Source organism: Lepidochelys kempii, chromosome 3 (genome assembly GCF_965140285.1).
Source record: "Lepidochelys kempii isolate rLepKem1 chromosome 3, rLepKem1.hap1, whole genome shotgun sequence".
Taxonomy (NCBI): Eukaryota; Metazoa; Chordata; order Testudines; family Cheloniidae; genus Lepidochelys; species Lepidochelys kempii.
The window spans coordinates 128,939,981-129,012,069 of record NC_136382.1 but is presented as its reverse complement, the minus strand read 5'-3'; the positions used below and the strand labels follow the sequence as shown (position 1 = coordinate 129,012,069).

The 72,089-nt window shown below is 42.4% G+C and overlaps 1 protein-coding gene across 1 annotated transcript; it reads right to left on the bottom strand.

Annotated features, from left to right (window-relative positions):
* Nucleotides 1-38,993: 38,993 nt before the first annotated feature.
* Nucleotides 38,994-66,235, bottom strand: LOC140908287 (sulfotransferase 6B1). Its single transcript, XM_073335245.1, has 7 exons — nucleotides 66,034-66,235; nucleotides 63,714-63,853; nucleotides 59,346-59,435; nucleotides 57,908-58,032; nucleotides 56,837-56,933; nucleotides 40,548-40,704; nucleotides 38,994-39,124 (listed from the first exon to the last, which is right to left on the bottom strand). Exons 1-7 carry the CDS (start codon nucleotides 66,233-66,235, stop codon nucleotides 38,994-38,996), a joined length of 942 nt encoding a protein of 313 aa, XP_073191346.1.
* Nucleotides 66,236-72,089: the final 5,854 nt, after the last annotated feature.

Below are 72,089 nucleotides of genomic sequence, written 5' to 3'. Positions count from 1 at the left end.
AATCATAATTTTAAAAAGAGCACGCTGATAAGCCCCAAGGTTTGTTAAGACCTTTAATAGGACCCATAACGTAATGTCAAAACATCATTTATGCATGTGATGTTTTACCACTTTAGAGCAAAACCAATATTATTGCTTTATTTTGTTTTAAAGTAAGGCAAAGAGCAGAAAGTTGCTATAGTTTTTGGCTGCTGTGCTATTGGTTGAGTTAGTGGGGAACTGCTGGCTGTGTGTTTCTCTAAAGCACACCACAGTGAAGGGAAAAGAGGGTAGCAAAGAGAAGAATTTATGGTTAACAGTAAGTGGGGGGGAAAAAGTCACAAACAATTGAATGGGGACCTGTCTGCTTAAATAAACAACCTGCCAAGAGTCTCTCTTTGCTTGGTTTGATGTTAGACAAAAGGTTGGTTTCCACCTTTTCTTCTCTTCGTGGTTTTAAATCTCTGACAGGCTCCATAAACATTAATCCATAAGGTGTTTAAAATGGTGTGCCTGAGCAAAGATTTGTGTGTGTTCTGTGGATTGTATTTATTTCTGTGGAGTGACTATGGCATGAGAAAGAAGATTCTTGCTTTTGAAGTATAAACATTGGCCACGTGAAAGAGAGAGAGATGACTTACATTAAATATTTAACAAATGTTTGGTTTCCACTGGAAGAATAAAGTACTTTGCACTGGGAGAAATATAGAAAAAAAGAAAGGGGAAAAAATAGTTTCAGGATTTATTTTCTCTAAAAGAATGTGAAACACTATCGGTAACTGGCACCTTGTATTCATGAGGTCATTTGGTCCTCCCTGTGCTCACAACAGTTCTCATCTTCTGTTCTGTGTCACTGCTTCAGAGAAAGTCCACAGCTTTCTCTGAGCCTGTGACCATATGTTATTCTTCCAGTGGGACCAGATAGTTTCATTCCTTAAGAGGAGTGCAAGACCCAGCAACTATCTCAGATAATTGTCAAATATCCGATTCAGTTTGTCTTATACCACTGGTTCTCAAACTGTGGTCTATAGACCACTGGTGGTCTACACAGAACTTGATGGTGGTCTGAAGGGAGCTACTGGTTGTATTGGTCAGCCTCCTGTTTGCTTCCAGCTGTTAAATTGCATTAAAAGAAGCTAAAAATATATTAAATGCTTTCCTAATATTGTTCCATGTAAATCATTAGTGTAATGGCTTTGGTGATCTTGCATGGAAAGGGAGATGGCCTGAGACAATAGCTCTGATAAGATGTGGTGATCCAATCTATGGTCTACACTAGAAAGTTTTGCTGCTATAGCAGTGTCAGGTAGGGCTGTGACTTTTTGACATTTTTGTACATGCAAAAAGCCCTAGTGTAGACACAGTTATATGGGCAAAAATTCCTTTTGTTGGATTAGCTTATTTCATTTTGGAAACTGGTCTGTGCTATGCCAGCAAAAATGGTCTTTTGCCAATATAAGCTGTGTGTTCACTGAGGCCAGGAGGTTTGCTGGCGTAGCTCTACCGGCAAATGGAGTTGTGCACATAACTGATTTTTATGTTTGTTTGTTTGTTTGCTGGCAGTTCCAACAAGTTCTTTTTTAAAAAAAATTATTTTGGGGCAAACAAAACCATTTTAAAAATAAAATTGAAGGAGATTTCAAAACTAAAAGTTTTGAATCAAAACATTTCCATATTGAAAACGTCAAAACAAACCATTCTGGCTTTTTTACTGAAAGAAATTGGCAAATTCTACACAAATTTGTGAAATATTTTGATCGACCCGATTGTGCATTTGTTGCCCTCCCCCGCCCCCAAATAAATAAATAAAAGAGTTGTGGTCGAAAAATTTTGCCCAAGTTTACCAGCAAACCCTTTCTAGTGTTGACTAGGCCTTTGAAAGACTTTGAGAACACCTGGCTTAACCAAAAGAAGTTTTATGGACAATTTTTCAGAAACAGAGAGAAAACCATAAAAATCAGACGTGTAAATGCATTACACACCTAGTTTAACACTATGGCAAGCTCTGCTAGAGTTAGGCTGACACTAAAGTTAGTTACAGAGGCAAACCACATAACAAAATAAATCATCTCACAGACCCTTTTGCAGCCAGCTGCTCCCATCTGTAGCCAGTATCCAAATGACAGTTCAGAGAGAGAGAAACAAATTCTCTGCTCTCCCTTATCCCTGTCCATCCCATTGATTTCATTGCATTGCAGTGGTATAACTGAGAGCAGAATTTAGCCCAAGATGGTATGGTCCTGCTCTTTAACTTATAGGTTTTCCTTCTTTCATGTGGTGATAGCTGCCTTCGTGAAAGATGGTTGTTTCCCCTTGAATCAAAGAACATACTCCCTTTCTGATATCAGCTACTGCTGAACAAGGTCTCTTCTGTTTACAAAGGGATGTGGCTATTTGAATAGCTTGTATCATTTGGAAATATTCATTTCCCCTAAATCTTGAACAGAGGTCTGTCACCCGCTCTGTTCAAGAGCTTGTGACTCTAAACAATATCTTAATAGAACTAGTGTTATTATTATTTAAGTAACATCTATTCCCTGCCAAAGCACTCAGGGCTCTGTACAACTCAAAGGAAAATAAATACAATACACAAAGAATAAATACCATATAATGGAAACATAATAAAATACAAAAAAAAGAAAGGGTTAAATGGCCATTCTGAAAAAAAAAATGAAAAAAGATTTACAAGGCTTTTTAAAATGATGGAGGGATGAAATAACATGGATTCCCAGGGAAACAAGTTCCATGCGGTTGGGCTCCCTATCGAAAAAGTGTGATTGGATGCTGATCCAATGATGGGGTGATTTATTTTGGTAAGTGGCAGCAGTGACCAGAATCCTATCAGTACAAGGGTCAAGGAAAAGGTCTTGAATGATCAAAGACTAGGGTAAATTGCAAGGTCTTTAAAACCCAATAGCGACTTTCTAAAAGCCAATCTGCTGCCTTATAAGAAGCCAGCATAAAGAATATGGGAATAGGCATAATATAATCACAGTAGTGCAAAGCAGCAAGAAAATGTACCATCGTATTCTGAACGTAATTCAGCTGACAGAGCTGCCTTGCGAAGAGGGAATTACAAAGCTGAGTCTCTTGGTCATGAGAGCGCGTGTTGCTCTATCGATGTATCGAGTGATAACGGTGCCACAAATAGTGCAACTTAAAAAGCACATCCGTACTGTTGTCCACAAGACAAGAAAGGCTTGTGTAAACTTTGTCCCCACAGCAGTGTCAGTGTGATACATCAGCATGTTCAATATCAGATCGCAAGGCTGCTGCCAAACACTGAACTGCTGTTTACAGATAGGACAGTCCCTTGTAGCTTTGAGGATCATTCAGTTGTCCTTGGGCTCACAATGGCTCTTGTTACTTCTTTATGCTATTCAAAGCCGTTGCTCACTCCTGTCTCTGCCTTTCCAGAAGGCAGAACTTAGCTTTTCTCTCTGAGGAGCCTGTAAGCTACTGGTTCTCAGACTCTTTACAAACAGCTATTCTGCAGAAACACAGAGAGATTTAACAATGTGAGGTAGAAAGGAACACTTTTCTACAAATACTCTGGAAAGCATCTCCAGACTGGCATTAAGCTTAGTTACCTGTGCTGGTAATGCGGCTTTTTTTCCCCTCTCAAAGCCTACTGCTGTCTCCTCCTTTTAGTAATAAAAAGACAAATCTCATTCTTTCTGAAATACCTATTTCAACTGTCTTATTTCTTTCCATCCCAAAATGCATGAATCTAATGGAATGTTGTCTGGGATGATCCATTCCTTCTTGTCTACGCTATTGCCTCACTTCCTTCTCTTTTTGGTATGCATAGTCCATCAGTGGTTTCTTGTAAGACTAATTACCATGCTAAAAGAGGAAAGTCCTTTGCAGGCAGACTAGCTAGAGAAAACCAAGGACTGAAGAGTAACTGCAGTGGTACTGTTCAGTCTTGTACCTCTGACAGCTTTAAGATCTTATATCTCAACTTACTTTACACTCCTAGAGACGGCAGAAATTCCAGGTCTTTGAGGTCAGAGCCAGACTTTGGAGCTCTTGAAGCCTGCAGCCATAGGCTCCCCCCACCTTCCATCTCATTTTGGAACTAGAAATGTCAGGAATCATTTCAGCTTTTTGTCTAAGTTCCTGGCCCTTCTCTTTGTGAAGCTATCCTTAAAAATGTGAACTGACTGGTAGAGTCAGGTCCAGCCCACAATATTTTGGCACCTGAGGTGGGGAGCTCAAATGACCGTCCCCATTCCACCTCACTTGGGCCGAAACTTTGAAAGGTCTCAATTCTGCCTTCTTCCTGTTCTACTCCTCTGCTACCTACCCCAATAAAGGAGAACTAACATCTTAAAATGCCTTGTTCAAAAATTTTATGTAACACTTAACTTTCAAATGCCTAAACAGCAAATGTAACTTTTCTTGGCTGCATAGTAAACATTGGCATTTTTATCTGTTTGAATAATCAAAGTGGTGCTTTCTGTGCCTTCTTGGTTGCAAAGATTTGAACTGCTTCCTGCTGAAGGTCCACAATCTGGGCCAGCTCATGCTCTGTTGAGATGGTTGCAAGGCCAACCAGCCTCTCCTGTGTCATTGTGGAGCGTAGATGTGTTTTTATTAACTTTAACTTTAACTTTTATTAACTTTAACTTTATTAGCTTGGAGAAGTTGCGTTCTCCACTGCAACTGTTACAGGAAGTGTTAGAAGTATGTGCAGAACAACAAAGGCATTTGGAAAGAGGGAGGTCATCTTCTTTGTGCAGGTGTATTTCAGAACAGCCTTTGGAGCTGATCCTGCTGAAATGTATCTTGCAAGGGCTTTCAGTTCATCACCTAAATCACTCGCATCAATATCGCGCATGTCATCATGTGTCAACACTGTCTCTAGTGCCCTGCATTGCTGGTGTAGGCCTTCTTCAGGTATAGTGAGGAGTTTTGGAATATCCTACAACATCCCAAATATACTGCTGTGTTCCTTGAGCTGCATGAAACGTTCTTCAACTGACTGTATAGCACAGCCTAGCACCTGGTTAAAGAATTCAACTTTGAATTGTTGTTTGGGGTCTCTTATGGGATTATCCCGTGCCTCGTAATCAAAATGTGTTCTTCTTCGGTGACTCTTGTATTCTTGAATGGGTGGGAAAATAGCTTCAGTGTGAAGTTCCTCTGCCAACTTCTGTGCACGCTTTAGAACATTTTGAAATCCCTCATCTGACTGGTAAGACTGTAGGTATGACTTTGCTTTGTTCAGTTGTTCCATTGCTCCAGATATATCAAGGTCAACCTTTGGAGTCTCTTGCTTACAACATTTATTTCAAACAGTATGTCATGCCACAACACTAATCCACGCAGAAATTTGAAGTTATGTATGTTTCTAGTGATTCCATTTCCCTCTGTCACTGTTCTCCCACGAACTGTTCGTGTCATAGCATTATCCTCCATAATGGCAACTATAGCATCATCTGTCTTCCCAATTTGGTGTTTGATAGGCTTTATCGCCTCCACTTGACTTTCCCATTGTGCGGCACTCAGTGGTTTCAGTGTCAGAGAGGGTGTTCCCGGATGTTGCTTCAATATTTGCCATCGATGAGTAGATGCAGAGAAAAATAATAGATGCTTTGAATTACATTAAAAAATTCAGCCGCCTCACTATAAGCTGATGCTGCATTGCTGACCACCAAGTTCAATGAATGAGAACTGCATGGGACAAAAAAAGCTCAAGGATTTAACTCTCGGATCTGTGTCTACACTCTTCTGTTCTTTCCTCTCATGTTGGCACCATTATCGTAGCCCTGAGCTCTCATGTCAGCTATCGCAATTCCCATATCTTCCAGCTTTTTAAGAAGCACGTTTGTCATACCAGCTCCTGTAGTATCATCAATGTCAATAAATTCTAGAAAATGCTCTCTGGCAGTCACCATTGCAGGGACATTTTCTCTAGGTTCTGCTGTTGTTACAAAACGCATCATTAAAGTCATTTGTTCCATATGGCTGATGTCAGGTGTGCAGTCAAGAATAATAGAGTAATATCTTGCTGACTTCATATCTGCCACAATCTTCTGTTCGACTTTTGTTGCCAGTAACTGTATGATTTCATTTTGAATTGTTTTTCCAAGGTAGTGGTGTGTGTACATTTCTTGGGTGGTGACTCTTCTTAGATGCTCCTGGAGTACAGCATCAATCTCAGCCATCAGCTCCACAATTTTAAGGACGTTTCCATTGTTTGGCACATACAGCTGATCTGAAGGGCCATGCAGTGCTAGGTTTTGGGTAGCAAGCATTCTCACAATGGCAATGAGCCTTCTCAGAACATTTTGCCTCTAAAGAGACTCTGATACAATCTTCTCTTGATGCTGATCATCTATGGTGGCCTTTAACCTTAGTCTCATCTCAAGCTCTTTCCACCTAAGGAATGCTCTCTGGTGATTTGCTGCCTTCTCATGGTATGCCAGATTTCTAGCCAGATTTTTCCAGTCCTTTGTTCCAGTAGAACCCAATGTGGCTGGAACATTAGACTGGAAGAGTTTGCAACAAAAACAGTATGCAGCATTCTGGGTTTTTGAGTACATAAGCCATGGCCTCTCCACTTTGTCACCATTGGGGGTTTCACGCCAGTAACGTGTTGGGTGGAAACTTCTATTTTCATTGTCTTTGGGGAACGTGAAGTTTTTCACTTGCTGTGGCCCATGCAGAACAAGGAAGTCCTTCAGGCTACTGCTCAAATGGGTCCACAGTCCTGGATCATCTAGACTTAAGAAACTAAACTCAGCAGCAGCTGTTTTTTGCACCTCCACCACACTCTTCTCTGATCTACACTTTTCTTCAGGAATGTGCATGGTTACATCCATTTGAAATGGAGATATGGATGCTGCAGTAGCTGCCAGGTCACCTGCACTCTGTCTAACTGGAAGATCAGGCATCTCCTCACCACTCACATCCTCACTGGGGCCGGAAGGCTCACCGTGAACATTTGTGTCCATGTATCTCAGGAGAGCACCTTATATATATATGATTCCTGCTTAGATAGAAAAGCTTCCTTTGCTTTCTTTCTTTTCGGAATGCCACCCCAGAGGGGTGTTTTCTTCTTTCACTCATGACTGCTGTTCTGTGCCAGCTATAGTGGCTCTCTACACTCAATTGAAGGGGACAAATAAGCAGGCTGGTAGCAGGGCCTGAGTGAGGGAAAATATCGGCGTCTTAAGGGCCTAACTGGCTCCTGCTACTTCAGTTGACTGCCTGTTCTCCTCAAGTGGGTTCAGGGAAGCAGCAGGAAACAGGAAGCTTCCTGAGAAGCTGGTGGTAATCAGTCCAGGCTCCTGGGGGTGCTAGAGAGGTACATAAGAGACTCCTCCTCCTCTCTCTTCCTGCAGCTCCTGCTGCTTTCTGTTATTCCCTCTCACCTTTTCTCCTGCCTGCCTGTTATGTCTCTTGTGCCCTCCATCTTCCACACAGCACTCCACCATCTCTGTGCATCTCAAGCAGAGAGAATACATATGCACCAGCAGCAGACACAATTTTCTACACTCTGGGTCCTAGTGCCCCCCCACACACACAGTCTGGCACCTGAGGTGGCCGCCTCAGTGCGCCTCATGGTAAGGCCAACCCTGGGTAGAGTGGAAAGTTTGTCACTAATTTCTCTGAAAGATTACGGATTAACTCCAGGTCCACCTTCAGCCATCTGGAGCTTGCTTTTGGGGTCATGACCACTGTCAGATTTGTGACTGTGGGGGGAGTGCCACCCTATTAGCTGTGGGGGCTCTGAAAGCTCCTTCCCAGACAGCTCCTCTCCTGAGCAGACAACGTGATCTCTGGCCACGAGGACTCAGAATGGTTTAGTGGACTAAGCAGAGAACTGAGAACAAAGGTATGTAGCCACCTAACTCCCACTGATTTCAACTGGTTAGGCACCAAAATATCTTTGAGGATCTGGGCCCAAGTGACCACTGTACATTCACTCTGTCTCTGATACTGACTGCCCTCTGAGATATTAGTCAAATCACTTAACATTTCTCAGTTTCCTCTTCTCTACAATAGTAATAATACTGTGTACCTGTCTCTTAGGGGCATTCTGCTGATCACTTAGGTAATGCATGTAAAGGTCTGCATAACAGCTAAAAGTTACTTGCGTGCACGCATGCACTTCCCTCCAGTGACAGAGGAACACTGCCTCCCAACCCTAGCATCTTTGGACAATTGTCCATTCACTACTTTTTAAAATGGTGGCAGCTAAGCCCAGACCCCAGCACAAGAAGTGCGGCTGCACTCTTCCTGAAGCAGGAAGCTTTAGGCTACCTGAAGATTCCGGCCCTCACCTCCTCCAAATTCTTTTTATATTAAGAGGAATTTCTCAGATAAGTAGGGTGATGAACATTTGTGTATAAAACTAGAGGCACATGACAGATCAAATAAGTCAGTAATCTCTGGGTGCCCCAATGCATCACCTTGCCAACCTTCCCATAAATCTTCAGACCCCCTTTATAGTGGTGTCATCCCAGCGGACAGGAGCTATTTATGTTTTGAGGGGAAAGAGAGTAAAATATTGTTTCAACAGCTCACCTACAGAGGGTAAGGCTGGCTCTGCTTGCAGTGATATATGATCTAAGTTCCCTGTAAGATGCCCCTCCCCCCCAACCCCAATTTAGATCGACCCCCGGCCCAACCCCAACCCCAGCCCCAGCCCAGACCTGCTGTGGTGGGGAGAGGTGCCTATCCCCACCTAGCCCAGGTGCTGCTGTGGGAAGAGATAGCTGGGGGGAGTCCTCTCTCCCCGCCATAACCCCGGGGCAGCCTGAACCCCAAATCCATCATCCCCAGCCCCACCCCAAAGCCCGCAGCCCCAGCTGGAGCCTCACCCCCACCCCAACCCTCTGCCCAAGTCCCTCATCCCCAGCCCCACCCCAGAGCCTGCACCGGCAGTCAGAGCCCTCACACCCCTGCACCCAAACCCTCTTCCCCAGCCCTGAGCCCCCTCCCACACTCCGAACCCCTCAGCCCCACCCCCACCACATGAATTTTGTTATGTGCACCAATATGGAGGTGAGGTGTGACACATCACCTCCATATTGGTGCACATAACAAAATTCATTCTGCACGCGTGTGGAAAAAATTAGAGATACGACATCCATTTCTAGTGTCGGCATATTGTGAGATCAGCTCTTAAAATCACAACAATATGACTTTTAGCAAATATATTTTAGAAAATGTGTACAGACTTTTAAAACGTGTTACCGCTCCCATCATTTGTGATAAGGTACTCCGATGGCCTAGTTGGTGAAGGTGCTACAAATAAACAGGTCACAGACACTAAATATAGTCTTTTATTTGAAAAATTAAGACCGTGTGTGTGTGCGTGCATGCGTGTTTTCAGTTTGCGTGTCCTGGGGTTATGAGTCAATTTTTCCCTTCACAGCTGGAAACGCTGTGGAATGAAGTATACCTGCAGAGTTAGATACACAGCTGTTACTAGCACGTAGACTGGCAGCCCACTTTTGCATCCTCCTCAGCTTGAGAGTATTTTTTACACACCACTCGTTTGTTCATCTTCCGTTGTTTTATATCTCTCACAGCAAAACTTAAGCATAACCAAGAAGAAGTAGGAAATAACTCAAAACGGAGAGCAGTTGTCACGTCTGACATGCATTTGTTGATTCAAAATGATATTTAAAAGATTGTGGTGATCTCTCAGACCGAAAGATTAGATAAGTCAACATCCCCTGTATTCAATGATTTAATACCTCATCAATGACACACTCCTATATGAAGCTTGACATCAGATTTCATCCAGGGAAGGAGGATACAGAATTTGGCAGCGTTTGATTTTGGTTTAATGGGATATTTGAATCTTTTGGGGGTTTGTTGCTTTTGCTTTTTTGTTCTTTTATTTTGTATTGCTGCTTTTGCTTTTGTATTGTATTTTACTTACGTTAGAAGCAGTAGTCGGACAACAAAGAGATGTAGAGTTGCTATCGGCTTTTCATTCTCCTCTAGATTTAGGTAGAGGGAGCCTCGCGGAGCAGTTTGTTTATGTGCACCGGGATGTCTCCTGAATCCTCTGTAGAGATCTCTAGGAAACTTCTACGGAGGTACTGTGCAATCCTCTGCCGAAGGTTTCTGGGGAGGGCTGCCTTATTTCTGCTGCTGCAGTAGGACACTTTCCCACACACTGTTCATTGATCACTTCAGCAGGCTCCATTGCAGTGCACAGGCTAGCAACATACGAACCTGAGCGGCATCTGGATGCCAACAGCAGCTCTGCTGTCTCTGCCTCTGTTACCCTCAGGAGTGAAATATCAGCTAAAATCACCACTGCCTGCAGAAAACTATGCCAGTATTGGCAGAGACACTATGACAGGAGGTATATAAAGATTGTGGCAAATACCATACTAATGCATCACTATTACCTAGAACACACAGCCCCTTGCCATTGACTAAATCAAGAAAACCCTTCTGGTCTCATGCCACAGCCCTCCTTGCAGAAGTTAAGGACGTTTGCAGAAGATGGTCTGAAGCCTGGGCGTCTGCCAGCGTCTGCCAATGTAATCAATGACCTAAGGGTCCAAATGCCAGCTTCTCGTCCCCATTGAACACAGGGACAGCTCTAAACCGTAACTGCACCCAACATGGAAGATGCACATACTTTCTCCATAGATGGAAAGTAAGGGAACTGAACTGTGACTGTGGTGTGGTGCAAACTGTCGGACATATCACGGAGGATTGTCCACTCCATGCTTATCCTGGAGGAGTCGCAGCCATTCATATGACCACCCTATCTGCTCTGGACTAGATAACAGACCTTAAGATGCAACTATAGTCATGCCATTGCTTTCACTGTTCCACTATCACCATACAAAAGAGGAAGACGTGCAGTTCTCATTTTGGTGTCCCTGCCCTGGAGGGGTGAGACGAGCTCGGCACACAGATCCAGGAATGTGGCCTCGCGCAGCCGAAAGTTCCACAGTCACTGCTCGTCATCCCCAAACTGCTTGACAGTGTGATCCCGGCAGTCAGTGCTTGTTTCTCGGACCTGGAACCGGTGCTAGACCATCTACAGCTGCTCCGTGAACACCACCACCAAGCTTGAATTGTTTCTTTCGATGTGTCACAGCAAACTAGCCTCCCAGGAATCATCCTGTTCCCCGCGGTTCTCCTTGCAGCTCTGCACATGCTGCAGGGTCAAGCGCCCTGTGCTTGGACTGCTCATGACAATAGTGCAGAGCTATGCAGGCTCCATGCTTCTGTCAGAGAGGGCGGGCAGTGAGGCGGGACAAGTGGGTTTGCAGGAATTTTGAAAAGAAGGTGCAAACTATTATGGGATGGGGAACACAGCATTACGGGAAGTTGACCCCTTGCTCCCAGTTACCCTGACGTGACTGTTTTGGCCCCATCAGGCATTGCAAAAACTTCCCATAACACCCTGGGCTGGATGATGAGGAGTTGCACAGTGGGATACCTAGCCACAGTGCAGTGCACTGTGCATCGACACAAGTGCTCCTGGGGAGTACGTGCACCGCTGACACGAGGAGCGTAGTGTGCGTACACACAAGGATGTAATAACTGTGGCGGCTGTCTGACAATGTAAATCAGGTCAACATAATTTTGTAGTGTAGACGTGTCCGAGCATATATTTCATAGTTCATAAAAGTTTCAGCTAATACATTAAAATGTAGACTGTTGATTTGAGCTGTGTAAGCAGTGTCAGGATGAGCTCCACCCTGACATCTGGTGGTGAGGTGTGGCAAGTTGTGGAAAAGAACTTCAGGGGCCGATCTCATTTGCATAGGCACACCCACCCCGCCTAGAATGAGGCCATAGCTGCCCAAATGGTCACTTTGGCTGTTGTGGGATCCCCAGTGTCTCTGTTATTGGGGCAGGAAGAATAAATTGTTGTTACGCTGATTATGGGAACTGTGCTTGGAACTGTACTGGGCCTTTTGTTATGATGGAGGGACTCACCATCAACTAAGTAGCACTCGCTAGGCAAGGGTCATGGGTTTTAAAACTCTGTGAATTGAGAGAGGCTGGGGACAGGTGTTAGTATTTGGTGGTATGGGTCCTCTGGTGAGGGCCTTACATGCTAACTGCACTTCCTCCTCTCTCCACTGTGGAATATCGGAGCTAATTTTGATTCCATTAGGAGTCTAGATACAGGCTGCTGAGCTCACTTTGGGCTAATGGTGCACCAGCACTGAGGCTCCCCTACTACAAGCTGAATTCACCAAAGAGCTGAACTGACTAAGAGCTGAAATCACTGAGTGTTGTGTTAAGTGGTGGGGGAGCCTGAAGATATATTGTGGAGCAGTTCGTGGGACGGCGGGAGCTGCTTGTGGGCTGCGGAGCGGAGCGAAGGAGTTCATGGAGCGGCTGGCAGAGCGGAGCAGAGCGGAGGCCTATGGAGCTGTGGGGCGGTCAGCTTCAGATCATGTAAGGTGCCTCTTACCCCTGTCCCATCTCTACCCAGGTTGGGAGGTAAAGCTCCGCAGATAAACTTTCGAACTCTGGGGCTGCCCTGACCAGGGACAGAGACTTTTGGGTCATTGGACTTTTGGGACTTTGGGTGATTTGGGGTTGCTGGACGCAAGAACCAAAGGGAAAGGGGCATGCCCCAATTTGCTTGGGGTGGGTTTTTTGCTCATGGGTTGTGTTATAAATCCTGTTGGTGGTGTTCCCCCAACATAATGCCACATTGTTTCTCTCTGTTATTAAAAGGCTTTTTGCTACACTCAGACTATGTGCGAGAGGGGAAGTATTGCCTCTGGGAGGCGCCCAGCGGGGGTGGTATATATTTGTCCCAGGTCACTGGGTGGGGCCTCGAGCCGGTTTGCATTGTGTTATTGGAATGGATCCCCTAGATATTGAACCCGGCCCTTGTTGCTGCCAACTCTGACGGGCAGAAGGGTTACAGCTGCATGAAATTATTCACTGGAAAAAAATCTGAAATTGATAGGGATTTTGAGCATATGAGGTTTTGGACTTGAGCAAAGTGCTTCCATTTCTACCAAAACGTCTAGTTACTTTTTGGCTCAAAACCATTGTCATTTTTACTACAAAAAATGTGCAAAGATTTTGAGGAAAAAGCTTGCGGGGTTGAGGGGGGTAAAACAGTGAAATGTTTTTACAAAACCAGTGAATTATCATTGACTTCATCATTGCAGCAGATGTTTTCTTGCCTGCTGTCATAAACACACCAAAATGGTCTGATTTTTTACAAAGCTATATAAAACCCAGTCCTGCACCCATTGAAGTCCATGAGAAGCTCCTAATGGCAAGAGCTAGTCAGGAAATGCCAATTATTTTTCTTGGAAAATATTGTTTAAAAAATTTATTTCCTGTGCAATGTTTCTATTTTATCACTGAAAAACCAAAACTTAAAATTTGGGGGGGAGGGTTGAAAGCCAAATGTAAAAAACATATATAAACAGCCCAACATATATGTACATATACAAACATATATAAACAGAAAATATCAACCAAAAAAAAAATCCTACCAAAAAATTCCCACCAAAATTTTCAATTTGGCCAAAAAATCATGTTTAATCTGGAAAAAAAAAAATTTCAGAAAAAAATCTTTCAAGCACCTCTGATGTGGATGTTGCAAGATTGGTTCTGTGATCCAATAAAACTCTGTATAAAGAAAGCTGTCTACAAGTCTGTCAATGTGATCCCACCACCTCTCCTTTTTATTGTTGGATAATATGTTTCTGGGATTTTGTCATTTTCTGTCAGAGGGCAACTGTTTTCTAACAGAGGCAGCTTGTCTAGTCAGTTAAAGAGACTGGGAATTGGAACTCTCTGGTTCTGTGCCCACTTCTCTTCAGTTGCTGGCTCTGTATGTGATGCTGGACAAGTAACAATTTCTGTGAAGCTCAGTTGAACAAAGCATGACTGGTCCTGGGCAGCAGTGGGGAGATTAGCTTATTTGCTGAATATTGAATATGCAGCTTCCTAAAATGGCACATCCTCTGCAATTCTTTTTGGCCTTCTACCTAATGTTACTGACTGTGAGGGATATTTTTCCCCTGAAAGGGCAAGAACTATATTGTCTCCGACACCATAGTGTCAGTTCTAATTGCCCCTCACATTTGTCATTAGCTTTGGAAATACATTTTGACATGTGCAGAGCCAGGGATTGGAATCTTTTGAGCAGCAGCATAAGGGAAAAAGGGAAACCCGTCACGGATGTCAACAGTGGGATGAGAACAAAACATAGGGAGTGTCCCCTTTGCCACCAACAATTCACAACGTGACATCCCTTGCAAGAGAGAACATTTCTGCAAGCCGAACTTTGTCTCATCCAAGATAACATCTCACTGACAAACTATACAAGCTTGGGCCTGGGCCCGAGACTGATCAGCAGGTCACTCTGTGATCGTTTTACTCTAGGACCCAAAAGGACAATTGCAGACAGGCCCATTGCCCCAGGAAGGCTGTAGGGTCACTTCTTTTTCACCACTATCTGTATCATAGCCTCTGTGGGCTTGACTTCAATGGGATTTGTGTTTTAAATTAAGCATATACTTAAGTGCTTCACTGGAAGAGGCCAGAGCGTTCGGCGCCTTGCAGGATCTAATTCTGTGTGAGCAGGGAGTTCTCTGACCAACTGTTCTGTATCTCCCACATGGAGCTGCTGAGAAGAACCTTCCCATCTGCTTGCCTACCTCCCTAGGTGGGGGAAGAAAGCACCGCTCTGACTTCTTTCTGCCAGTCAGTGAGCAGTACTGCCAACCCCAAGCACTCAGAACTCATGAGCCAGCCAGGCCCCCCAAAATCATGAGATCAGCTTAGTTCTTTTAAAAGCTGCTTTTTATTCCCGTTGGTTTTGTTAATGAAAACTGAGAATCTCATATATTCACCTGAGCCCAGGAGTTGGGGCATCAAGAAAAATACTAAATATCACGAGACTCACAGTAAAATTGCAAGAGTTGTCAATACTGAATAAGAGCGGGATAGGCACACCACTGGCTTTGTCTGAGCCCAGCTAGTGGAGACGTAGTTGGCTGCTGAGCCTCTTTATGGTCAGGAGAGAGAACGAGGGTTTTGGCCCATTCCAGAAAACGGGGGAAATAACTATAACTACCCCACGGGGGTTAATTAGATAAGTTTTTCAGGATAGTGTACAGACTTGAAGTGCTGGGTGTTATTACTGAATTGCATGGTAAGTCACAGAAAGGAACTGAGGGGCATTGTCAAAAGTGCCCTCTGCTACTCACACCTACACCTAACGAGAGGACCATTGCACTCCCGTGTAAAGTTGTGGCCTCTACTAAATGACCCAAGATTGCCAGTCACAAGAGTTTTAAACAGGTACTATATATATTAAAGAATGCTGTTTATACGTTCATATATTTTGACCAGCCTAGCTCATCCTGCTTTGCAGCTGAACTCGGAGATCTTAGCATTACATTAAATTAGAAGCTCTATATGCTTTGGAGCATGTTAAACTTTTCAGAGTTTTCTTTAGGGATTATTACATATTTTACTAAGTAAACAGATTACTCAGCATCTTGTGGTATGAAAACAAAACCTTGAAAGATGCCTTATATATACATTAAAAAACTAAACATGTCCATATGTGATGTATGCAATCTCCATGATGCTAGGCTTTAAAAAAATAATAGAAAGACTACAACATTTTTGCTTATTTTTCCTTGAAGAAGGGACTTAAAAGTAACTGAATTGATTGATTTTAATTCTGAAAAGAGATGTTTAACTTGAATTCTTGAGTCTTCTGAAAAAAACCAAAATTTTAAAACATTTTAAATATTTAAAGCACTATATATGAATGCTAAGTGTTGTTATTTATTATTGGAAAATAAGGGGGGAAAGTACATTTTGCATTATTCACTGCTAGAGACAGGATGTTTGACTAGTTGAACAAATGGCCAGGTCTGGTATGATAACTCCTATGTAGTCTTTACATGCAAGCAAATTAAGTAACAGAATATGTTGCAAATTATTGCAAAGGTTTTCGGAAGGAGGCATCAAAAGGAGCAAAATCAATAAGTCCAGGTGACAGTTTAATGATCTTTAATGCTTGTACTTCTCCTCTCTCACACTGAGCAACAGCCCGTCCTCCTGTTCTCACAGTTACAATCACCAGCAATGTCACAATTTTATTTGGGTAGCTTTGTGCGTAAGACTAACAGCAGGGCTCTGAAACATTTGGCAGGCTTCAAAGTCCTCAGATCGTCTTTCAGGCACTAAGTGCAGTCAAGGTATCCATTGTATGTACATGTAATTCTCTGGGCTGAACAGCAACAATGTTGGTTAGTGATGTTCCCCTTTATTCATTGCAGTGTCATCTTCCATGCTTTGCATAGCACTGAAGACTCTTTTGATACTATAAATAATAAAAAATGATTAACTGCAGATTTCAGTTGCTGGTGAATTCATACGAGCAGCAATTTCTATTCTTTTAAGAAAAGTAAAAGCAAAGCAAGCATGGTTGCATTTTTTTCAGTCTCCTGGCAAGTAGCTAGTGCTGCCCTTGGTGTCACAAAGTATTGGGGCCCCTGCCATGAGCTAATTAGGGACCTGAGCCAAAGCCAATGGAAAGACTCCCATTGACCTCGGAGAGTTTTGAATCTGGCCTTATAACTATAAAGATCAACACTAATGCAATCATGGTAACCACGAGAGTGAAATGGGAAACGAAATGATAGTATTATTACTTTATGAGTTATTTAATAGACACCAGTTCAAGGATGTCTATTTTATAGGTCTGGGCTATTTTAATTCTTCCCACTAGGTGTGCTGCTGTGAAAAGTGCACATGGTGTACTGCTGTGAGTATGCATCTTAAGCCTCTGGTACCACTCACTGACTGATAAAGAGGTCAAAGGGGGAGTCTGGGTGATGACAGTGGAAAGAAATGTTCCAGAAGAGGTCTTACAAAAGGCTGTGAACTGTGGAAATTCACTCTCCACTGTCACCAGCTATTAATGGGATCATCAATAAAACAGCATCTACTTATAGCAGACTTAGTCTGTAGGGTTACATTAACCATTGTCTTGCATCAGTAATGAATCTCCTAGAGGCAGGAATGGTAAGCACCTTGTGCTATCGGACAGGAATATCCCTGCAGAGCATTACCTTCACTCTATCTTGCAAGGGATAGAGAGAAGAGAGAGATGACAGATACCCTTCTCGTCAGGAACTTTTTCCCCCCGTTCCATTATGTGCTGTACCCAAATGTTTTGACTCTCCTGCCTCTGGAGGCAAAGTTCTAAACAAAGCAGATGGGAGATCATTCTGCATACAGAGAATTTGCAGATATTCTCTATATGGCCTATGCTGGATAAAACTCAAGTCACTTGCTGTTGTTTCCATTCCCTGATTGGACTACTTTTATACCTAGCACAGCATGGATTTTTAATTGCAAGTTCATTTGTACAATTTGCACTTCTCAATTTGTACCATGTTGGTTATAAAACTATCCAACAGATTTTGAACAGTCAATTTCAAATTTTACAACTGAATGCGCCAATTTCAAAATTCATTCTCAGTGAACATGCAAGCTAAAAAATTGTAAGTTTTGTCAAACTCACAGAAGTTCACAAAAAGCCAGAGACAAAAGGGCCATTAAATGACTGACTGAAATTTGTTTTCAGATGAATATTTGAAGATATTTGTTCCTCTATTTGCCTGGGTCTAAAATTGATAATACATCAAGCCACCAAATGATAGTCCCGTCTCTAAACTGTGTAGATATTTTAAGGTTCATCTTTCTTTGCATTATTTTTAAAAGGCTTTATGGAAGAAGTCTGGTTTCCTCAAGAAATTATTTGGAAACTGGAGGGGAAAACCCAGATCACTGAGTCCAGTCCCCTGCTATCACAGGCAACTCTGTCATATAATTTGAATGAAGAGAGGGTGTCCTTTTGCCAAACAAGGAGAAGGAAGGAAAGACAAGTACATGGTGGAAGGTCCAAAGATACAATGTAGGACAAGGATACAGAAAGGACATCATGGGAGAAGCATAGAGATTAAGAGTGAGAAACTCTCTGTGGTTGTAGTAGAGATATTTGGCCACTTTTATGCATTAGAGAAGTCCACTGAATTCAATCATGTAACAATCCCTGTATCTCACACCCACAGTTACTTTTCTAGTCCTGACCCATTGACTCCAACATTAATGAGCTGGATGAAAGTGTAAAAACTGGAAAAGGTTTGTGAGAAAATTACATTTGGAACTTGTTTGACCAGCTACAACTGGATTACCTTTTGGTGGACATAAAAAACCTGTTAATATGTTTAAAATGATAGAACATAAGAGCTGGAAGAATAATGCAAAAATCTTCTATAACTGATGTGAAATGCACTCACCTTGGCTATGCTCCTGCCATTTTTGCATTCCCCTTAAACATTGCAAGACTTTTCTTAAACGTTCAAAGAATCAAGTTTCAGTGGCATGAATGTGGAGAGAAAGTGGATTTTAAAGTTGTCTGTGTGAGTATTCTCACACCGGCTGAATTATAAAGGTGTACATACAACAATTCACACAGGAAGTGTGAATCAGGGAACTGAAATAATACCATGTGACATAAGTGCCCAGTAACAATTAGGCAACACAGCTCAAATTTTGAATGGAAACAATCAAGCCATAGAATAAAACATTCAAAAAGACATTCTGCCAAAAATGCAAATAATATTTATCACTGAGGAACCTTTTTGTGGAAATTCTGGAAATAGAAAAAAAGTTACATGCATGAAATAAATTCATTGGTGTGAAATATTAGCTCAGTTCTACAAACAATTAGAGCTAGTCAAAAATAGGGGAGAAAATTAGGTAAAACTGTTTCCAAGGTCTCCTTCCCCTTCCCACCCCCCCGCATATTTTGATTGTAGTGTCAAAACTCAAACTTTCATCAAAAATGAGGGTCCATCCCTGCAGGGGATGGTGGGGTTGTACCAGATCAGTTACATCAGGGAGCTGTGCCACAAACCAGGTATGCTGTCTGACTCCCCCTCCCCCACCTCATATAATGTACCTCGACTGGAAGAAGCACTGGGCAGCTCTTGAATAGAGGAGAGCAGACAATCCAAATTGCAGATGATGCATCTGACAGATAGGGGAGTCTCCTGTGCATTTTTCCAGAGGGAGAATTGGGATTGAATGGGAAGAACTGGAACTGGTTATAGCATGTGGCATTGCTCTTTGCATGTCTCGTTAGCTTATCAACACCATTCCCTCTAGACTCCCCATCCCTTTGGCATGCTAGGAGAAGGACAAGGCCTCAGAATAAACTTGCTCTGTGTCAATGTCACCAATCTTTGGCAAAAGAGGTTAAAATAGATCAAAATAGAAAGATGGAACTGACTGGTTTTGGTGGTTGTCCTGGATGTTATCATGGTTGTTGAGGTCTTGACATGAATATCATTGCATTGTCTTGTGCGATGGGAAGTGGTATGGGATAGAGAATGGAGATGAGGAATTGTGTCTGAAGGGAGGCAGCATCCTTCAAAAGGCCCATAGCCAGCCAAACAAAAGGATGGATGTGCTTGTGAACACAGACCATAGTGCTACATGGGGGACAACACTGGAGTTCTTACCCCCACTTCCCATTATACAGAGCCAGGACAGGAGACAGAACTAAATATTGCCATTCTGCCATTGAGATTCTAGCTCAGGTTGGCAAAATTGAGAGCAGGGTCCCCATTTTCCGCAGGAAAGAAGAGGAGTTGAAGGTGGCAGGTTTTACTTCTTTCCCCCTGCCCCAGAGGAGAAACCAGCAGGGAAATAGAAAAATGAATGTAGATAGGGGACTCCACCTTGGACAATTCTTCTCCATCTGCCACTCCACCTGCTGTTGGAAAGGCTTGGGGCCTCCTAACGTAAACTCTCCGGGGGGTGTGTTGAGCATGCTAAGGCATGGAGTGGCCCTTAACATGGAAATGAAGGAGAACATAGTTCCAGGAATGACTCCATGACAGCTACTCCACACATCCAGGCACCAGCTCCCACTTCTGATCCCAGTTCTGATTCTCCCACCTCACAAGTTGTCATTTCACCATCCATTGCAGTGGCAGAAGGTAAGGGAGCTCTCCTGAGCTCACCCAAGCTGTAGAGAAGAGGAGGGGAACTCTCTTACTCAGCATCTAGAACGGGGGGAGCTGCCAGGCTGCCCTTCCATGTGCTCCCTTTTGCACCTTTTTTTGCTGTGTGTTGTAAAAGCACAGGCCTATGTGAGGTCACTGGCTCCACTCCTCTATCTGATTGGGCTGATATCAAGAGAGAGGTCTCTGTGACACTGGGTCAACATCTCTAGCTGTAGCTGGCTAGACTGAAACCAAAGCAAGACACAGACGCGCCTTTCTGAAGTTACTAGCTCAGAACATCTGGCTTTCTGGGCTCGTGTCAAACAACAGCAAGAAAGATGGGGTTGCTAGCCCAGCATCAGTGGTTCAAATAGATCAAAATAGGACAGCCACCATTCTTGTGTTTGTGTCTCATCACAGTTGTTGGGGTTGTTGAGTAGCAGCTATGTTGTCCTGTTAACCCCTGCTTGGCAGTCAGAATGAGCTCTTGGGAATAGGACTGGCTGGAAGTGGACTGTGTTAGTTTTTTAGTGCGTGCTTAAACAAGACACAAAACATTACAGGTTTTGGAAACAGGAGGTGGCCTAGGAACAGGCGAATTTAAGCTGGGATGGAGAAGAAAAGGTGGGAGAAAAAACGAAGGTACTCAGATAAAGGGAGGGGGGGAGAGAGAAAAAAACAAGAAGATGAGAACGAAGAAAGAACAGGAGAAAGAGGAAAGACAAAAGGAGAGATGGGGGCAAGCATGCCAAGAGTGAGGGGACATGAACAGCCTTGGGAGGTCCATATGTCAGTCACCAGGGAACAATTTAACAAAAATGTTTGGTAACCATTGCCATATGGGGAGTGCAGGAAAATGGTCTGCTGTGCACTGTTTGTGATTTATTCAGCTCAGGCAGGAGTAATATAACCCTGAACAAAGGTCTTGACAGGTAGGTAAAAGACGAAAATATGTTTTACAATGTGGTTAAAATAAATCAGTGGGCACCACATGCTCTCCTCCACTCATGCTCATACACAGTTCTTAAACCCTTAAAAAAAAAAAGCTTTCCAAGTCACCTCAGCTCACCTTTAAATGAATGTTTTGTTTTCTCAGAACATCAACAAGGAAAAGCTGTCACCTGACAGCTGTATACCCAACATCTTGCTATTCATGGATTATGAATAATTGCTAGTCATATACCAGCTTGCCTTAATTATGGTTTGAATACATACAAAGTTGATGGATTGTTCTGTTGGGAGCTAATACAATAAATATCATAGCATTTCTTTTGACTTGCTCAAGCAGAGCTACAGCTATCCGTTACCTGCTAGCAACCACTCATCGTGGGCTAAATTCTGTAAGTGGGTTCAAGTCAATGGAGTCAACCTAATATTGAATAAAGGCTAAAATATTTTGGCCATCATGCAACCATTCTTGGGGCCTGATTCTTCTCTCACGCTGCTTTTGTACTAGCATAACTCCATTGATGGAACTGGAGTTTCTTCTGTCACTTACACAAGTGTAAATCAGGAAAATTGACACCCAATATTTCTCTCTTTTCTCTGTCAGCTTGGCTCATGGAATCCTAGGAGATAGAAATGGAAAAGACCTTCTAGATCATCATAGTCCTTTTCCTACAAGTGCACAATATATGGCCAGATCTTTCTGGCCTTCCTTATGTAAGTAATCTTTACTCCTGTAAATAATCCCTCAGTTTCAATAGAATTATTTCTATGATTTGTGGGACTGGGCCTCTAACCCCCCACCCCCCACTGATAGAAAGCATGTCAGATATTAAACTGCCTCAATTCAAGACCACCTCTCTCTTTCTTTCCACAAGCTCAGCTGGATCACTTTTGCCAGCAACCCCTAGTTTTGAAGATTTAGGCACTGGTGGCAGGGAGTTGTCGGTGGAGAACTCTCTGCTGTGAAATTTTGCTTCCTCCCTTGATCTGACAGAATGCACATCTGTTGACCTTCTGGACAGGGAGTGTGGCTCATCTATTTACTCAGGCCTTTGCCTGCAGAGGTAGCAGTGGGAAATGTGTCTAGTTTACTCTGGATGGGATTCTACATAGAGCTGACATAGATCAACAAACTACTTGGTTTTCAAATTTGTACAGCCAAAGGCTGTGTGGACACATTTAATAAATACAAAAGGAAATACAAAATATTACATTTCACCTGAGCTCAACTAGCACAGCAAGAGCTCCCTAAAGAATGCATGTAAGGCCTTATGGGGGTGACTGACAGAAAGCCAGTATTTGTTAAAAGAAAGAAAAAAAAAAAAAGATCAAATTTTGCTTTTTGTCCTTCCTGCCTGTCTCCATTACAAACTGGCGAATTAACAAAAAATCTAGACGTTAAATATTGTCCATTCATTTGCTTTGCTTTGTGTAGAAAGAAGTTATGGTTCTGTCCATTCATTTGCTTTGTGTACAAAGAAGTTATGGTTCATAGTTGTTGCCAATGTCCCCACTCACCTTACATACAAAACTATATTGGATTGTGGGAAAGAGAAGGGAAGGAAATTAAAGAGGGGGGAGAAGGTTAGCCAAGGTCCTTGTAAGAAAGATGGGATAAGAAGGGAAATGTGCGGTGATGCAGAGGCGTGCACCCGTCCCCCAAACACACATCAACTTCTATGCCCGTATTACATGCTGGAGCACCATGGTCCTGTGTACCTCTCTGACCTTAGGCTGCATGGTGCTTGCATACTGTTGTTTTTTTAAAAAAAAATACAGTTTAATGAAATAACATGCTACCTGATTAATGTAAACCAAGCAACCCTTATTGATACAGTCTCAATGAAACTGAGGGTTGCAAAATCAGCAGGAGAGAATTCTGTAAAAATGCCTGTCAAAAAAGGTGATCTTGGAATAGATATATATCTGCAATGTAAATTGTTTTGTGATCCTTTTGAATAAAAGATGTAGTCCACTGTTTCTCAACCATTTTGATGCTAGGGACGGACTTGCTGCCTTCCTAAACTGTCAGGATGATGTCAGGGACCAGTGCCTGTCCACAAACTGGTGGTTGAGAAACAATGAGTAGTCTATAAAAAACAAATGGAAATCAATATCATTAGAATGAGATGCTTATTTTTTCTTTTTTCTGTTTCTGTACATAACCAAAAACACTTTATTTTTTTATTTCTAATTTATTTTTAAATGAGAATTAACTTCTCGCATGAAAGTGAACAGAACTAGTGCAATTTTCAGAATTAGTCTTAATAATATGCAGATCTTTACCTTAGTCTGTAGTGCCATCTAGTGACCGTTCCCTTAAAAGAGCAGTAGTACGTATGTTCTCATTTATTTTATGTTTCTTCACTATTGTGCCATGCAAAAATGCAATGCTATGAAAATTACTAAAATTAGAAGACAATAGTACATGCAAAGCAGTTTGGGCACTGTGGGGTCCATATACAGGGCATCATACTGCAAACACTCATGCAAATGTAGTAAGTGGCAGTCCCTGTTTGGGTGCCATTTGTGTTACAGATACTTGGGTTAAATTATATAAAGTTCGAGGACACTCCCTTTTCCTGCACTTCAGCTTAACTCTTTGCTGAAGCACAGGCCAGAGTTCTGCCCTTTCAAGACTTTTTGGAAAGAATTACACAGAGTTAAACCTCAGGGCTACTGTTTGCAAAACCCTGAACGTAGGTGCTTGTGACAGCTTCCAAGCCGGTACCCCATAATGATTAGTAAACAAACCTTTGATACCCATGAAAAATTGTAAATAATATTTGGAATACTTATGATAAACTTTTAAACAAAAGCTATTAAGTAGTAAATCTACTGATGTTCCTTATACAGACTTTCACCCCTTTGTTCCCATTATGTATATTCCATGGAGGGTTCCAATGGAACATTTACACTTCTGTTACATTAGCACACATACATACATACACATATTCCCTCTGATCCTTTTTTAGAGAAGAAAGTCTCTACAGTGTGGCCTTAAAATATATCTGACACCTGGATCCTCTTCAGAGCTTGAGAAGACTGGCAACCGTCTCAATTCTTTATTCTCAAACACTGTAGTCTTGTCAGCAAACAAAAGTCTGGGGATTCTCACAACTGGCAGTGCTTCAGTCCTTGGGTTAATAGTTGACTTGCCTTCTCAGTAGCTGGTAAAATAGGCAATCTACAGCCTGTATCCCAAGTGGTACAAGTATTGGGATCAGCATATAGAATTACAGTTTCCTGTGGATGTCTAAAAGGCTGTCACTCTAGTCCATCGGGCTCTATTTTATCCCCACCAGAGCAACTAAGTCAGAGACGGATCTACAGACCCTCACCTCTCTGAGCTCTAATTCTTTTCTCTTTAACCGAGACACAACCTTAGCAGGAAGTAGTTAGCTAAAAGCCAAGTTTTATTTCAATAGACTCTGTAGCCTCAAGGTGTGACAAATGCTCCCCTCCAGCTCTCCCTCTGGGTCCATAAAATACACTGTGGTGGACCTTTCATTACTTCAGCTGAGAGTGTCAGTAAAGTGGGAATAACTCTGAATTGTATAGGAATTGGGTAATATCCCTTTAAGTAGGCTGTGATCCCTCTAGTGGGCCTCCCTGTCTCCTATTGCACTAGCCACCAGAACTTAATAGAGCAGCAGTGTATATAAGTAGCTAGACCATGTATCTTTATATATAGTTAATAAATGTGGTTATTTGGAGCCCAGCTATGTCCAGCTGGTTTCCTCATTTCTGAACGTTGTGTGCACAGCAGACACAACAAACACCTGTATCCAACATGGCATTGGCACCCAAGTCTTACAACAGACACATCTCTTGGTCCTGCATCGATCAGCCACTGAGTGCACGGGGCTGTCTTTACCTCCTGTGTCTACAACCTTCCCCTCTCTAATGTCTGATTGGCTCTGCTCTCAGATGGTGAATATGTGTGGTCCCTGCAAGATGGTTTGTCCTTATTGGAAACTGTACAGCTTCCAGAACAGTTATTGAGCATGTCTAATAACTGCAACACCCTATTTCTAGATGTTTCTGGGTTCTTCTAGCTGAGATGCCCGGCCCTGGATTCAAACAAAAATCCATGTCTCGTCCCCACTGCTTCTCTCCCTGCCTTTGGACTTAAAAAGCAAATGTTGCTGCATAAAGATGAGGATTATACAACCTTAAGTTCGTGAGTAGTGCCAGTCACTTCGGTGGGACTACTCACATGCTTAAAGTTACAGAGAATGAATGTTTGCAGGTTTGTGACCTTATTGTGTCTCAGTAGCTCCAAATCAGATTTGCAATGTTTTTAAGTAAAAAGATGGGGTGAAGAGTGTTCAACGGATGACAAGCTCAGCCTGTGTTCTGAACGCCAAACAATGTTCTTTATGGTTTGTGACATCACCTGCCTAACGATTCTGCAGGCCAAATGCTGCTTTCATTTCAACATGTGCAACTTAATTGGCCAAGAATTTATGTCCTGTGTTCCACCGGCGTAATTCTGCTATTCCACAGGGTTGCACGGGTGTGATTTAGCACATAATTTGAGAATGGTGGGGTTGCACAGATAGCCCTTCTAATGAAACTTAGTTATCAATTCTGTTAATGATCCATGAGCCAGAAAAGGATCCAGTTCACGCTCTCTTCGGTGTTATTTCCAGGTAGGGTGACCAGACAGCAAATGTGAAAAATCAGGACAGGGGCTGGGGAGTAATAGGAGCCTATATAAGAAAAAGACCCAAAAATCAGGACTGTCCCTATAAAATTGGGACATCTGGTCACCCTATTTCCAGGGGACTTACAGTAGTAAAATGTGACACTTTGTACAAAAAGGAGGGGTGACACTGCACTGTGTTGCCAACTCTTGCGATTTTATTGTGAGTCTCACAATATTTTCTCAAAAGCCCCAGCTCCCTCAGTTAAGTGATTATGTGAAAATTTCATCTTGCGTTTTTAAAAAATAAACATGTTTCTAACCCTCATGGTTGCAGACAAAAGCTGGAAAATGTGCCCCGAGTGAGTCTTAAACACTCAGAAACCAGAAGGCAAACAAAAAAGCCACAAACTTACTGTTTTTTTTTAAAAAAAAAATCTCATGATTTTGGAAGGCCTGGGATTGACAATACTTTTGCATACCCAAAAGGAGAAGATCTGTTGAGCATGAAGATTCCATTTTCACATTGGCACTTTTCATGGCAGATGTACTCTATAAGGAGAATCCTTTATTTTCAGACTGAATACTGACTATTGTCACTGCTTCATCCAAAATGGAGACAGTAGTTCCACAAAGTGGTATCTGGGAAACAAAAGAAGATGGACTGGTGGTTAAAGTACAGATCTACTGGTCAGGGGGAGGGACGGTCAATCTGGCTGTGCCACAAACTTTCTTTGTTGTGTTGGGCAAGTTATTTAACTTTTTTGTGCTCTATCTGTAAACTGGGGATAGTAATACTTAACTTCACAACAGCCACGAGCGTAACTGCACTGATATTTGGAAAGTTCTGAGATCTTCAGAGAGTGCCTTTGGAGTGTAAAGTAGTATAAAGCTAAATAAACATAAAAAGAAAAGGAGTACTTGTGGCACCTTAGAGACTAACCAATTTATTTGAGCATAAGCACACACACATAGTCACACACAAAGAATCAAATAATTCAGCAGAGTTCCTTTTGTCAGACTTTGTCTCAGAGATAATTAGGATCGCGTCCTAAGGACTATGTACCTGTGGCAAGGATTGTTCATCTGAGCCATGGAGAGGCAAATCTCATGTGGAATATGTGGGGAGTGAAAAACTTCTCTGATGCCCCTTTCTGTACCTGGCCATAGGACAAGCAGGAGGTTCCAGTTAGTGGGAGCCATCAGGAGTAACACTCTGATTTTGAAAGGAATATATTCAGTCTTATTAAAGTCCCAGTTTCGTGTACTTTGATTTTTAAAATAATGAAGGTCTGAGGGTGAGCAAAGAGGCAGAAAAATAAAGCATTACATTTTGTATCATCTAATGTTACACAGCAAAAGCTAATTGGCTGTGGTCAAGAATGTTTTCTTTCTTCCAGCCTGTAATACACAAATGCAAAATTAGGTGCATTTTAGCTAGGATTTTCCACTCATTCATCCAGGACTGGCTGTTGTTGGCAACATGATAACTGACAAGATGGTTCTTGGATCTGTTCTTGTATGGAAAATCCTGTTTTCCTGAGTTTCTTTTGTTTTCCAGAAGACAATGAGACAATGCCTTCAAGAGCCACTCGAGCAATCAGTTTGCAAATTACCAAACACGGTGACTATGTTCTACTTTCCGCTGACAGCTGATTCTTGAAGCAAAAAATTAAAGTTTTAATAAAGAAACATTAGACACTAAACACACGCAAAGTAGTGTAGATCTCTAATTACTATGTTTGACAAAAAATGTAATGAAAAATATACCCCTTAATTCTTTCCAGTAAAGACATCAAGTCTGATGGCTTATTACCACGATCTCTTTGAGGAAGCCTTTCCCATGGTCATGCGATTGATTCCATTGCTGTGGAATCACACTTATCGTCTGACTTTTGTATTTTGGATTTCTAACATTTCATCTAGATTATTCTTTCGCTAAATAAAGAAAGAAGCATTTATTCACTTTGAGAGGTACCATCTGGTTTGAGTTTAACTGGCGGTGGGGGTTGGGAGTGGGGGAGGGAAGTAGTTTTCAATCTGACAGTACAAAAGGAGCCCAGAGCAATAGGTTTGCGAAAGCATGTTTATCCAAACTATCCCCAGCATTCTGTTTCAGTATAATCCAAAACACTTGTTCCAGGGCTCACACCTGCGTAAGGAACATGGCCGGGGCCAGGGCCAGACTCCCCTTTTTTCCAACTCTGCAAATTAATAGATGATGTTTGCCCTCTGGTGGCTGTTTGGGGCTACAGCAGTGAACAATTTATTGTGAACCCAAGGATACCTATAAGGATTATGATGAAGTACTGTATGAGCCTTAACAAACATTGAACTTTGTTGTACCACTGAGTCAAGAGGAAGGTCAAATCTACTGATTAGTCAGAGGTTAAAGAGATATTGTATGAAGTATTTTAAAAACTATGCTGAAAATAAGTTACCTTGCTCTTTCTGGCACACGGGATGGGGGACAGAGAGAAGCAGCTCTGCACTACTGCTTCCTCCTACTCACGCATGTGTGGGTTGTACACAGACTGCTAGTGAGGAGAGGGGACGTCATGATCCATCTCGTATTTGTGTCCGAGTGTGAGTTGGAGGGGAAATCATACTCTAACTCATTTGTGTGATGGTTGCGGGGACAAGGATCGTACACCATGTCCTTGTGGGGGCAAGGGCCGAGGCCTCTGTACTCCCATTCTCTTTTGCCAAGGGTGAGTTGTGGTGAATCTCTTTGCTATGATCTGAGTGATAAAACACTCAGCCACACCTAGAGACTAAGCCCAACCTCATCAAAGTCCATGGGGCCTTTGTCATGTACTTCAGGAGGAATAAGATAGGACAGCTAAGCCCGAGCTCTGGGACCGTCCCACCTCACAGGGTCCTAGAGTCCAGGCTCCAGCCTGAGCCCAAAAGTCTACAATGAAACAGCCCCGCAGGCTGAGCCCCACAAGGCCAAATTGCTTTCCCAGGAGTTTCCCTGGGGAGAGGGGAGAGACACGTTATATTGTGTCAGCATGGGCCAGCCACAGGTGTCTAGCTGCTGTGTAAACATACCCTCAGGCCTCTGTATCTGGGGAAGGGAGCAGGTTTTGCTCCTTAGAATGTATGGTACACAAGCTGCACTTAGTTCCTTCTGTGGTACAGAGATTTGGGGGTGTTCTGCTAAACCCATTTTAGAGATCATAAAGATTCATTTCCTCCGAAGGAGGATACAACAGACTAACTGTGGTGCCTTAAATTGCACATGCATTTGTAAGTATTTTAAAGGATTTCAAAGAGAGTTTTCCAGAAGATGGTGATGGGCAGTGTAACATCTTGTACAAGCAGCCACAGCAAAGGAGTTATTATTGAAGTAATATTCTCCAACCCATTTCTTGCCTGGATTTACTCTGACAGCATATTCACTCTGTGTGTGTGTGTGTGTGTACATACAGGCACACTGGTTGGAATTAAATATATGGACATACATACATACTGTGGCCCAAGTTTTGAAAAGTAACTAGTGGCTTTAGGTTGCCTCAATTTTTTGGGTGCCCAGTTTGAAACTCCTTACAGGGTCCTGGTTTTTAGAAAGCACTGAGCATCTGTCCTCTGAAAAGTAGGCTCCTTTATGGTGTCTTGGGTTGGGCACTGAAAATCACTAGCCAATTCTGACAATCTTGGCCTGTGTAATAGGGTCCATGACCCACCCCTCTTCTTGGGGCCTGCTTGCTGCCCCCAATAAGGCTCAGAAAGGCTTCAGGGTTGTGCAACACCTGTGTCTTTATTTACCTGCAGTTATCCCACCACCAGTATTTATCTATTTACAAGCTTTACAGGATTATTCAACCACTTTTACCTCCACCTCAGAGTCAGCCTTCAGCTAGGAGACCTCTAGTTCCCTGACTTACTTCTGGCTCCTCCCAGCCTTTATAGCCCTTGGCTTGTCAGGCCAGCAGGTGTTGCCAATCCTCAGGCCAGCATCAGGCCTTTTCCATCAGCCCCAATCTGTTTCCCCTGATTGGAGCTGACTGGGCAGGGGCTAATTAGGTGCTTTTGCACCAGCACCCTGCTACAGCCTGTATCTACATCTATACATAGGAATTAGAGCTGGTCAGGAATTTTATGACGACGTGTTTTGGCAGAAAATGCAGTTTCTGGAAAATTTTAGTCTTGCTGAAATTTTTTGATTTTTCTAATGGAAAATCAAAATGAAATATATTTAGTTTGGGGTCTGGTTGCCTAAGTAAAAACATCTCATTTCCAGGCAAGTTTGACATTAAGCAATATTTGCCTGAGATAGTGCAGTGTCTCATGGAAGCTGCAGTTCAGGTGCCTCGTGTCCCCATTCTCCTCTATGGGCTAGGCTCCCCCTCTGGACTTCGTCTCCCGTGATACACCGCAGTCTCCCCTGTAACTTCGACAGTGAATCATGGGACTTGAGTGAACATTGTGCATCATGCAGATGTAGTCTGGCTTGGGAGCCTGGTTGATAGAGGAAAATGGGGGTCTAAGCCACCTAAACCTCAACTCCTACGAGACACCACAGCAACTCAGAAGGACACGGACAATAATGCTGAACCAGGCCAAAATGAAAAGTTTCAATTTGGGAATGTCAAAACATTTTGTTTCAGTTGTAAATGTAGAAATGAAACGCTTCACCATTTCTGAATTTAAATATTTCAGAACTTACCGTTCTGTGAAAAATTTCACTGTCTTGACTTTTTGGCTCAATATTTTGAGTGAAAATAAATGTAGAAATATCAGAATTTCTCAGGAGGAAAATTCTGCTTTTTCAACTAGAAACATCTATATATTATAGATAGATAGACACAGACAAGAAGGCTGCATGCTGATTACCTGCCCCGAACACTATTTTTGAGAACAAGTAACCAAAAAAATAGGAATGGGAGAACTTATTTTTCTAAATTTGGAATACACACTGACATCATGGTTTCAAAATTGGGTGAAGCAAGAGAAGAAATTTGAGTCTGATGCGGTGGGAAGGAAACACCCAACCTTTTGGGCTAATACAAAGGAGTAGATTTAAAAGGGTCATTCACAAAAGCTCAGGAAGCACAATGATACCAGCAGCTATATCAGATACATGTGTCTTGGTTTTGCCCAGAATGGGTCAGATGTGCCGTGAGAAAACACCCCACTGGTCTCCACCCTTGGTGCTTTATTTTGATTTTGTATCCTCAAGATCTTCTCAGGGAAGGGGTGTCCTATATTTTGGCAATAGTATGGTTATGCTAAGAGTACAATAGATAGACCGAGAGTTTCAAAGCCAACTAGGAGAATTAACCACTAATTAATTAATTTCCCATTAATTTCAGTGCAGTTGCCCTGGCTTTGAAAATCTCAGCCACAGCTTCCAGAGTAGACCAGTTAGTTTGCAGCAATGATACAAACATTTGCTACTCTGCATAGAGATTATGACCATGAATAATTCAAGCCTCAGGGCTCCTCTGTCTTGTACCAGGCCTAGGGTTGCAAACCCTCCAGGATTGTTCTGGAGACTCCAGGAATTAAAGAATCTTTCATTAAAGATTATGTCATGTCATAAAACCTTCAGGAATATGTCCAAACAAAACTGACTTCCAACATACCCCCTGTGATTGAGGAAAGAAGAACCAATTAGTAACATTTTTAATACACTTATCAAATCAAGGATTTAAAAGGACACATACAAATAATGAATGCAAGCAGAAAAACAGAAACAGAAAAGCTGCTTGGCTAACAGTTATCCTGGAGGGAATCAACATGTTCCACCAGAAGATAGCCAGACTCAAGTCACTGTTAGATTAGTTTTTGCCATTAATATTATTTGGTGGACTTTCTGTCGCTTTTGTACATCTGGATCGTCTGGATACTCTAAGTCTAATTCTGCACTAGCTTACAACAAATTCAACCCCCATGAATTTCAAGGGATTTCTCAGAGAAGAATTGGCTCTCCGATTAAATTGATTTTGACAGAGTGGTTAAATAACTGATGGTGTTTCTGGCTGATACCTCCTCAGAATAGTGTAGATGATAATGAACTCTAGAGCTCCTTTCTAAGGCAATGCCATACAATTGGCATCTGCATACATAAAAGATCTATTAAGCATGATGAGGTATCAGATTTAAGGCACACATCTGACATAAATTGCTGGTATTAAGGACTAGAACATAATTATTTACAATTGGATACTGTCACGGTTCCTCCCCCACTCTGAACTCTAGGGTACAGATGTGGGGACCTGCATGAAAAACCTCCTAAGCTTATCTTTACCAGCTTAGGTCAAAACTTCCCCAAGGTACAAAATATTACACCTTGGACTGGCCGCTACCACCACCAAACTAATACTGGTTACTGGGGAAGAGCTGTTTGGACGCGTCCTTCCCCCCAAAATACTTCCCAAAACCTTGCACCCCACTTCCTGGACAAGGTTTGGTAAAAAGCCTCACCAATTTGCCTAGGTGACTACAGACCCAGACCCTTGGATCTTAAGAACAATGAACAATCCTCCCAACACTTGCACCCCCGCTTTCCTGGGAAATGTTGGATAAAAAGCCTCACCAATTTGCATAGGTGACCACAGACCCAAACCCTTGGATCTGAGAACAATGAAAAAGCATTCAGTGTTTTACAAGAAGACTTTTAATAAAAAATAGAAGTAAATAGAAATAAAGAAATCCCCCCTGTAAAATCAGGATGGTAGATATCTTACAGGGTAATTAGATTCAAAAACATAGAGAACCCCTCTAGGCAAAACCTTAAGTTACAAAAAAGATACACAGACAGAAATAGTCATTCTATTCAGCACAGTTCTTTTCTCAGCCATTTAAAGAAATCATAATCTAACACATACCTAGCTAGATTACTTACTAAAAGTTCTAAGACTCCATTCCTGTTCTGTCTCCGGCCAAGACGACTACAGACAGACACAGACCCTTTGTTTCTCTCCCTCCTCCCAGCTTTTGAAAGTATCTTGTCTCCTCATTGGTCATTTTGGTCAGGTGCCAGCGAGGTTACCTTTAGCTTCTTAACCCTTTACAGGTGAGAGGAGCTTTCCCCTGGCCAGGAGGGATTTCAAAGGGGTTTACCCTTCCCTTTATATTTATGACACGCCCCCCAAATCTCAGCTAGGGTGAAACACTGGCTGGGATTTCTTCCTGGAGCTCTAGGAAAACAGAGTTAATAAGACACATGCATCTCTAAATATACTACCAAGTACATAAAGACTAACAATATTTTCCACATCTCAAGGACGATTTTAACCAGTTGATTCTGGGAAACTTTCACGGGAGAGTGCATCAGCCACTTTGTTAGAAGCTCCTGAGATGTGTTGGATGTCGAAATCAAAATCTTGGAGAGCTAAACTCCACCGAAGAAGTTTTTTGTTAGTTTCTTTGACGGTGTGAAGCCACTTTAGTGCAGCATGGTCGGTTTGCAGGTGGAAACGCCGTCCCCAAACATATGGGCGTAGCTTTTCCAGAGCGTAGACAATGGCATAACATTCTTTTTCAGTGACTGACCAGTTGCTTTCCCTCTCAGACAGTTTTTTGCTGAGAAACACTACAGGGTGGAATTCTTGATCAGGTCCTTTCTGCATTAAAACTGCTCCCACACCATGCTCGGATGCATCTGTGGTTACTAGGAACGGTTTGTCAAAGTCTGGGGCCCTTAGTACAGGGTCAGACATGAGTGTCGCTTTAAGCTTGTTAAAGGCCTTCTGACACTTTCCGGTCCACTGAACAGCATTTGGCTGTTTCTTTTTGGTTAGGTCTGTCAGTGGGGCAGCGATTTGGCTGTAGTGCGGTACAAATCGTCTGTAATAACCGGCCAAGCCTAAGAAGGATTGAACCTGTTTCTTTGACTTTGGGACAGGCCACTTTTGGATAGCATCCACTTTGGCCTGTAGGGGGCTGATAGTTCCTTGACCCACCTGGTGTCCAAGGTAAGTCACTCTGTTTAGGCCTATTTGACACTTCTTAGCCTTAACAGTTAGTCCTGCCTCCCTTATGCGCTCAAGGACTTTTTGTAGATGTTCCAGGTGGTCTGCCCAGGAATCCGAAAATATGGCCACATCGTCAAGGTAGGCGACTGCATATTCTCCTAATCCCGCTAGGAGACCATCTACAAGTCTTTGGAAAGTGGCGGGTGCATTTCGCAGCCCGAAAGGGAGTACATTAAATTCATACAGCCCGAGATGTGTGATGAAGGCTGACCTTTCCTTGGCAGATTCATCTAGCGGTACCTGCCAGTACCCCTTGGTTAAGTCCAAGGTAGAGATGAACTGGGCCCGTCCCAGTTTCTCTAATAGTTCATCAGTGCGTGGCATTGGATAGTTGTCTGGGCGAGTTACAGCATTTAGCTTACGGTAGTCCACGCAAAAACGTATTTCCCCATCTGGTTTGGGAACTAGAACCACTGGAGATGCCCATGCACTTTCAGAGGGGCGGATTACACCCATCTGTAACATATCCTGGATCTCCCATTCTATAGCAGTTTTAGCTTGAGGAGACACCCGGTAAGGGTGGACCCTAATTGGGTGAGCATTACCTGTGTCAATGGAGTGGTATGCCCGTTCAGTCAGTCCTGGGGTGGCTGAGAACGTTGGCGCATAGCTAGTGCACAGCTCCTGGATCTGCTGTCGCTGCATACGCCCAAGGGTCATGGAGAGGTTCACCTCTTCCACACCACCAGCACATTTCCCTTCGTAATAGACACCTTCAGGCCACTCAACGTCGTCTCCTCCCTGGGCTGTAAACTGACAAACCTTTAATTCTCTGGAATAAAAGGGCTTTAGAGAATTAATATGATACACCTTAGGCTTTCGGTTGGAGGTGGGGAATGCTATGAGATAATTAACAGCTCCCAGGCGCTCCTGGACCACGAATGGCCCTTCCCACGATGCTTCCATTTTATGGGCCTGGAGCGCCTTTAAGACCATGACCTGGTCTCCTACTTTGAAGGAACGCTCTCTGGCATGTTTATCATACCAGGCTTTTTGCTCTTTTTGAGCATCCTGTAAGTTTTCTCTAGCAAGGGCTAAAGAGGTTCGGAGGGTGTTTTGTAGATTGGTTACAAAGTCCAGAATGTTAGTTCCTGGAGAAGGTGTAAATCCCTCCCATTGCTGCTTCACCAACTGCAATGGCCCCTTAACCTCATGGCCATATACAAGTTCAAATGGGGAAAACCCTAAACTGGGATGTGGTACAGCTCTGTAGGCAACGAGCAACTGCTGCAATACTAGGTCCCAATCATTGGAGTGCTCATTTACGAATTTACGTATCATGGCCCCCAAAGTTCCATTAAACTTCTCCACCATGCCATTTGTTTGATGATGGTAAGGAGTGGCAACCAAGTGATTTACCCCATGAGCTTCCCAAAGGTTTTTCATAGTTCCTGCCAGGAAATTAGTCCCTGCATCTGTGAGGATGTCGGAGGGCCAACCTACCCTGGCAAAAATGTCTGCTAGTGCCTGGCACACACTTTTAGCCCTGGTGTTGCTTAGAGCTACTGCTTCCGGCCATCGGGTGGCAAAATCCATGAAAGTCAGTATGTACTGCTTTCCTCTGGGTGTCTTTTTCGGAAAAGGACCCAGAATATCCACAGCTACTCGCTGAAATGGAACTTCAATGATGGGGAGTGGCTGGAGAGGGGCTTTGACCTGGTCTTGGGGTTTTCCCACTCTTTGGCACACCTCACAAGACTGGACATAGGTAGAAACATCCTTGCCCATTCCCTCCCAGTGGAATGACCCCCCCAAACGGTCTTTGGTCCTGTTCACCCCAGCATGGCCACTAGGGTGATCGTGGGCTAAGCTCAAGAGCTTGGCCCGGTATATAGTTGGAACTACCAACTGTCTCTGAGGATGCCAGTCTTCCTGGTGTTCACCAGAAAGAGTTTCCTTGTATAAAAGTACTCTTTCTACAACAAACCTGGATTGATTAGAAGAGCTGAGAGGCGGTGGGTTGCTTCGTGCCGCCGTCCAAGCTCTCTGGAAGCTTTCATCTGCTTCCTGTTCAGTCTGGAACTGTTCCCTTGATGCTGGAGACATCAGTTCCTCATTGGATTGTGGACCTAGGCTTGGTCCCTCTGGAAGCGATATAGAGGATGGAGCTGCTTCTGTTGACTGTGAACCGCTCTCCGCTGGTGCACTATGTTGGGATTCAGGCTCCGGCTGAGCCTCTTGGGTAGGGTTATCGGCTGCTGCCAGTTCAGGTTCAGTGGGGCCCTCTGGTGTTGAGGTTGCAAGTACTGGATTCAGTGCTGACACGGGGTCTGGTGTTGGTTGTTCGGCTGGTTCCGGTTCTGGGACTGGTTCCGTCTGGGTCTCTGGGACTGGATCCACTACTGCTGTTGCAGACATTGGCCTGGGGTCTGGGTCCATCACCTCTGACCGGGTTCTGATAGAAGTTTCCGGAACAGAGCTAGGCCTCACGGCTTGTTTAGCCTGGCTGCGGGTGACTGTTCCCACCCTCTTGGCCTGCTTCACATGATTGGCCAAGTCTTCCCCCAACAGCATGGGGATGGGATAATCATCATAGACTGCAAAAGTCCACATTCCTGACCAGCCCTTGTACTGGACAGGCAACTTGGCTGTAGGCAAATTGAAAGAGTTGGACTTGAAGGGTTGAATCGTCACTTGGATCTCTGGGTTGATTAAATTGGGGTCCACTAAGGAAGCATGGATAGCTGACACTTGTGCTCCGGTGTCCCTCCACGCGGTGACCTTCTTCCCGCCCACACTCACAGTTTCCCTCCGCTCCAAGGGTATCTGGGAGGTATCTGGGCCTGTGGACCTCTGGTGTGATTCCAGTGCAATGAACTGTAATCTGTTGGGGTTCTTGGGGCAGTTGGCCTTTACATGCCCCAGCTCGTTACATTTAAAACATCGTCCAGCTGACGGGTCACCGGGGCGAGGTGGGTTTCTGGAGAACGGGGTGGTGGGACGATAAGGGGTCTGGAGGGTTCTTTGGGAGGTAGGTGGGGCTTTGGGCGGCCCCCGGTAATAGGGTGTGGTCTGGGGTGGTCCCTTCTGGTCTCCGCTCCAACTGCGACCAGTTTTCTTCTTCTCTGCCACCTCCACCCATCTGGCTCTAATCTCTCCTGCCTCGATTACAGTTTTGGGTTTCCCATCTAGGATGTATCTTTCTATCTCCTCAGGAACACCCTCTAAGAATTGTTCCATTTGCATTAGGAAGGGCAAATTTACTGGAGATTCAACACTTGCTCCTGATATCCAGGCATCCCAATGTTTCACAATGTGGTAGGCATGTCGGGTAAATGACATGTCTGGTTTCCACCTTAGGGCTCGGAACCTCCGACGAGACTGCTCGGGTGTTATCCCCATTCTGACTCTCGCCTTGGATTTTAACAGTTCATACTTGTTCATATGTTCTTTAGGCATTTCAGCTGCCACCTCAGCTAAGGGTCCACTGAGCTGCGGCCTCAGCTCTACCATGTATTGGTCAGTAGAGATGTTGTACCCAAGGCAGGCCCTTTCGAAGTTTTCTAAGAAGGCCTCAGTATCATCACCTGCCTTGTAGGTGGGGAACTTTCTGGGATGGGAAGTGGTACCTGGAGAAGGATTGCTAGGGTTTGTTGGTATATTCTGCTGGGCCTTTATCCTCTCCATCTCCTCCACATGCTTCCTTGCCTCCATTTCCCTCTTGTGGGCAGCCTCCTGTACCTCCTTCTCCAGCCGCATGAGTTCTATCTGTCTTTCATGTTCCCTTTGTTTTTCCTCAGCCTGAAATTTGGCTAATTCCAGCTGTAGTCGAGCCAAGGATTTGGCCATTCTAACCTCTCTGTTTTTAACTAACTTTACACCCGAGGTTTAGAAATAAACAAACAAAACTTGGCTGTAAAATTTTGCTGTGCTGGAATAGAATACCTATTCTCTGATAGTGATTGTCAGCCTACAGAAAAAGACAATTCCCTTGTCTCTGCTCTGGGCCCAAATTAAAGCAAAAAACCTCCAACTACTTGGAAACCTGCTTACCCAGCCCAAAGAAAAAAAAAATTTTCTTTTCAAACCTGTGCTCCTTGTAAAACAAAAAAAAATCAAAATCCTAAAAAAAAACCCTGCCACTTTTGTCTCCAGGCAAATGGGTAGAGCACACACCCCCTATTTACTTTTAGGAAGAAAAGAAAAAAAAAACCTCTGGGTTGGAAGACTGTGAATTTCCCTGCAGGAGTTAAGTACCCTGCCTCCAGGCAAAGAAAACCTGCAATTCACAAGATAATCCCCTTTTGTCTCTGCTTGGCCACAAAGCAGAGAAAAAACAATCTGCTTTCAGTTTCAACTGCTTCCTTTCCAAAGGAAAAAAAAATTCTTTTTTAAAATCTGTATTTCTAGTTCAAAAAATCTCAACTGGATCTCAAAATGATTTCAGGTTAATCCCACCACTGTGCCACCATGTCACGGTTCCTCCCCCACTCTGAACTCTAGGGTACAGATGTGGGGACCTGCATGAAAAACCTCCTAAGCTTATCTTTACCAGCTTAGGTCAAAACTTCCCCAAGGTACAAAATATTACACCTTGGACTGGCCGCTACCACCACCAAACTAATACTGGTTACTGGGGAAGAGCTGTTTGGACGCGTCCTTCCCCCCAAAATACTTCCCAAAACCTTGCACCCCACTTCCTGGACAAGGTTTGGTAAAAAGCCTCACCAATTTGCCTAGGTGACTACAGACCCAGACCCTTGGATCTTAAGAACAATGAACAATCCTCCCAACACTTGCACCCCCCCTTTCCTGGGAAATGTTGGATAAAAAGCCTCACCAATTTGCATAGGTGACCACAGACCCAAACCCTTGGATCTGAGAACAATGAAAAAGCATTCAGTGTTTTACAAGAAGACTTTTAATAAAAAATAGAAGTAAATAGAAATAAAGAAATCCCCCCTGTAAAATCAGGATGGTAGATATCTTACAGGGTAATTAGATTCAAAAACATAGAGAACCCCTCTAGGCAAAACCTTAAGTTACAAAAAAGATACACAGACAGAAATAGTTATTCTATTCAGCACAATTCTTTTCTCAGCCATTTAAAGAAATCATAATCTAACACATACCTAGCTAGATTACTTACTAAAAGTTCTAAGACTCCATTCCTGTTCTGTCCCCGGCCAAGACGACTACAGACAGACACAGACCCTTTGTTTCTCTCCCTCCTCCCAGCTTTTGAAAGTATCTTGCCTCCTCATTGGTCATTTTGGTCAGGTGCCAGCGAGGTTACCTTTAGCTTCTTAACCCTTTACAGGTGAGAGGAGCTTTCCCCTGGCCAGGAGGGATTTCAAAGGGGTTTACCCTTCCCTTTATATTTATGACAGATACGCAGAAGTTTAGATGATTTTTCAAGTGTACAAAAACAAGTGAACAGATCCTACTAAGGAAAACAGTTGCATTAGGTTTTGCTCTTTAGGCCTTGCAATACAACTCATATTTCATCTTTTCTCCCAGTTTAGTTCCTGCTAAACACTCTTCAAATTTTCTGTCCATTTCTTTACTCTGAGCTTCAGAAAAATGGTCCTGCCAGTCACCAACCGTTCCTGCAAACATTAAAAAAATATATAATCATTTGTTAGAGAGAAACTCCTTGGTTGAAGTGGTAACTAGCTTTCCATTGCAAGGCTGATTTTTGCACATCACAACCTTCATTCCCCCAGCTATATCCCTTAGAATTGATCCTTTCTTCTTGAGACTCTACATTTGAGGTTTGTGACCGCCGGAGAATTTTTTCAGCAATGTATGAGGTGAATTGGTGAAGCCATTTCTAAGATGTAGGATTTTTTAAAAAATACAGGTAGAGTTCTTGGTATATCTTCTTTTTTTAGTCATAACATATCTCAGAAATAACTGGCCCCAGAAACATCTGTTTTGTTATATTCAAGAGTCATTACACTCATTTATACCAGGTCTGATTTGGCCCCAAGTCTGTAGCTTTTTTTCTTGACCAGATGGTCTTCAACCTGCAAACTAAGCACGTGTATTGTTAGGCATGGTACTTATTCTTAAATAAATGGAGGGGAAGACAGATTCTCCACCCACACTCCCCCATTAGTAGCTCTGTTCTTGTGTGCCACCCTCAGCCTGTGGCAAGCAGAGATCCTAACTCAGGGCCTGATAAGGCCCCATGATTCATGACCCACAGAGGGGAACCTCCATGCACAAATCTGATGTATTCTCTATGGAAGGTGGGGGTGAACTGTCTTCACTTCATCTTCCCCTTTCTCTGGAGCCCATGTGATCCACATATCAGGAGAGGTGGGCCAGTGGTGAGGCTGAGGGAGAAACAGGCGTGGTCTCCCCTCAGGGGATGGGATGCAGTCAAATGCCAATGAAAGATAATAGAGCCCCAGGCTAATGTGAGCTACAGGTAACCCCGCTGTATCGCGGAGTACATTCCTGAACAAACCAGTAGTAGTGCCAGGGTTACAGCAGCAATTGCATTAGACGATTTCAACTTTTGCACTGATTGTGGTGCTTCTACGTTAGCCCAAGATTCCACAGCCACCAATGACAGGCATAGCACTAGCCCGGGGACAGTCTGGTTCAACACCTAGAGTTGGATGCACTCTGGATTTTGTCTTTGGCCTGGGATTGGAGGTGGATGTTACATGCTCATCACAGTAGGGGATATAAGTGCTACTCTAGTGGCATGAGAGAGGTCTTTCCCTGGCCAGCCGCCCAGCAATAAAAGGTTCCTGGATACTATCCCAGCAAGACAGAAGTCCTGTGCCACTAACCCTTGCAGGGGACTGTGCCTTCACATCACACCAGCAAGCTAGAGTTGCCAAGTCTGTGATGTCACAGAGGACCAGACTTGTACAATAGCCCTGAAAGACTGGGATGCTGGAGCCAAGACCTCATCAGAACCTGCACCTTCAGTTCACCCAGCCAGCTAGAGGTGCTGGCCAATGACTTCACTGCAAGGGACTGGTGATCACTTATAGGGAGTTTTCAGAAATTTACCTTTACAGAAGATAATTTTCCCAAATGTTCCATGAGTTTTGGAGGATTTCTCTTTTATAGTTTTGAAGCCGCTCTTCTCTACAACAGTCTGAATCTCTTCCTCACTCAGGGAGAACCCAAAGAAGTCAGCTATTTTTTTCAGTCCTAAAGTCTGATTCTGAAAAAAAGGAAGATAAGAGTGAATATTATTGAAACAACACTCCATTTGGATCGCACCTGTGGAGTAATTGTAACAGTATCTCTGAAGGGCTCGTACTTTCACAGAGCAGAATTACCATGAAAAATCTGAAACTACTTCATTTTGCATTACCAAGGAATTCTAACAGGTTTTAATTTTCAGACAGCTTCTGTACAGTGAGCCTTGTCCCCAACTCCTAACTCATGCAAGTAGGATTGTTTGTCTAAATGAAGACTGGGCTCTATACTTTTTATATGTGGTTGTGCCCTTCACACACCAAGTGACAGTGCATTTTGACAGATACAACAGTGAGCAGAAAGAGTTGTTCTAAGGGGATTTGACAGTAGTGGACCTAAAAATAATAAGAGGAAAACTAGGAGAATAAAATAAATTAATCAAATAAGGCAGCCCCTTAGAACAGGCCAGGAAACAGAATTTCCATCCCACCAAAAAAATTGAATTTGCAGAACTTTTCATCCAGATTTGGGATGAAAGGCCAAACATTTCAAATTCTGTAATATCTTGTTTCGAACATGCTGAAATGTTCCTATAGTGGAAATGTTGTGGTGTTTCCAAAGTGAAATATGATCACTGGGATACCCAGATCACCTACCTGGCAGGCAGCCTGGAGACCTGGCCAGCCAAGGAGACCAGTAGCCCAGGGAGCTAGGGAGTCAGCTGCTCAGGGAGCCTAGGATCCCACCTGTCCATTCATGAAGCAGGCATCCCTGGAAGCCAGCCACCCAGACTCCTGGCCAGAGTCGAATTATGGTTTTGTGGGGCCCTGGGCCACAGCTAGTGGGGGCTCCTCCCCACCCCTTCTGCCTGCGTCCGCCTCGCCCCCCTCCAGGCAGTCCTGCTGGGGAAATGGGGTTGGGGTATGGGGGCTTGCCCTGCCCTGCCCTGCCCTGCCTGGCACTCCTGCACTGGTGCCCCAACCTGCTCCACCCACCTGGTGCTCCTGCCGGGGAGTGGGGCAAGGCCCTGCACCCTCATCATGCTCCCCAGCAGGAGCACCGGGCTGGCGGAGCAGGTTGGGGCACCCTTTTTTCTAGAGCCCCCCAAGTGGTCGTGGTCCCTGGGCAGAGGCCCCATTGGCCCAGTGGCTAATCCGCCACTATTGGTAGCTTAGGGAGCTTGGAAGCCCAGCTCTGCAACTGCTCAGCAGATGGGCAGCAAGGAGCCTGGCTGCTGAGGAACAAGGAGCCTGAAAGCTCGGGACAACCCCAGTTCCACCACTGAGGCTGCCAAGAAGCATGAGAACAGAGAGGTAGGCAGGCAGGTGAGCTAGCAGGAAAGCAGGGAGGCAGGATGGCCAGTTGGCCGGCCTGCCTGGTTTCCATCAAAAGTATTGAAGCAATCTACATGTTCCCCTGGGAACATGTAGAGTCCATTGAATCAGCATTTTCTGTTGGAAAGCTGACAGTATCTTAAAGAGCGAGAAAGAGAGATTGCATTAGGATTTTTCTAAATAGATTTAGTGTGGGGCCAAGGTACCACACACTGCAGGCATTGAAGAAATTAGATCACCCTGTTTTTATTTTATTTTTTAAAATAATCTCCCAAACACCTTGTCCAATTTGCAGCAAGCTTTCCAGGAAAAAATCTACCCTGCCCATTATCACATCTGTGAAATTTCAGGTGAATTCATTTCACTTTAGCAAGGTTAGGTGTCGAGACTGTAAACGGAACACGGTTTTTCCACTTAACCTATTATAAAGTGGTTAGTGTTTCCCCATGGTAACTCTCCATATGCTTTGTGGTAGCTGGGCATAATAGGAAGGCAAGCTAAAGACAGCCTTGATTTACAAATGTAAATCATTGTTAGGTGGTTTTGTGGATTTTGTCAGTGCTTCACACACTTCATGTTACTGTAATTTAGGTTTTAATGCAATATGTAGAATACATTCCCATCCAGCTCATTCGTGTGAGATTTTTAGACGTCCACATTTTAGTCCACATTGGTTACATATGACCATACCTTATTGTCCTCCATTTTGGCAAAATGTCCCACTGAAGACAATTTAAAGTTCTGACTGAGTGAGGACTGAAAAACTCGGCTGGTTTTATGGTGAAGATGTTTGGTCTGAGTTTCAGAGATGCAGCGCACCCACACGCCCCAGCCAAACCAGTGGGAACTATAGATGTTCAGTATTTTTTAATATTAGGCCACTGGCTCATGTTGACATACTTACTTACCTTCATGCCCAAGGGAGTGTCATTTACCATTAAATTACACTGTATATCACTACCACAATTGTTTCGTTAAAAGACAGCCTTTGTTTCAGTCTCTCTGAATAGAGAGTTTCGCAAACATGGAAAAGAGCAGGAAGAAAGTAGTTGAATAGCTGGATAAGGCATTGGCTGATAGTGAAAAGGCAACGCCTGAAGACCTGCTATTTTCCTATACAGGAATTTTGTACCCTGCTACTTTTTGCAACCTTGAAACTTTCCAAGTTCTTGATTCTTTTGAAGCCAGGAGTGAGGATGTGATCCTAGCGGGATACCCTAAAAATGGTGAATATTGCTAGCTTGTTACAAAACTAAATGTGAAATGTTATAAAGTAGTATGAATGATTAGGCAGCATTTAATATGATGATTATACATGACTGCAGTTTATAGTAAATGCAGTCCATCATGAAGATACTGTATTAGGGATTGTTCAGATGAATGAGGTGAGAAGAATAATTTCGGCCATTAATGACTGTCAATTAATTTCTTCTCCCTCTGAATATTTACATTTTACATTTTAGGTAACTATATGTCCAGTGTTTATTGGTTTAGAGAAAATGTTTGTGTGTGTCTCATTGTAGATCTGATTCAATGCACATGACAAAGCTTTGCTAATATTTTGCATTGTGGTGATGAAAGAGCTGAGAAGACAGCTTGACTGTCAATTTGACTGAGTTTGAAAGGCTGGTGGTTGAAAAACAATTCCTTCACGTATTAATTGAGCATGTCTCATATAGAAAAATTACCTCAAATTCTGCTATCAGTTGCACTGCTGTAAATCTGCAAACACTCAATTGAAGCCAATGGAATAATTCCAAATTTACACAGCTGAAATGTGAGAAAAAACACAATATGACTCACAGATATGAGGGTATCCAGATTTCGCATAACTATGATAACGAGTGTTTCTGTCTATTTCCCCCAAATTGATTTCTTCTTTTTAGAAGCCATTATTGTATATTTTGCTTTTGGTCGAGCTAGTACTAATGGTTTACTCTGGATTGGCAAGTAGGAGAGTAGTCAATGACAATGGTGGTGCTTGCATTTATCTGTGACATGAATTCACCCAGAGAACATAGTTTTTAATTTAGTGATTTATAACCTCATTGTGAGTCGCAAAGAAGTATGTGTTTCACAGACAGGACTGTTCCTGTTTGTCAACAGATTATTTAGCCCAATCATATGACACTTCTGTTCACTCATAGCTTGTGTCATAAACAACAGCAAAATATTTCTGTATCAAAGTATGATTTCAGTTTTGTTAGCTATGATCCTTGAATGTTAATGTTTTTTCTTGCACAGAAATCAATACCATACATAGTTATTTCCAACTAAATACATTCAACACTTGTTCTGACAATTTTCACTTCCATAGTCTTTAAACCAGTTTCTATCTTGTTTCAGGTACTAACTGGCTTGATCAAATCCTAAATGACTTGGAAATTACAGCTGCAAAACATACAGAGAAGGAAATGAATGAGAGAATTAATATTACAAGTGAATTTCTACGTCTAGAATTTGGGGATCCAGAGAAATTTAAGGTCAGCACGGGATGATATTAGAAATATTAATATGAACTGTATGACATATTGATAAGAATTGATAAAATGTAATGGCTGAATTTTACAGGTTATAGAGGACTCTTACCTCCCCCAGGGTGTGATCAGGTCAGCAAAATCAGAGTGCAGTGCATTTGCATTTTCATGACTGGAAACCATGGAAGTTCAGACAAGGGGTGGAGAATTCATGCAAATGACCTCCCCACCACTGGTTTCTTTAGATTCCGATCTGTCCCCCTCTCTCTCCTTTGCACTACTATCGTCCCCATAGAACTGACTATGTGGAGAGGAGGGATTTGAGAGCCTCCACCCCAAAACAGGCAGTTAGCAATGGGACTGGGGGTTGAGGAAAGATTCTGTTACGCCATCTCCATTTCATTTTCCATGGAGTCTCCCATTCTGGTTGCTAACAGCTCCTTCATAACTCTCAGTCAGCGCCAGGGTTGATTTTCTGCCCCACCGTTTCCCAGGATTTCACTCAGCTGCAGAGACCCCTCCCCTTATTTCAGAGTTATTGGGGGAGGCGATGGGAGGGCACTCAGACTCTGCCTTCGGAGAAAAGGGTAGTAGGGAATAGTTCTATGGCTGCTGCCCATTAGAGTCTTCTACTGGCTTTTCTATGTTACCATTCCTGATGTCTGATTTGTGTCCATTTATTCTTTTACATAGAGACTGTCTGGTTTGGCCAATGTACATGGCAGAGGGGCATTGCTGGCACATGATGGCATATATCACATTAGTAGATGTGCAGGTGAATGAGCCCCTGATGGTATGGCTGATGTGGTTGGCTCCTCTGATGGTATCGCTAGAGTAGATATGGGGACAGAGTAGGCAATGGGGTTATTACAGGGATAGGTTCCTGGGTTAGTGGTTCTGTTGTGTGGTATGTAGTTGCTGGTGAGTATTTGCTTCAGGTTGGGGGGCTGTCTGTAAGCGAGGATTGGCCTGCCTCCCAAGGTCTGTGAGACTGAGGGATTATTTCTAGGATAGGCTATAGATCACTGGTGATGTGCTGGAGAGGTTTTAGCTGGGGGCTGTATGTGATGGCCAGTAGTGTTCTGTTATTTTCCTTGTTGGGCCTGTCCTGTAGTAGGTGACTTCTGAGTGCCCGATTCGCTCTGTCAATCTATTTCCTCACTTCCCCAGGTGGATATTGTAGTTTTAAGAATGCTTGATAAAGATCTTGTAGATGTTTGTCTCTGTCTGAGGGACTGGAGCAAATGCGGTTGTATCTTACAGCTTGGCTGTAGTCAATGGATTGTGTGATGTATTCTGGATGGAAGCTGGAGGCATGTAGGTAAGTATAGCAGTCAGTAGGTTACTGGTATAGGGTGGTGTTTATGTGACCATCACTTATTTGCACTGTAGCTTCCAGGAAGTGGATCTCTTGTGTGGACTGGTCCAGGATGAGGTTGATGATGGGGTGGAAATTGTTGAAATCCAGGTGGAATTCTTCAAGGGCCTCCTTCCTGTGGGTCCATATGATGAAGATGTCATCAATGTAGCATAAGTAGAGGGAGGGCGCTAAGGGACGAGAGCTGAGGAAGCGTTGTTCTAAGTCAGCCATAAAAATGTTGGCATACTGTGGGTCCATGTGGGTACCAATAGCAGTACTGCTGACTTGAAGGTATAAGTTATCCCCAAATCTGAAATGGTTGCAGGTGAGGACAAAGTCACAAAGCTCAGCCACCAGGTGTGCCGTGGCTTCATCAGGGATACAGTTCCTGACAGCTTGTAGTCCATCCTCATGTGGAATATTGGTGTAAAGAGCTTCTACATCCATGGTGGCCAGGATGGTGTTTTCAGGAAGATCACCAATGCACTGTAGTTTCCTCAGAAAGTCGGTGGTGTCTCAAAGATAGCTGGTAATGTAGGGTCTGAGGAGAGAGTCCAAATAGCCAGATAATCCTGCTGTAAGAATGCCAATGCCTGAGATGATGGGGCATCCAGGATTTCCAGGTTTATGGATCTTGGATAGCAGATAAAATACCCGTGGTCTGGGCTCTAGGGGTGTGTCTGTGTAGATTTGTTCCTGAGCTATAGCAGGGAGTTTCTGGAGCAGATGGTGTAGTTTCTTTTGGTACTCCTCAGTGAGATCAGAGGATAGTGGCTACAGAATGTTGTGTTGGAGAGTTGCCTGGCAGCCTCCTGTTCATAATCCGAACCTGTTCATGACGACTACATGTCCTTTGTCAGCCCCTTTGATTATAATGTCAGAGTTGTTTCTGAGGCTGTGGATGGCGTTGTGTTCTGTACGGCTGAGGTTATGGGGCAAGTGATGCTGTTTGTTCACAATTTCAGCCTGTGCACGTCTGCAGAAGCACTTTATGTAGAAGTCCAGTCTGTCATTTTGACTGTCAGGAGGGGTCCACGCAGAATTCTTTTTCTTGTAGTGTTGGTAGGAGGGTTCCTGTAGGTCAGTGCTCTGTTCAGTGGTGTGTTGAAAATATTCCTTGAGTTGGAGACAGCAAAAGTAGGCTTCCAGATCACTGCAGAATTGTAAAATGTGTCTGGGGGTGGTGGGGCAGAAAGAGAGTCCCAAAGATAGGACAGGTTTCAGAGTAACAGCCGTGTTAGTCTGTATTCACAAAAAGAAAAGGAGTACTTGTGGCACCTTAGAGACTAACCAATTTATTTGAGCATAAGCTTTTGTGAGCTACAGCTCACTTCATCGGATGCATACTGTGGAAAGTGTAGAAGATCTTATTATATACACATAAAGCATCACTTTAGATAAGCTATTACCAGCAGGAGAGTGGGGTGGGAGGAGGTATTTTTTCATGCTTTATGTGTATATAATAAGATCTTCTACACTTTCCACAGTATGCATCCGATGAAGTGAGCTGTAGCTCACGAAAGCTTATGCTCAAATAAATTGGTTAGTCTCTAAGGTGCCACAAGTACTCCTTTTCTTTTTGCGAAGATAGGACAGACTCTTCTGCCGGGCTAAGTATGTGGTTGAATAGATTAACAATAGTTGTGGGTGAGTTTGGGGTACCACTGTTGTAGCCCCCTGTGGCATGTAGGAGTTTAGATAGTTTACTGTCCTTTTTCCTCTGTAGAGGAGCAAAGTGTGCATTGTAAATGGCTTGTCTGGTTTTTGTAAAGTCCAGCCACGTGGACGTTTGTGTGGAAGGTTGGTTTTGTATGAGAGTCTCCAGTTTTGAGAGCTTCAAAACCAAAACTTCAAAAAGAGACTTCAAAGAGAAACTGCAGAGCTACAATTCATTTGCAAATTTAACACCATCAGTTTGGGCTTGAATAGGGACTGGGAGTGGCTGGCTCACTACAAAAGCAATTTTCCCTCTCTTGGTATTGACACCTCCTCATCAATTATTGGGAGTGGACCACATCCACCCTGATCGAATTGGCCCTGTCAACACTGGCTCTCCACTTGTAAGGTAACTCTCTTCTCTTCATGTGTCAGTATATTTATACCTGTATCTGTAATTTTCTGTAAAAATGCACTCCTTGCATCTAAAGAAGTGGGATTTTTACCCACGAAAGCTTATGCCCAAATAAATCTGTTAGTCTTTAAGCTGTTACCAGACCCCTCGTTGTTTTAACTGAATGGTATTAGGGCCAGTGTTCCCTCTAATTTTTTCCATCCATGTGCAGAATAAATTTTGTTATGTGCATCATATCAAGGCAATATGTGGACATGTGCCACCAGTAGAAACTAAAAACCTAGATATAATATATATCTTTAAAGAGTTATCATAGGGATAATTACTCCAGCCAGTACAGGTTAGGTATTTTAGAATTTACTACTCAAAAAGAATTAAATTTAAGCATAAGAGAGAAATAAAAATTATGAAATGCATAGATCACTCAAATACCAGCACTTTGAAAGAAGTATCAAGAAGTAACAACAACAGCAATAATACAGATATGTGTTGGGAAGTGAGTGTGAAAGACAGTGTGTGTGTGAGACAGAGACAAACTGTGTGTGGCGGGGGGAAGAGAGAGACAGACAGACAGAGACACACACACAGTGTGGGTGAGAGAGAGAGAGACGCTTTGCCACTTTAAGTACGCTGCCCTTTTAAGTAGATTGGTACTCACCAGTCTGAAGCCTGCTTGTTCAGACACAACAGTAGCCACCTTCAAGCTCCCCCCATCCCACTCCTGAGCCCTTTTGTGCCCCCCCCCGTTCTGTGGAGATGGGGTACAGGGGTGGGAGGGGGACACCCTGACATCAGCGCCCCCCCTTCCCCCTACTCTGCACAGCAAGCAGGAGGCTCCTGGGAGCAGCTGGCCAGAAGCTCCAAGGCAGAGGGCAGGAGCAGTGTGGCAGTGGGGGGAGGGGCACCTGATGTGTGTGGCACTTGGTAGACTGCTGAGTGGCCACGCAGCTTAGAGGGAACGTAGATTAGGGCCATAGTATTGCACCAAATTACTCCAAAAACAAGAGCACACTGAGGCGGCAAACACAGCAGGGTGCTAACCCTAGGCCCATGCACAGCTCTTCCACAGAAGACAGCAGTAGTAATCCGCTGAAGAATGAGGGCAGGGAGGGGTGTGAAGGGAACACTGATACTTTTGGGGACACATATGGTGAAACTGAGGGACCATATCAACTATCTGGTTGGACCTGCCCCTGTAACCCCTTCTTGGCTCCGCGTACCTACTGCCGGCAGCATGACTAGTCCATAAATCTGGTGGGAAGCCAGAACTGCAGCAGAGATATTTGGATCTATACTTCCTCTTGGTCTGTGGCTTTTCTGAAGTGTCAGTGGGCAAAATGCCCAAACATTAGGGACAAACGTGCAGATCAATGAGTAAATAATAAAGGATAGTGGGAGTATGAATGAACAACAATTACTGAACAAATATTACTTCCGAAGTCATAAGGAGGAGTTTCATTCACTGTCGAATACAGAGACCAACAGGAGCAAAAATTCAAGAGATAAGTGATTAATCCTAGATGAACAACCTCTAACACCAGTACAGAGCTCACAGAATCTGCAGCTGCTGAACAGCTGATTGATATGCCATGGACGCTCCCTGTAGACAGAATTTGTGTGTGTTATTATTTTATCATTTCTGTAAGTAACTGATTTTATTGCCTGAGAAAGGTGTCATATCGATTACTTAATCTTATAGGGCCCTCTGTTTAGCCAAAAAACTCTCATAACACAAGCAATGCAAATAGCTTCATGGTATCCTGTCAAAGGATCTCAAATCCTGACCTAGAAGGCTCTGCTGTAGTAGGGGGGACATCATCCAGTCTCCAGGTCCATTAGATGCTCATTCAGATTAATATGAATTGTTTTTAAAAATCCACTTCTTTCCCCCTTCAGCTTTCCACATTTACCATATTCCATCCTTCTCCACCTTTCCTTCTCTCATCCATCCAAAACACTCCCAACATCAGTTCACTTGTCTTCAAGTAACACTCCTCCTCCCACTGCCACGTTTTCTCTCCTTGATCCCAAAGGGGTAGCATGCAAAGCCTGTGACGGAGCCAGAAAGGGAAGAACCCAGGACTCCTGACTCCCAGTTTTATGTGTTACCCACCCCTTGGATTTCATTTTATCAAATTGGAAAAAAACAGGGTTTGGTTCAAGATTTAGGTTGGCTTTTATTATGTTTAAACTGGATTTCCCATCTCTAAGGACAATTAGACAGAGCTATGATGATGATTTTTTGTGACATGTGACCTGTCCTTTTGGAACTGTAGAAAGATATTCATTAGTCACACATAATAATACCAGGCTCCTATATAGCCTTTTTCATCAGCAGATCTCAAAGCACTTTACAAAGGAGGTAAGTGTTATTATCCGCATTTTAGAGAAGGTGAAACTGAGGCACAGAATGGAGAAATGACTTGTGCACAAACACGCAGGTCTCCTGAGTACCAGTCTAGTGCTCTATCCATCTGCTTGGCCACAAAGCCACCCCTGAGATGACAGTAAACGCACCCTTAGTACGTAACGTACGTAAATGCACTAGAGGGTGCTATTGCAGAGGGGTTTGCTAGTTCTGTTTATCTGAACATGTAAGAGTTAGGTTTTGGAAAACAGGAGAAGTGCTTACTGTCAGCTGTTAGATAATGAGTGCATCACTGGTTCTACCTAAACTCAGCTGGACATCTCAAAAGAACAGGCCCCCTATTTCTAGTCAGGCTGGAAATACTGTTAGAACAGGGTCTTGCACAGTATTTCCTCTGGAGGAGCAACATACATGGGACCACATTCACTAGAGGGCATTAGAGGAACATTAATAATTGGGAGCATGGTAGTTAAAGTTTGAAAAAAATCAGAGACTCAAGAAGGACTTGGAAAAATTAATACTAATTTGTCTTAGATTCTGCAATATGTTAATGATAGTGAAATAGTCACCCTCTAAATTGGCAGGAAATAAATATTATTTCCTATTAAGTCTAGTTTTTTAAAACAAAATTCTTAAAAAGATAGTCTCTTTAATAGACTGTTATTTAAATTTATGTTTCTTTCCAATTTTATTGAAAGAGGATGAAGGAATTACCTTTCAGAAGAATCATAATAACACACCTCCCTCCTCAAGTCCTGCCGAAATCTATTTTCAAAAGCAAGGCCAAAGTGAGTCCTCATTTACAGTATCATAGAAAATACGCACTGTAATGGCATTTTCAGACCAGTCTGGATTTCCTCTATGCTATATGCAGGGCCTTGTGTTTTCTATGATTTCATCTAGGTTTTATGGTTGTGAAGATAAGATTTCTGCATGTGAACTGATACAGTGTTATGTATTGAGACAGCAAACAGCTGAAAGAATAGCTTTAGGTTGGGAGTAAACTGGCCCCATTCATCTACAGGATGCATTGACACTGAAACCTAATGCTGACAATTTAAATGTTTACTGTTTCTCTGCTATCATTTCAGCAGAAATATCCTGCTAATGAGCTTAGCCATTCCTTATTTTTCAAATAAGGTAAAATTAATTAAACTGTTTCTACTTATGCTGTGATTGTTAAACAAATATAAACTTTTTCTTACTTAATTATTATTAATTATTTGTATTACCAAAGCGCCCAGAGCCCTAGTCATAGACTAGGATCTCATTGTGCTAGGAAAAGTACAAACTGTTTTGTATTGACTTTCAAGCTTTAAATAAATAATTCATTTACTTATATTTTTCAGATACTGCTGCTGGTTCAAAATCTAAAAGACACTGGTGTATCTTACTTCCTTTTCACAACAATATGCCTCCACTTCCCTCCTTCAGCTCATGGGATGAGTATTTTACAGCTTTTATGCATAGAAAATGTACACTCTGTTTTTCTGTTTTTTAGCTATTCTGATTAATTAATGGATTGGCAAAACTGGGCACTGGGATTCAGGAAGACCTAGGGCAGATTCTGATCTCAGTTGTAATGTTATAATTCGAGAAGAACTTCATGGTCTTAGAGTTATTCTAGATTTATAAATGATGTAATTGAAATCAGACTGTGACCACTGAAATCAAGAGATAATTCATTCGATAACACTGACTCCCTCTGCGATCTTGAGTAAGTCATGTAAGCTTTTACAGCCTGACCACCATTACCGTGAACCTTATATAGTCTGAAACACAGATTTAGGAAATTAAATATGAGTTATATTACTGACTATGCTGATACAGTACTTATTAAAATAGACATAACTATATTGGTCTAGAAATCCAAACCCAATATTCTAACTCAAAACAACTTCCCCCTAAACTTTTCTTTCTGCTAATCTATGCATAAGCTGAATTCATTTACTGGGTAGAAGGCTAAAATTCTTCCCTCTGGTGCACAAAGTAGGGAATAGAGGTGACCAAAATGTTTTCAAATAATTGTTTTTTGGGGGTCAAAAATATTTGCTGACTTCAGGCTGAATTTGGTAAATAGTTTTGTTTGGAAACAAAATTTCTAAACAGACGAAACATTTTGTTTCAATCATTCTGAATCATTTCATTTTGACTGTTTCAGTTGTAAATGTTTTGTTAAACTTTCTATTCAAAATGGCATTTCACTTTCAAATTTGGTCAGTTAAAGAAAAAACTACAAAAAGGGGTGAAAAAGGGTGAAAAAAATCCAAAACGGCTTAATCAAAATGAATAACTCAAAATAAAACTTGTTTGGCGTCAAGTGAAATATTTTAGTTGATTCTAAACTAATTTTTTTTCTCCTTATTTGATTCAGCAAAAACAAAAAATAATTATTTAAAACATTATTTTTGGTTCAAATCAAACCAGATTTTTTTTTTGACTTTTTGGTTCACTGTCTGAACCAAAAAATCCATCACCCACTCAGCTGTAATAGGGAACAGTGCAAAGGAGAGCTTCCTTTTCGACGCAGCCAACGGTCAGACAGGATGTCTCCCTGGCAAACAGAAGTGCACTGGAATGTTCAGCTGGCTAGCTTTCCAGCTTGTACACTATGTCCCTAAGGTGTTTAAGAGGGTGTTTAGTCCTTTCGACCTAGCAGATGTGTGCTCTTCCATTAGTGGCCAGTACTAGCCATCAGATGGAAGGAACACTTATTGCTTCTGTTCAGAGGAGCAGTGGCAAAACGTGTTACTGTAGTTCTCACCTCAAAACCCTGTCTGACCCCATGAAGTCAGACTAAGCCTATAAAAGGAGTCCACGTTCCCTGTCTCAGTTCATCTTTACCTCATTATTATTGAATCATTCTGATTTTCTGGGATTTTTTTCTCCAGTGTGCAGGGGCTCCTATTTCGATTATTTAGTTGAATGGAACAAACATGTGGATGATGAAAATATCATGGCGATAGCCTATGAAGAGCTGAAAGAGGTGAAGTTAATGCTGTTTAAAGGAATCTTTACTTCATACTGAAACAGTGCATAGCAAATTATAACAACACATCTACTAAGCCCATGCCAGGCCTATACAATTCATTTTGTTTTTGACAGAAACGGACAAAACAGAAATTTTGATGAAAATGTAATCAAAAAGCCACATTCTATAAAAAAAACCCTCATGTTTCAGTGGAAAATTTTTAACCAGCTCTATTTAAACCCTATGATGAAATAAGTCAGATGCAAATGTCATATACTCCTGGTGAAGACCTCTGAATAGGGTGGAATTTCACCTTCTGTGACCACCAATGTGCCAAGAAACTTGACTCTAGGAACAAAGAGACTTTGGAATAAATAAGGCCTACATCTAATAGTATCCACTTCATGCGGAAATCATTACCAAGAGCCAACATCAGCCTTGCTGTAAGCAGGTGTAACGCCGTTATCTTCAAATGGATTTGCACTCACTTACACCATTTAGCCCTAAGATTTTTTTAATATATCCACACCTTCACTTGCAGTGTACCCCAAAATCTCATGCCAGGATCTATATCTTGGTTTGAAATGGCAGGCCACAGCAATTGTTAGTACAAGTATAGTCCGACACCATTGTTTTTACACAACTAGTGGATAAAATTAACGATATAACTAAATGATAATTGCTGGAGATCCAGTTCTTCCTAACCTTGACTCATGCCCTAAAGTCAGTTGTACTACTCATCTGAATAAGGCAAGCAGGATTTGTCCCCCAAGGGGTGCTGGGTTCCTGGAGTTGTGTGAAAAAAGCAGTGAGAGCCTGTGGAATAGTGTAAAGCCTGTTTCTTAACTAAAGTTTGATTGTATTATAGCTATAGCAGTCACAATATCAGTGGTTAAAGATGACACATAAACGCGTATAATGCTTGAGTCTGATCTCCCACCAGTTTTATGCCAGTGTAAGGGCAGGGGTTTGAAATGCAGCATAACAGGCAAGTTTGAGTTAATGTCGCTAAAGTGCCAATATTTCAACACCGGCCCAAAACAGACTTCACAATTTGATGTAGCCATATCCTAAATTGTCACACTCAGCACCAAGCATTTCTCATTAGAGTCAAGGGGAGAATATCTATGTACTCAGCAATTTTGAATATCAGGCCTAATTTTCAGTGCCTAAATATGGATTTAAGAACCTAACTTTAGGCTTCTATTTTCAAAAATCTTGAAAATTTTAAACTGCAGTGTTGTACTGCAGTTTGGCTGAGTTCTGTTCCCTTTTGCAACCCTAACTTCAAGTTAATAAAGTTTGTTTGTTTTTGTCTGTGAATAATAAAAGAAATCTTGTCTTTGAATAAAATGTAGTGTATTGTTTAAAAATAAAGGAAGAACTACATTTCCTATATAGTATTAATATTTATTATTTGTATTATACTAGTGCCTGTAGGCCCCAACCAAAATCAAGTCTCTGTATTAGTAGGTGCCGTATAACCAAAGGAAGAGACAGTTCAATTCCTGCCCTAAAGAGTTTACAATGTAAATAGACCAGACAAATAAAGGATGGATGATAAAACAGAGGCGTGGAGAGAAGGAGTAACTTGCCAAAATTCACAAAGTAGGCCAGTGGCTGAGCTGACAGTAGACACAGATCAACTGACTCCCAAGTTAGCACCCTAGCCAATAAACCTGAAGCAATAGCTAGCTTTTTGTTAACCATTAGTTTCTGGCTGCGGGAATAACTGAGTTCATAGTCCAGTATTTTTAAAAAATTACTGCCCAGAGCTAAAGGGCACGTCATCTTATTAGCTTTGCTGAATTGAACAAAGTACATGAGGCTTGATAATTTACTGCCTTACCCATTGTCTAGTATATCTATAAACTAGTTATTTTATTTTAACATTTTGGTGCCAGGGTGAAGTACTGTATATTTTATTGCTTTATGATGTTGACTTGTACCTTTGGCTTCTGTCCTGGCTTAAACTGGTGTAACCAAGAGCATAATCTGGCTCACTCTCTGAATCTTCTTTATACATCAATCCCTCCACCCCGCTGATAATCTTTGTTGATCTTATCTGAACTGCACCTAGTTTGTCAATATCTTTTTAGCAGTGAAGTTCTCAGAACTGAACACAATATTTCAGACACAGTCAAGTAGAGCCACATAGAGGGGAAATATCACCTCTTTGTTTCATTATTATTTTCTCTTTGCACCCTAAACTTGTACTGACCATTTCACAGCAGCCATATAGTATTACAAACTGAAATGTAGTTTGCTGTCCACTTTCATCCCTAAATCCCTTTCAGCATTGCTGTTTCCTATATATTCCCACTGAATATATGTGTTTGAGACTATTTTTCCTTTGGGAAACAATAGGCATTTATTCAGGTTGATCGCTATTTCGCTGTACTCTGGCCATTTTTATCATTTCTCTCTGATCCTCTGTATCATCTCTTTGCACTTGTAGGTGTTCTTGGCTCCAGTATTTGAACAACTGCCTTACTTTGACATCAGGTGAGCAGGCCTGGAATATTATTCTCGTTAACAAATTTTCTGTTGAATTTTAGTGCTTAGGAAAGATGCTGAATTTACAGCCATGGAGATTAAAGTCCTCTCTTTATCCATATAATAAGTACCACATGGGACAAGGGAGCACCAGTGTCCTTACCCTCCCCTGCCAATAAGCTTTTCCCTGCCTACTGCATGGAAAGCTGAGGGTGCAGGGTATTTCAGTTTCCCTGTTCACTCAATTATTACCATAGCCGGTTAGTGCATTATATATTAGCACACTTCAAACACCTTTTTCTGAAATCCACTATCCCACTTGTGACCCTAAGCATCAGGATGGGCTACCCCAAAACCTCAAGCCAAGTTCTGTGTCTTGGAGACCAACAGAATCTGTGAAATAGCGTATAAGTCATTGCTAGACTATAGTTTTAATTGTATTATAGATACAGCAATAACAAAAGCAAGAGTTAAGAATGACACACAAGAAAATGTGTACAGGGCCTGACTCTGCTCTCCCTCGCGCCAATTTTGTTCTGGTGTAACTTCACTGATTTCAATGGAGCTGCTGCTGATTGACACCCATATAACCAAGAGGAGAATCAAGGTAATGTATTTTGGGATACTAACAGTCAAATTCTCTGTGGGTATAAATGGGCACAATGCCTCTGACTCCAATGCAGTTTTCCCCATTTACACCAGCAGGGAATTTGGCCATAAATCTGCAGGCAAATTTCCCAAAGCCATTCAGTCCCAGACTAAGACTCTATTTTCAGAACGATGAAAAGCCTTAAGAAAATATTGTGCTCCCTTTATTTTAATAACTACTCTCTCTGTCCTTCCATTTCATCAATGCTTATTATGGGTCTTCTTATGGAAAGATTTCTATTGACTTGAACTGGAGATAAATCAGTCCCTGTGTTTGGTAGAAATCCCTTTATGAAGAAGATGCTTCATTTAAAACATTTTTTGAAAATGTCTCCACATACCAAATGCTGTTAAATAGTTTAGCAAGACTGATGGAGTCAAAAGACAATCTGTATAATTGTTACCTGAACACTTCTTCAGTAATTTCACCTCTTTCAGTTCTTCATAGGTTATTGTCATAACATTTTCATCATCAACATGCTTGCTCCATTCACCAATGTAGTCAGAATAGGAGCCCCAAGGCATTGAAGGACACCAAAGAATCATATAGATTAATAATTATTAACATGAATAATGGCGGAAGACTGAGTATATTTCTTAAAACCTAGACTAATAGTTAGAACTTCAGACTGACCCCTCTGCCAGGCAGCATAGTCTCATGGCACTCTTGAAGAAGATTGTTAGAGCTTGATGTTCACTTAGCCCACTAAAGACATAATAGGATTTAGTCCAGTTCCGGGTACCAGAATTTTAGGAATTTTACTTAGAAACCTCTATGTTCCTTTTATTCCTCAAACACTTTGTACTGGAAATTAATTGTCATCCCTTAACTATTAAAATAAGGTGAGAGATGCAGGAGGTTGTTTTGCCTGGGTTTGAAAGTTTTTGGTTATTTACTGTGATATTTTTAAAAATGCATTTGCTATTTGTTCATTCGCCAACAATAGAAAGCCACCTTTTACTAAACTGATTTGTGGCAGGCCAGACTAAAACAAAAGTCACATCTGTGGACTTTGCAAACAGGAAAAAGGGTTCCCCAGGTGAAAGCAAAGACGGGGGCTTTATTTCAATTCCCCTTCCACTCCCTTACAAGGCAATAAAAATGTGTCCCCTGACATTCTTTGGAGATATCTGCATCAAAATCCTTACCTACCAGTGAAGGAAATGGGGAGTTCCAGTTTACTCTGTTCACAGAACTTTAGCCTTGGGCCCAAAAGCTTGGGTCAGCAATTTGGACTTCCTTATAAACTCTAGATTGCTCCTGTGAGACTGTTTCTTCCTTGTCCTCAGTGATTTTTATAAAAATGATACATGTTCCCACAATGAGCCCCTTTTAAAAGAAGATTGTCTGAATTTTTAAAGATCCTTCTATTAATCTCTGTCATTTTTGTGATAAAATAAAATGAAAAAAGAATAATGAAACTGGGTTACAAATTCCATATTTTCAGATTTAGTCTACACATTGAATAATTGGGATAGGTAGAAAAAGGAACAGTACTTTTTCCAGTCATGAAAGCTGTGAAGAACTCATCCCAGGTCTCATAAGAGGGAAGTGGAGACATGCCATTGGTAAAATGGTAAAAAGATGTAGCTATGTCTTTAGGATTTCGAACAAGCACCAGAATCTAGACAATTTATATATATGTATTATTTCTGGAGCTAGAAATAGCAAAACTGCAGTATCAGAAAAATAATAATATTTAATTGTAATATTGGTAATTTCTTATACCTCATATATTAAGCACAGAAATAACAATGTAATCCTATATGCAAATGATGCAATTCTTTCATTATTCCTCATTAGATTTCAAAGATTATTGGCTACATTCACTTAAGTGTGCTTGTCCTGATCTCCCCAAATTAATTATACACTATCTGCATGTGCTTTGTCTGAAACAAGACTCCTTCACCCATTTGTGTTAATGAATATTCTTAAAATAAACTGGATTAAAAGTTACGAGGACAAAATCAAAGGCCATATTGGAAAAAATAAATAGTGGTACTCAAGCTCCATCCACTCTGAAGCCCCACCCACTAGTGACACCAAAATGAGAGACCACCCACAATAGACTGTGTAGCAATTCCTCTATCAGTGGACTATCCCTCTTCTACTGAAAAGGAGTACTTGTGGCACCTTAGAGACTAACCAATTTATTTGAGCATAAGCTTTCGTGAGCTACAGCTCACTTCATCGGATGCATACTGTGGAAACTGCAGAAGACATTATATACACAGAGACCATGAAACAATACTTCCTCCCACCCCACTGTCCTGCTGGTAATAGCTTATCTAAAGTGATCATCCGGTGGGCCATTTCCAGCACAAATCCAGGTTTTCTCACCCTCCACCCCCCCACACAAATTCACTCTCCTGCTGGTGATAGCCCATCCAAAGTGACAACTCTTTACACAATGTGCATGACAATCAAGTTGGGCTCTTTCCTGCACAAATCCAGGTTTTCTCACATCCCCTCCACCCCCATACACACACAAACTCACTCTCCTGCTGGTAATAGCTCATCCAAACTGACCACTCTCCAAGTTTAAATCCAAGTTAAACCAGAACATCGCGGGGGGGGGGGGGTAGGAAAAAACAAGAGGACACAGGCTACCTTGCATAATGACTTAGCCACTCCCAGTCTCTATTTAAGCCTAAATTAATAGTATCCAATTTGCAAATGAATTCCAATTCAGCAGTTTCTCGCTGGAGTCTGGATTTGAAGTTTGATCCTTATGGGGCTGGATACACTCTCAGACTTCATCGTGCTGTGATGTGAAATATCTATGCTGTACTAGACAGAGGACTAGGCCCTAAAAGTGGCCATAATGAGCACTCTGTACCTATTATGTAGACTTTGAAAATGACAATGGAAGTCTAAAGAAGCCTGAAAATTCTACTGAAGGGCATATGTCTACAAGACATTTAAATGAGCACTCACCTTGGCTTTATTTTTGAAGATGGACTCAGGTAGATTGTGCGGAAGGAGATGAGTAAATATAACTCTTCTAGAAGATAATTTCTCCATTCGCTTTAGTACAAATTGAAAGAAGAGGAAAAGCAGACAAATCAGTTAATGCAACATTACATTTTCTGTAACCCTATGCCAAAATACCCCATTGCTGGTGTATCAGTGGCTCTGGAAAGCTCTGCTGAGCTGACAGCAGTTTTCATGTCTTAGGAGTTCTGTGATTTTTCTGGGATGAGTGTCTCAAATATATAGATACCTCTGAGTGTAGTAGAATTGGGAAGAGACCTGGCTAATACCCAACAGATAAAGTGAAATATGATTTCACACTTCCCCCTACATGATGGAACACATCTAAAAGTAAGAAACAGAATCTAACTGGGGAATGAGGGAAAAGGGAGATGAGCACTAAAGGACATTGTTTGGGGTCAAAAGGAGGAGTTATAAAGATGGGGGGATCTGTTGGGACTAAGAGAGAGGGGGTTGGGAACCAGAAGAAGGAAAGAGGTTCTGGTTGGGTTCTGAAGGGGTGTGAAAGATGGGACAAGGAGAAGAGAGGAACGTAGAAAAAAGTGATAACTCAGAAAGTTCAGGACAACCATCTGAGCTCTGACTCCTCTTGGCTGTATCTTTCAAAGAGTTCCCATCAGTAACTGGCATCCTTGTTTGCAGTCTCAGCAAAAAGGCCAAGGACTGAATAGGCATTGGGGATAGAGCTACTCTGTCACCTCTAGAGCTAGCTCATCTAGATCATGACTAAGGCACATTGGCAAGACAGCACAGGGAACCTCTCACTAACTCTGCAGAAGCTGTATCTCTTTTCTGGATAAATAAACTTCGACTTTGACAAGCACTAAGCTCACGTCAGAAACAAAACTAAGTACATGAATGAAAATGTTAATAAATACACAGACTGGAGGTGGTGAGCAGCAGAGCAGTGATGGATTGAATCAGCCTGGCACTGGTGCAAGAGGGATTTCATCTAGGATTAAGTACCCAGGCCCGGATCCACAAAGGGACTTAGTCATTGCAATGATCAGTATTGCATTACCTGATTTTTAGGTCCCTAGAAAACCACAGGAACCACACTGTGATCCACAAAGCCTGAATTAGGCAACTGAGGCTCCCTATACAATGGATGGGGAGAGACAGGTGCCATACAATGCGATCTGCAAAGCCAGCACGCTGGGGAGGAGCCACCTAAACTAGCCAATGGGAAACACAGGTGAGTAGGTGTATTCTAAGCCCTCAGAGATAGTGCTTAGGTCCGGGCTACAGGGAGGTGCCTATCTCTGCTAGTGATCCACAAACTGGGAAAAGATAGGCACTCCTCTGCCTCAGTCACATGTGATGCTGGCAGACCAGGTGCCAGCTCATGCCAAGGCCCCTATGCCTCGACTGAACACTGGCAAATGCACAGCTGGAAACCAGTCTGGCTCACCTGTGTGTTCGTATTGTTAAAATTGGTATTAGGTTTATAAAAGAGTTTAGTGTTTAGACATTATGAAATGCTTGTAAATTGCTGCCTGCATTAATCTTACTTATAAAATCTGTATCCCGTGGTATACGGTAATATTTAAGTGTTTGTTCGATAACTGTAAAAGTGTTTGCTCTGAAACTGTAAACCCCCACAGTCAGAATAGAAATATTACCAAGTGTGAAATACTAGTTGCCACAAGAGGCTTTATGTCTTGCCCAGCAAAAGAAGGCCCATAGACACCAGACAAACCATTGTGGGACATCAGAGGACAAAAGACTTTGTTGATTGCTCGCCCCTACATCCATGAACAGGAGATGTACATGTGAACTTGTCCCATCAGCTTGAACTCTGGTGGAAGGGAGTAAAAATCCCTGACAAGAAGAAACTGTATCTTTATGCTGCTTGGACTCTGAGGGGCAAGGATTACTAAACATAAGCAAAAGATCCCTAGTGTTTGGCCTGGGTTAGCCCTAAAGGATATATAGAGATTGCTTATTATAGAAGCTTCTACACCTTTTGGAACCTAAGTCTGTAATTCATTTACCTGCTTTAACCTTGTAAATAACTCTCTCATCTCTTTTTCTTAGTTAATAAATCTTTAGATAGTTTCTTATAGAATTAGCTACAAGTGTTCTCCTTGGTGTGAAATCTAAGGTGCAACTGACCAGGGGTAAATGACTGGTCCTTTGGGACTGGTAGTAATCTGAATATTGTTGTGATTTTGGGGGTAAGGGGTAAGGAGCTGTGTTTCACAAAAGCAAGCTTGCCTAGGTGGCCAGATAGACTGAAGTGCCCATGGGGATGGTCTGTGGCACCACGTTAAGGCTGTTATAGTGCTTGAGAAGTTCACACTTGATATCTGGTTGGTGAAATCTAAGTATAGAGTTCACAACTAGCTTCGGGTTTGTGCCCTGAATCTTAACAATGTGCCCTGAGATTGGGACTCATGCTCTTGAGACACTCCAGACAGCTTGACAGTATGCTGGGCCTGATCTGGTAGGTGTGCTCAGAGTCAGCATTTCCCAAATGTGGCCACCATGGCAGCATGCGGCCACCAGGGTTTTTTCTTGCGGCCACGGCCTCCTGGGCTGTGGGAGATGGGGGGATGTAGTGGCCACTCCCCCTCCCTTTGCTCCTGGACGCCCTGCCTTGGTGTTGGTTGCTGGGGCCACAGTAGGGGTTGGGACCTGCCCTCCTCTGGAGACACCTGGGCCATAACAGTGGAGAAGCAGGCACCCAATGAGTTCCCCTCCTTCCCAGGGGCAGTGGAGCTCAGGCTTTGGGCTTCAGCCTGGGGTGGTGGGGTGGCAGGCTCTGGCCACAGGGCTTCGGGCTCCAGCTGTGCAGCAACAGGCCCCAGGCTCCGGCGGTGGGGCTTCAGGCTCCATCCCCCTGCTGCATCCCCTGGAACCCCATCCAGGGCTTAATTTGTTCCCAGGCTTGGCAGGACTGAGTAAGTCTGCAGTTAAAAGTGATACTTGTATGTTTGTTAATATCACTTTTCACAATGGACTTACTAGCTAGCAATAAATAAATGGCAATGATTAGGATGTGTACATGTGCAATTTATTTGTTTTTCCTAAAGTTAATTATGTATTTTAGGGAAAAGTGCAAGAGCGGCCACCAGCAAGAGTTGGTGGCCGTACTCTGAGGCCACCAAAAAATTTGTCCTGAGAACCCAGATGTACATAAAACAACTGGGGTGGGGTGCAGGATGGAAACAAGGAGGAGAAGGAACACTTCCCTTTTAATCTTTAGTCCAATGGTGAGAGACCACTCCTCCCCCCGGTTCAACTCCCCCCTTGTGCCTGATGAGGTGAATGGATTTGAACAAGAAATTCCCACCATTCATGTGAGTGCTCTAATCAGTGGACTATGGAGTGACTCTCTTTTTCTCACCTAATTAATATGTAATTAGTCAATTAAAGTGGAACAACTTCTGTTGGAGAGATTGAAGGAGGCCCACATCAGGAGATCCCATAGTCCAGTGGTCAGAGCACTCACCTGAGAGGTGGCAGATTTCTGTTCAGATCCTTTCTCCTCATCAGGTAGAGGGTGGACTTGAACCAGTGGTCTCTCACATTCTGCTGGGCTAAAGAGTATAAGGGAGGTGGTTCTCTCTTCCACCGCCCATTTTGGGTAGATCTAGGCAGCATCTTGAGCATGCCTACTGGATTGGACTCAGCACACCAGTTAGGCAGAGGAACACCTATTTTCTCCAGTTTGTGGATTGCACAGGAATTAGTGGGGAAGACAGACGTCTGGATGACTAGGGCGGTATCTGTGCACAGGCCCAGAGGCAGAAACATAGGTGCCTAGAGAACTTTTACTGAAAAAACTTAGGTGACATGTGAGTTTGGGCACCTGCAGGGTTAGGTGGCAGCCAATCAGGAGTTTTGTGGATCACAGTGGAGCCTAAAATTGGGACTTACCCACCTAAGAACCTTTGTGGGTCTGGCATTTCCATTCTATTCCATGGTCTTTGTATGGAACTCCTCCGTACACCCTATTTGGAATAATATATTATTGAGTTTTTGTAAGTGTCTCATGTAATTGTTATTCATTTGCATTCTCCTCAACTCTTTCTGACTGCCCATTTACCAGCATTTCCCCCTGAATTGAGTGGCGCATGCAGCATCTATTCTAGTCACAGCAATTGCTGTAGTTGGACAGAGACCTTGCTTTGCAATGGTATTTCACACACCATGTTGTTATCAATTATATGTGAAACAGTATGTCTTCGCAATTTCAGTAAGTGTTCAGGGCCAGATCCTCAACAGTATTTTGGCACCTTACTCCTATTGAGTTCCATGGGAGTTAGGCACCTAAATACCTTTGAGGATCTGGTCCTCAGTTCCCACCTGATATTTCTCAGCATCTCCAACTTCAAGGTAAGGAAATTCTTCCAGTTCCTCATCATTCAGGCTATTTGTTTCATCTTCATTATTTTCTGCAGATGTTGTTACCAAGTCAGTTAAGATCTGGACAACCCAATTGGAACCTTAAAAATTCACAGAACTGGTTTAAAAACCTTTGGGAAAAAAATAATTTCTCAGATTTGAATGTATATACAGCAATTGGAAAGATTTGTACAGAGTATATTAACTCTGAAAAATCTTGAAAAATCAAGAAAAATCAAGAAAAACAAGAAAAATCAATGAGCTTCAAGGAGCTAAATAAATTAAGTCTGGGCCTGGCAGACAAACTGGGACCATACTTGATAGCAAGAGCTCCAAGGCTTCCTAAAAGAGTATAATTCAGGTCTGTTCTTTTCCTATTACGGAAGAGAAGCCTATCTAACTTAGCTTGTAGTGACATGAAAAATACTGTGAGGCTAAATAGGCATATAAGCTGTTTGTTGTTTTGAAATATTTTTTTCTAATGCTTATTCCACTGCAAATAAACATACTGATTTTAAGGAGGCAGTTGGTCACTATATCATTGGTCACAGTCTCCCAAAAGGAAGAAATTGAGGTTTCCAGTTGAACCTGCATGGTAATAAGTGATTGGCATGGATGTGGTGTTGAACCCTGATCCCCATCTAAGGGTGGGGAAGTTGTGAAATTCAACACCTGAGACAGGTAAGGGCACGAAGCCTAACACCTGAACAACAGGTACACTGAGAGAGACTAGACAGGGGACAGAAATGAACACAGCCTCAGCAGTGTGACACTTACCATACATTAAGTTCAGATGTACAGAATTATTCAGTTAGATAACACAGGAATATTAATCAAAATCAACAAGAAATATTCTGGTTCTGCAGTGCATTGTACTCTCTAGCTGATTCTGTTGTCAAATCTTTGTCAAAACTCCTGTTAAGCCAAATCCATCCCTGATGTGACTCCAAGTCAGTGAAGTTACATCAGGATTGAATTTGCTCCATTAACTTTTGTTCTTGATTACATGTTATACAGTAGAAGCAGTATATGGGAATTATTAAAGCCATTTACATCTATTTTAATTAGGGTTGGAAACCAACAGAATGGAGAAGAAAGCCCCATTTTATACCTATTTCAGTAGTTCTAGATTAGTTATAAGAGAAGTTTTCCTCTTCTTTTTTCTGGTGAAAGTTTCATACATACTTTTCTAAAGACCTGACTGAGACTTTAAAAATCTAGCCAAGTCTGAAGACTGTGCTGTATAGTAACTTATACTAGTAGGTAAAGTTGTACACAGAACTTCAGTTTGTAAAACTGCCTAGTAGAAAGTGATATTTTGATGCATCAATTGTAAGAGAGCATAGAGTGAGTTCTCACCCTTAGCCTTGCATTTCCTGACATTTGGGTGCTGGATTTCTCAATCTTTATTGTTGCATTAATGACAGTTACCCCCATGCCCATAGAATTTTTGGAAGAATAGGGAGAAATGCCAATAGAGCAGATGTGGGATAATCTGCCTCCCACGTGAAGTCTGATTCTCATCTCTAATAGTTAGAGATTGGCTTAAGCCCTTAATCATCACATTTAACATCTCTTTCAAAAGTTTTATCAGAATTATGATAATTAGATAGTTATGTCTTCCATGTAAATGTCCTATCCCTTTTTTAATCTTCATAAACTCTTTGCTTCAGTGACTTCCTGTGGCAATAAATTCCAGCATTTAAAGTTTCATAGAGAATAATTTCCAGTTTCATCACCCAAGTAGGATTGAGTGAAATCAATGGAAAGAAAAAATTACAAGAATTCATGGAGAATTATTCACTAATTCACTTTCCATGATTTCACAATCCTAACTTGTCAATTTTTCAAGAAGTTTCAGAAAACTGCAATTTTTTTAATAGGAAGAAACTAAAAGAAACTAAAACGCATGAGAAACCAAATGCTAAATGTTATGCAAAAATACATATTTGTAAATGATGCAAATATAACAAAATGCACAGTACTACAAAACAATATATATGCACCATAGAAGCAAGTAATGTTTTCTGTAAAAACCATTACTTTGATTTTCCTAACCTGTACATTTAAATTTTTAAATAGCAATGGCATTTCTTTGGCAAGGAATATGAGATAAATCATTTTTCTTCTCTCATTTATATGAATAATTCCCATTGCCATATCTTCCTAACCAAGGTTGTTTAACATAAACTGGAATAATTCATTCACTCTTTTAACTACAGCCTGGTTATTTATAATTATATTACACCTTATATTTCCATAGCAAATACATTATATTCACTGGTTTTAGGATACCCTGCTAGGATCACATCCTCCTGCCTGGCTTCAAAGGACTCAAGAGCCTTGACTATTTCAGGACTGCACACAGTTGTGGGGTAGAGAAGCCCGTTGTAAGAAAAAAGCAGATCCTCATGGTCCATTGTGTCACCAACAGCAATTGCCTTATCCACCAGATCAATGAATTTCTTCCTATGGTTTGCCATTCTCCTCTCTCTTGATGTAAAGCTGTATTCAGACAGAGACAGGTGCAGACTACCTTTTAGTAGCCCTTTTATGGATTAAGTGAACAACATTTGACTCCTCCCTATTCATCTGTAGACAGCGATAGAGCCCCAGACAGAAAGCCTGATCCAGCTCATGTTGGGGTCATTTACAGTCCTGTCATTCACATCAGTGGGAGTTGGAGAAGACCGAAAGAGGAAAACAAGGGAATTAAATTGCTTCTTAAGCCAAAACTCTTATATAATTTCAAAATATCACATGTAAAAGATTGCTGTAGAATGAGTTCATAGTGCCCGTATACATAATACATTAGTGACATGCAAAAAATTACACTGATGCTAGGTTCCTGTTGGGATAGTACATGCCCCAGAATAGGTTTCCCATGATAACCCTGCCCTTTTACATATGCATTACAATGGGTTTTGTCTTTACACAATCACATCATTCTTTGAGTCCTGAGACCTGAAGAAGAGTGGCTTCCATATAGGGCTTATGGCTTCAGAACTCGCCTGCTAGGGTGGGTCACCAGAGCCTCCATTTGGTGGCCTTCAGGGTACAATGGCTAGCTCCTCCTTTCAACCAAACATTTTCTCAAGTTTGGAGTGAGATGATGGAGTTTTTGCTATCTAGTGGTTGGGGGGATGGCTGATTTTTTTCTTTAATGAGTACATAATGTTTTATTAATGATTATTATGTTTGTATTAATATAGATCAATTAGTGTCTGTATCAAGGTATGAAATCCTGGCTCCATTGAACTCAAAGGCAAAACTCCCATTGACTCCAGCGAGGCCAAAATCTCTGCCTTGAGGAGCATCCATGGTCTCAGCCTTTCTGATACTGTATTCCCATGAGCAATAAGTCCCATTCACTGAACCCCATTCCCAATCACTTATTTGAAGACTTTGAGTTCCTCCTTAAATTCTACTCCTCTCTGCACAGGACCTTGGTAAATTCTTCAAGGAGAGAACTGAGACCATATTAGGGTTAGGGTGCAGTTTTGGTGGTAGAACCATGGCCCATTTTATTTCAAACCCTACCCCAATGAAATAATTTGGGATCTTTGAGGGAAATCTTAAGGGATTTCCCTCCTGCAGGTATTTCTTCAGGCAGGGGTGGTTGGGCCCTTTGTTTGTTATGGGTGGATTCTTATTATCATAGAACACTAGGGTTGGAAGGGACCTCAGGAGGTCATCTAGTCCAACCCCCTGCTTAAAGCAGAACCAATCTCCAATTTTTGCCCCAGATCCCTAAATCACCCTCTCAAGGATTGAACTCAAAAACCTAGGTTTAGCAAGCTAATGCTCAAACCACTGAGCTATCTCTCCCACCCAAATAGCAATGATCAGGCACAACAGTAAGATTAGGTCATGCCAGAATGGAGATTCGTGGTGGAAAGCCAGCTAGAAAAAGTGAGTTTTGAGGAGGGATTTGGAGCAGAATTAAGTGTCTTGGCAAAAGGCCTGATAAAGTCTTAGTAATATGAGCTCTCAGTACAGCATTCTGCTATTAAACATTTGCTAAGAGATTGGGAGAAAGCACGATACTTTATACAGATTATATAAAATGTGCAGAGTCACGACGCCATCTGAATGCACCAAATGTCAAAAGGGGAGGATGGCAGAGGAATACAATTTTGTTTAAAAGCTTCTAAGAAGGTGTTTACAAAAAATGGAAAATTAAAAAGATGAGAGCACTTGGTAGTATCCAGTTTAATGAAATCCAGCATTCTGCCCAGCTTACCACCTCCCAAAGGTCTAGGACAACAATGCAGTGTCTGAACTGCTCTTTACTGAACATAGAGTTTTGCACGGTAAGTTAGTGGGCTTCAGACATGATGCCTACAGAACATTGGCAGCTAATAGCTAGGCTAGTGGTGAGCTGACTACTGCTTCTGACCTTCTGTTTCGCTCCCTTAACAGCAAACGACAACTGACCGCTCAACCATACCCTCAACACCTACAAATTGTGCACACAGCTAGTCTAACCAAAAAAACCAAGTTCATATTACTGTCATGGTGTTCTGTCTTCTCCCCACACAATCCTGCTCTGGTTTTTTCAACCATCTGTTACATCTGGTCTTAAACTAAGGGTATGGCTACACAGAGCAAGCTGTTCGTGGGCTAGCCCACCTGAGCTAGCTTGAATCCAATTACAAGAGCAATGAAGACAGTGAATAGCAGGCTTTAGTGTAGGCAGTACAAGCCCAGCATGGACCATGGATATGTGTTCAGCTCACTAGCCTGCTCTGAAGCCCGTAGTGTGCTGTCTTCACTTCTGTCATTACCCATATTAGCTGATTCAAGCTATCTTGGGTAGACTAGCCCATCCACAGCTTTTGCTGTGTAGACACGCCCTAAAAGTGTAAGCTCTTTGGGACAGGGATTGTCTTTTACTGTGTGTCTGTACAGCTCCTAGCACAGTGAAGACCCATCTAGGCACTATTGTAAGAAGAAGAAGAAGAAGTAAATAATACATCATTAATAATGAGCCCAGTTTGGGAAGGATTAACTTCCATAATCTAAAATCATGAAGATTGTGGGTGAAATCCTGGAGTAACTGAAGTCAATGGGAGCTTTGCCATTCATTGAGGCCAGCATTTCATCCTGTATATTGCAAGTCAAGATTGTGAGGGCCTGCGAGATAACAGGATATCAACAGCAATAGCAGCAGAAAGATTGGGTCCTGAAAAGGGGTGTGCTGGGGAGGGTGGGGTACTAACTGATGTGTTAAGACTCTCAAAATGGTTTCAGAATTTGTGGCAGTCCTAAAATAGCTGAACAATATCAGTCAAATTCTTTCCTAGTTCAAACTGGTGCAGATCCATTGATGTCAATGGAGCTGCCTCTGAAAGAGATGTTGAACACCAGCAGAGCGCTGAGTCTATTGTATCAACTTTGTAAATGTGATCTGCATTTTTGTGAGCTAGACATTGGAAGTATGAAAGCTTCAAAGACTATTGTATTGAGATAAGCCGGATGACATGGGCACACAGACTATTCAGAGATCTTTGCATCAATACATGTTATATATATGTGTGTATTCTTGGCTTGCTAGGTGGATTTTCCATGGAACCTGGAATCACTATGGGGTGATTAATGCAAACTTCCAATCCTTCTTATGCAGATACCCAGCCTTTGAAGCTTTGCAACCTAAGGAAAGGAGCATTGACTAGTTTTATCTGTTTCAGAAGGCCTGGGAAAGAAAGGCCCCAAAACTGTATAAAATGTCATCCTGAGATGACTGAGGGACTCATTTTGATCCAACAAATTGACACAAACTTTTAACCAAGGGGGCAAACCCTGCTGAAAGATTTGAAGAATTGGAATTTGCCAGCATTTCCATAAGAAAGATGGGGGCTATCAGGTAAGCTTAGTATGCAGTTAGGCCTTTTCTTGCTTTATGGTATGTTTTTTCTGTAATGTTTTTGTCCTAAAATAAATATACTTTGCTTTATGAAGTGTAGGTGCGTAGGGGCATGTGGCCGTCCCTCTCTGCCAATCTCCAAGGGAGGCCACACCTCTTTTCTGTCATGTCCCTGGAGTAGCAGTATATCAAAGTGGGAAAGTTAGCAGTCTCAGCTCTCAGTCAGTGGAGAGCAGCCAGCAATTCCAGGGCCCAAACAGTCTAGAGTTCCAGCCCTCAAGTGGGGTACAATAGTTAGGGACAGTTGAGGAGCCCAGTCCCTTGGACAGGGTGGGGCGCCTTGCAATCTAGTGCTCTGGTCCTTTAACGGGGGCGAGCACCACCCACAGTCTATGGGGTGCTGGCAGGGGTTAAGCACCCAGCGAACAGTCTAGGGCACCGGCAGGGGCGAATGCCCCCCAGTCTATCATCCTGGCTCTGGGCAACAGACAAATGCAGGCCTCTTGGCCTAAGGAGGGGGAGTATTGCCACCTCAAGGGTGACATGACAGCAGGGATGCGGGCCCACCCAGCTCCACCGCGTCCCCGCCCAGGGTCCTTACAGTGGTGTGCTCCTGTTGAAGTCAGTAGGACTACTCACATGTTAAACCAGGCTTAAGTATTTGCAGGATTGAGCCCTTAGATGGTTTGTCCCACTTGTGCTCTCAAGGGTACACTTCCAGAAGAAAGGCCCCTATGCCCTAAAATGGTATACAGGTTGTCACATGCTTTTTCATGAGGAGAGAGAAATGTTCATTTCAAGAATGTCAGCTTGTAAAATCCCCAAAAGAGATAAGGCAATACAAGTTCAACTTATGTTAAACTAAAAAAAAAAAAAAGTGTTTATAGGCAGTTTACATAAGAGAAAGTAAATAAAAAGATGTTAGATATTAACCACCCTTGTGTGTTTGATCTTGTTGCTTATGTGGTAAAAAGCTCTTGGCCTTCTAACAGTAAAAACTTTCTTTCTCCATCCAGGGTGTCAAAGCTACCTCTGTGAGTGACATCTGCTGAAAGATTGTGAAATCCGCCAAAAACCCATAGACCAACCTAGCCTCCAGCCTTTGAAGTAAACTTGTCACAGTTTACAATACAAGTTAGCATTTTCTTAACACAATGTCTTTTCAAGACAATAACTAACAAAATATCATTTCCTCCTTCATAGCATGTGGATATGATCAGCAATCAATCATTTCCCAAGTTCCTGATTATTTATGTCCATTTCAAATGGAATTTGAACATGCAGAGGTTTTCCCAGAACTCAGTGCGCAAAGCTGATTGATAATTCGTAGAAAGTTTATGGTTTCACTAAAACTGAATTCTTTTCCAGGAATTTATAAAATCCAACTTTTTTTTGTTCTTACTTGAAGTGTTACATCATTTCAGCTTTTATCTTTAAAATAACCCCAAACAAAATAATATTAAGATTTTTTTTGTTCAAAATTTCTTGCGGGAAAAATCTTGGGTTGTTTTTCAGGCAACTCTAGGACTTTACAAACTCTTTGAAAACTTGGTGAATGAGAGAGACACCCTGGGCCTCTCTGAGGGAAAAGGAAGGTTTAGTGTGGACTAAATGAGCATTGATTTGGTCTTTCTGAACCCAATCTGCGTCAAGTTGTGGCTGTTCACATTATTGCTTGATTAGAGAGGGCTTTCTGCCTTAACCAAGTTCTGCAGTGGGTCTGCCTTTTGGCTTTTGCTGTGAGCAGTTGGCCTTCTTCTGCACACATTATAGAGGACATGTGTATGTGTGTTCTGTCCTATGTACACACAGCGGGCCAAGTTCTGCACTATTACCTTGGAACAACTCCACTAAGTTCATTTGGTTGTGTGATGTGAATGGTAAGTGCTGGACTCGGCCATTCAGAAACTGCTGTTCCAGATTTACCAATGAACCTGCACACAGCCCCTCTCAGACATACCTCAAAGCTCCTTTCATTATTTATTTATTTTATTTAAACTGAGACTGCAAATCTATCTGATACAGCCAACTTTAAGCCTTGTATACAGCCTTCTAATTGAGACCTGTATTACTATGGTAAATGTTGAGGACTTGATTGTGGAACCCATACTTTTGGTGAGCACTTACTCTTACACATAGCATCAATGGGTTAGCAGGGCAGTTCACATGAGTAAGTACTCACCAATGTGAATAGGACCTAGTCTGCATTGGGGAACCGTCCAAAAAATTTCAAACTCTTTTTGGAGCCTCAAAGTAGACCCCGCTCCAGTGAACAAAACAGTTCTTATAACTGATATAGTTAAATCTCCAACAACTGAACCAGATTTGGTAAACTTCCACTGTGTTGTCAAGGCCTTTGCATTTGACTTTTGGATTCTGACCAGTTAATAATGTGTCATTTATGCTGGGCCTACACTAGAGAAATGAACCAGTTTGAAACGTTTCGCTTAAACCAGTCCAGTTAATGTGTC

Coding starts and splice junctions, on each gene's coding strand:
- LOC140908287 (XM_073335245.1), bottom strand. CDS start 66,235: ATGGCAAACCATAGGAAGAAATTCATTGATCTGGTGGATAAGGCAATT. Junction 56,934..57,907: donor ACAGCTTTCATGACTGGAAA/AAGTACTGTTCC, acceptor TTGGTGTCCTTC/AATGCCTTGGGGCTCCTATT. Junction 40,705..56,836: donor CCTATGAAGAACTGAAAGAG/GTGAAATTACTG, acceptor CCTTTTTTTCAG/AATCAGACTTTAGGACTGAA.